The sequence below is a fragment of the Anoplopoma fimbria genome, chromosome 6, assembly GCF_027596085.1.
Source record: "Anoplopoma fimbria isolate UVic2021 breed Golden Eagle Sablefish chromosome 6, Afim_UVic_2022, whole genome shotgun sequence".
NCBI classification, from domain to species: Eukaryota; Metazoa; Chordata; class Actinopteri; order Perciformes; family Anoplopomatidae; genus Anoplopoma; species Anoplopoma fimbria.
Window position 1 is genome coordinate 3,207,968 of NC_072454.1, and position 72,089 is coordinate 3,280,056.

The 72,089-nt window shown below is 39.0% G+C and overlaps 1 protein-coding gene across 2 annotated transcripts; it reads right to left on the reverse strand.

Annotated features, from left to right (window-relative positions):
• Window positions 1–17,987: 17,987 nt before the first annotated feature.
• Window positions 17,988–53,812, reverse strand: cdh5 (cadherin 5). Of its 2 annotated transcripts, XR_008531259.1 has the most exons (16): window positions 53,374–53,812; window positions 43,783–44,004; window positions 43,216–43,495; window positions 41,894–42,016; window positions 41,539–41,706; window positions 41,224–41,402; window positions 38,576–38,689; window positions 38,273–38,415; window positions 38,058–38,191; window positions 36,178–36,287; window positions 35,112–35,214; window positions 29,371–29,501; window positions 28,776–28,890; window positions 23,101–23,233; window positions 19,620–22,220; window positions 17,988–19,576 (listed from the first exon to the last, which is right to left on the reverse strand). XR_008531259.1 is itself a non-coding variant. In XM_054600446.1 (15 exons), the coding sequence occupies exons 2-15, from the start codon at window positions 44,002–44,004 to the stop codon at window positions 21,830–21,832; spliced, it is 2,346 nt and encodes a 781-aa protein (XP_054456421.1). In that variant the 5' UTR covers window positions 53,374–53,812; the 3' UTR covers window positions 17,988–21,829. The 2 variants fall into 2 exon arrangements, 1 of the variants encoding a protein (XP_054456421.1); XM_054600446.1 differs by having other exon boundaries at window positions 17,988–22,220.
• Between the last annotated feature and the right edge of the window lie 18,277 nt (window positions 53,813–72,089).

A 72,089-nucleotide genomic window follows, 5' to 3' on the forward strand; every position in this document is an offset into this window, starting at 1 on the left:
AGCTAGACTGAACTATCTCTCCCTCACACACACACACACACACACACACACACACACACACACCCACACACACACATACAGTGGGTTGTTCTCACCCCAGTCTTGTACTGTAGTGCACAAGTGTGTGTGTGATTGTGTGACGGAGAGTAAGAACAGAACAGAAAAAAAGGATTTGTGTCAACTCCAAGCCGACTTTGCAATGTAGGAAGAACTAAAGCTAAAGAGGAACGGCTACAAATATGAAAATACAACTTGACCTCTTCTAAATGACAGTAAATGAGCTTTAAAAATATATATGACACATAACTAGAAAAGAGCACTCAGGTGTAGGTTTCCGTAAGGTGTGTCTCCCTCTTGCCTCCAAAACATAGAGGAGTTGAATCTCACAGTAAAGATGACAGTGAAGATGACAAAAACAGGGATTTAGGGATTTATTAATCTCGTATCATGGATTTAATCTGCAGATGCTCCAGTTAAAAATGATACCAAACTTTTCTATGGATGGCAATGTTTTTGAGCTCGAGGCTTTTAATAGACTAGGTGAGGCTTGTTTTTGGTCTAGCTAGCTAGGGAGTCAACGGTCAATGACTATAAAACAGTCAATAAAATAAGTTTTTCAAAAATTGCAACCACAAGAGGTCCTTGAGAATACAATCATTAATGAGCACAGAAAATATCTTGCTGATGGGTCAATTAGTATGTGAGATTGGCTGCAGACAGACAGAGACACACACACACACACACACACACACACACACACACACACACACACACACACACACACACACACACACACACACACACACACACACACACACACACACACGGCTGAACACATTATCCCCCCAGGCTTAAGTCTGCTGGAGATAATAACATAACTTATTTGTGTTGTGTATCACGGTAGAGTGATCAGAGTTGTGTGGTAATTATGGATTCATTTTTTTTTGTCAGATTATTATTCTTTAATGACATCATGAAGCAGAAATACTTGCATTCCCAGATTCAAATGCATTTCTAGGACCATAATGTGCCTCCATATTTACATTGATAATTTTTAATCCAATGTATGTTTACCATAGTTGCAAGATGAAGTGTTTTGGTTTTTTGATGACAGTTATTCATATAAGCAGATAAGAAAGCATGTTGCTAGTCGGGAAAAACGAGGAAAAAAATGTATGACCATATAGGAAATACACCTGTCACCCATTTTTTGTTGTTGTTTTAATGGCAAATTATGTTGATCTGCACGTTACAATATGGCTAACTGCAGATGCCATATTTGTTCATTCGGGTTAATATAGAAGTACTCTGACAAATTAATTTAATGTTTTTAGTAAAGCGATGAAGTAACGTTTGTTGAGCTCATTGTATCCATATTTTTTTGAAGTGCTGCTTTAGCTCGACACAGCAGGAAGATCTCTGCAACAGAAATGTTTAAATAAGCATTCCAGGACTTTCAGCTGCTCCATTGAAGCCTCATTATAAGTTGATTATTGAGATATTGGATAAAGCTGATTAATATGAGTTTTCTGGATTGTCAGAATGATTTTATTTTAAGTTAATTCAGATAAAAGTGAAGTGTGTTCAAATGATGAATAATGAAGACAAAAAGGCAACCTGCACAACTCATAACAGCTTCAAAGAAGACGCATTTAAAAACAAATAAAACCTCCAACATGCAGCAGACATACAGTAACACTGCGTCATTTGATGCATTTCCAGAAAGAATAAGCGACGGGGAGTTCAGATTTTTATAGACTCGAATGCAGTTTCATAATGAGAATGATATCATTTCTCTACTGACTTGCTTATAGTTGCCAACAGGAGGCTACTGCCAATTTCTCAAAATCACGTATACATGTCCTTAGAGAGAGTTTGGTTTGAGATTTAAAAAAATAAAAAAGGCTTCTGAAAAAATCCTAACTGGACAGGAGGAGCACGGTAAATAATGCACACTGTAGATTACACAGAAACTCTGCTCCTGGTTTGCATGCAAGACAAAGCCGACTGCACACAGTTGATGACAAACAGATGAGAGTTCTCTCTAAGTAGCACAGGCTGCAGTAGCGTGACATTGTCATACTGTACAATCACTGAATGTCTCAGAGAAGAGGTCGGTTTCTTTTATATGCATGTGATCTTTCCCAAACATTAACAAAGTACTTTTAGTTTCCTCAACCAGTCTGGTCTCATCAAGCATGCATAGCGATATCTACGAATAATGAACCATAATTTGTAGATGTTCCACGTAATTTTTCGCATGTTATCCACATAATAAAGAAGCGGGAAATGCAATCTTTGAACCAGGAGTTTGCTGTTTGTTCCCTGTGTGAAAAGAAAAGTCAATTTTGATGTTTTTGTCACGTCACTTGCAAACTCTAGTGGTTATTTAAACCTCAACAACGATTTTTTCGAAACCTATTCCTATTTTTACTCCTATTTTTGTTGCCTAAACTTAACTAAGTATTTATGTAGGAGCCAGATATAGTCTGTGTCATTTTTTACACCTTTTTGCTCACTTACGGTAACGGTAATCACGTGGTGTTGGGGATAGCAATGGGGATATCACTTGTTCCGTAGTTTAGTGTTGTGAATGGAAGGAGAGCAGCTGAGAGAGGGAGTCTTATTTTTGCTGACCTCTGTTAAGATGCTATTTGACGCTGTTTATCGCTGTCGATTTCCTTTGCACACCGTTGCGAAAGTCTTTAGAACGTTTTCTATATGTGTTATCGAGCACCAGTGTTTGCTTGTTTTCCTGCAAATAAAATTACAAAACGCAACAACTGGATCTTTGAATCATTGACTGCCAACGCGTCCGCAGGTTAGTCTCCCCTACTCAGCCTCTCGGTGACTAATTTAAGTGGCAGGTAGTCATATATACTAACTAAGTTGTTGTTTTGCCTTAACCTAACTAAGTATTTCACAATCTATTCCTAAACCTTACTCAGGAGTTTTGACAAGAAGTTTGACTGTGAAGACGGAAGTTTAGTTTGAAAAGACTGTATGCATGTGACCGGTGGAAATTGACACGTGTTGGAGACAAAATACAAAACTCGACAACTTTATGAAAGAAAAGTTTGAAATATATTTAGAAAAGGCAGGAAAAAATATGGAGTAACTTTTCGTAGGATATAATACGAACAGTTACGTTGGATGGAGGATACGTTGCGTAAACCTAACCAAAGCTTAACCTGAAATTCATTTGGAGGATTTGATGAAATGAGAAAGAAATGCGCTTTAAAAACAAGGCAATTACTGTATAAGTAACTTGTCAAGTTGCCATGAAAAACACATCAGTAAGGTTTTACACTAGCGCTGGTAGCAAATCTGTGCAGAGCTTGTAATACTCTAGAGATTAGGGAAGAGAAGGGACAGTCGGAGACAGAGACACTGAGGGAGTCAGGTTTTGCCTGCAGACACAACAGCACTCCATCATTTCTCCATCTTTCTCGGTGGTGTTTCCTCTCTCTCTGCCCCTCCGTCTCTCCTCTCATCCATCTCCTCACAGCTCTTTCTGACATTCTATTTGGCCCACACAGACCCGTCATCCTTCAACACGTCAGGCACGGCGACGCCACCGATCTCACACTGACTAGCGTTTGTAGCCGGGCAGGCGGGACCCGCGGTAATAGAGCGCCCCGTGGGTTCAACTCCCATCACAGCTGGGTCACAAAGTCGACCCCACAGTGAGAAGGTCAAAGGTTCAGTCCTCGTGGAACAAGAGAGTTCGTTTCTTGGTACAAGGTTTATTACGCATTCTGCATTCACATGGCTATATTTAAGGTTTATTTGAGAACTTTAATGTGTTTTTTTAAATATTATTTATAGCTTTGCTTCCTCATTAATATGAGTTGTTATACCGTTTTATGCAGCAGCTAAGAGATAAGTCAGACTTGGAGGCTCGACTTTACAACGGAGAGGACGAGGCAACCAAATGAACTGCTGAGTTTAAAGAAGTTGCCAAGGAAACAATATAGTTTGAAGTGAATACTATATGTTCGTTCCGTCTGTCAGATGCATTAATGATTGTTTGTGCAGCCGCCATAAGAACAGTTGGCGGCTCTGCAAAATAAAACGAATAAGCAAACATTCTGGGTCATTTTTTTATTTAAACATCCTTACTTTTTGTCACATCCTGCATGATTTTGCTCCAGTTACTTTTTAAATAACATGGCTGTAGCTTCATCCTCCCTTAATTATTTGGATGCAAACAGAACAATATGAATTGCTATACCTCCTTTGTTTGTTTTTGAAATTGCACCAAGCCAAAACCTGCCTCAGACTCCTTACACTCCTGTAAACTTCTTGCACTGACGGATAAAATCTGCACTAAAGACCTCATGTTTGCAGCCTTTAGTACACTGAATGTGTTGCACTTTACAGACTCAAACATGTTGCATAAATCTGTAAGTGTCAGGCTGAAGTCAAAGGGCTTTTATCTGGCGTTGACCTTCATAGCTGAGTGGAGAGAGAAAGCCACTTAGATAACACACAGAGGGGCTTTGATATCCTCTGGGGAGCCCGACACTAAGACTCTCTGCAGTCCTGATACTGTGAGGCTCTTTACATCAAACCGTCCACCGCTGTCACTGGAAATGTCACACGTATTAAAACTGGAAGTGTGGCTTTTAACACAACACGGATGACCACGCTATCAAGGGAATCCTATATCTTCTTGGTAATCCTTTCTCCGTTGCTATGCTTTTTTTTTATGCCATCTAGTTTATTCTGTTTTTATATCTTGACCCATATGGATTTCATTACGTCACCTGCACCTGTTTGGATTTCCTCTCTTTTTTTTTTTATATAACTCAAACACATGCATGCTGATCTGAGTAACCTAAAAAAAAAACAAAAAAACATTTGGGCCAGCGTTGCCTTACAGCACTGTTGCTGTAAGGCTTCTGTACTTCACTGCTGAAACAAGAGAGTTAAAGTGTGTGGGAGGAAAGCTGAGCGAGAGAGAGAGATGAGCTTTTTCCAAAAATCACTATAACACTCCTACAAAAGCCCTACAGGGACCTACAGAGTGTTTGCTATAGTAAATTTGCTTTATGTTACTTTTAATTGCCTCTAACGGCACCACGGTGAAATTATTCGATGAAGGAAACAATGTAATTCAATAACATAAGTGTAGGGAGTTCTTGTTGGAGCGAGTAACACACAGTAGTGAGAGTGTTTGTTTGTATTTATATTGACTTTATGCCGTCGTTTCCCTCCTGTGTCATGTTGTCCATCAATAATGGCCTGCAGATGATCAACTGGGTTGAGAGCTGATGACTGCAAAGGACATTTCATACTCATCAAAGCATTCACTGACACCTCACGCATCTGCATTCGTCATGTTTCTGCACTCGTTTATTCTGATAGCTACTGTGGTGGACGAAGCATTTAGATCATTTCAGTAAAAGTAGTGAAAAGTTGTTGTTTTTTACACATTTGAAAGTTAAAGATCTGCATTTGAAATGTTTCTTTTTTTCAGTAGAAGTACAAAAGTATATTCAGAAATATCTTCTTAAAACATTTATATCATTTCTTTTTAATGATTTATGGTCAGTGTTATCAATTATTGGATTTTTATTGCTGATGCATTGATGCATAAGCAGCATTTCCATGCTGTAGCAGGTCGAGGCGGAGGTCATTGTAACTACTTTAATTACATTTGGATAGTTCAATCTGTAAGAAGGCATTATATTAATTTAATTTAAGAAGAAACCAATAATTATGGCAACATATTAGTGGAGTAAAAAGTGTAGTATTTGCCTTTTAAAATAGTAGTGGAGTGGAAGCATACTATTTAAATACCTCAATACATTACTCAAGTACTTGAGTAATGTATAATTGCATGCCATCACTGAATTAACTTGACCTACAGTGAGTTTTTTTTATCTTCTGTGAGTGCACCTACTGGAATATTACATAATATCATTGTGATACTGTAGGAGGTAAAATACTATGAAAAAAAAGAAAATGTCAGCATGAACTCACTCTTCAGCACCAACTACAATGTACTCCATACTAGTGTGTCAAATATAAACATATAATGTATATTCTGCATGCATGTGTGTGTAGTTTGAGCAGAGAGAGAGAGAGAGAGATGGAAAGAGAGATTAGCTGCCTACCTGCAAAAAATGTAGAAATATGAGTCCTTTCATCAGCTCCTTGATGTCGCTTCACATCTCTGACAACAGCAGCAACAACATCCCAGTGTGATCAACCAGTCCGGAGGTCCTCCTCTCTCTCTCTCTCTCTCTCTCCCTCTCTATATACCTCTCTCTCTCTCTCTCTCTCTCTCTCGGGACTTGGCCCACCTCCTCAGAATAGCGCTTCGTTAAACTCTCGGTGATTTTACCTGCACGATGCACCGAGCATCCTCCTCCGGGCGGTCCCGTCCTCACAGCATCAGCACCAGCATCAGCATCAGCACCACCATCATCATCATCATCATCATCATCACTGTCACCGTCCTCCAAACGCTGATGTCTCTCCCTTCTGTCTCTATGAACACCTCTCTGTCGAAAGCATCAGCATCACCGTCACCTTCGTCTGTGTCTGTCCCGGTTCTCTGTCCCGTGGCTCGGGGCTCTGCAGCCCAATAAGTGTGTCATGCTTGGGAAGAGAAGCGCATCATCCAGAGCAATGCATATGCCGATGGAGAGACAGACAGCCAGGAAATGCTTCACCAAAAAAAAAAAAAAAAAAAAAGGAAGAAGAATCGTGATGCTTGTGAGAAACTAGTGCAATGATATTAAAAAAAATCACCTCAGAGCTACAAGTCTGAATGTAACTGTGAAAATCACATTTATACCTTTAACTCACAAGACCCCACTGGGATTATATATATGTAACCTATATTTTAGTTTTAATAATATAGTGCACAAAACTTACAATATGAACTCATCAAAATCAGAATCATCTTTATTTGCCAAGTATGGAAGATGTGAATAGACAAGAAGCTAAAAAAAGGGCAACCAAACAAATAGACATTATTAGATATTGATAAAATATTAAGTAACGGTTAAATACAGTATACTGCTAAATCAAAGTAATCTGGTAGACATGTACTATGAAGTTACAACATTCTGCTGAAGTCACAGTAAACAGCTGTTATTTCACAATAATTTACAGTGAAAATGATACAATACTTTACTGTAAAAGTATTTCAACTAGTAGCCTCTAATATACTGTGAATTAACAGTCAAATCATTTACAGTGTAGCTGGAAAATAGAAAACATCAATGGCCAACGACATACAATGTTTTGTGGACAAATGCAAAGGAATAAATATTGAATGGGTAATGTAATAGAATACTTTATACACATGAAGTGGGTACAGTATATTCTTGTATGTACAGTATATCTGACGATGGTACATACATGTTAAAGGGGACACATCATGCTCATTTTCAGGTTCATATTTGTATTTGTGTTTTCTACTAGAACATGTTTACATGCTTTAATGTTCAAAAAACACAATACGTTCCTGATACTGTCCGTCTGAATATACCTGTGATCTCACTTCATCGGAAACGCTCCGTTTTGGTGCCTGTCTCTTTAAGAGCCTCCACCCCTAAAAAGACCAAGTCTGCTCTGATTGGCTTGTGAGAAAAATACGGTGCACCTTTTGAAGAGGTAGTTCTCAAACCTTGGGTGGAGATACTCAGATGGGGGGGTTATTATACAATTATTTATTTAAAAGCAGACTGCTGTGTGTGATCCCGTGTTTAACAAGAATTCAACGTTGATTTATTTGACATGTAACTTCAGTACGTAAATAACGCCACTTTTGTAGTTATATAAACCCAAACCACCGTGTTTTCCTTCACCTAGCCAAGTGTGATTTTTTTTGGCCTAAACTTAACTTGAGTGGTTTTCTGTGAAGTCAGAAGTTTATTTTGCAAAGACTGTACGCACAAAACAAATACAAATTGACTTGTGTTGCTGGACTTCTGTAGGAAAATGCACGTAAAATGAGGGGTAACTTCTTCATAAGCTATCATTCTAACAGCTGTATTAGGACACGTTGATCCTCACCACAAGCTTTGGAGCTTTTACTGGCTCAGCTTGTCTCCCTCATCACTTTTTAATTTCCAACACTTGTTAATTTTTGCAAAACAACATTTGTTTCTCCCTGATGATGTGATAATTAGCATAAGTCATTGCAATTATGCATTTTAAGTTGATGGTTTTCAGTCATATACATTCTGAAACACATTAAGAATAAGCTTTTTAAATAACCAAATCATTGTAAATTAACCATCTGGCAGTACCTACATAGCCCATTAGATGGCGTTCTGAAACCCACTGTTTAAAGTAGCTGAACCAGAACACAGACTGTGGGCCAGACGCCATCACCCAACATCAGTGACCGCCGCCTGTAATGCTCTTAAAGCAGCACATTAGTGACCACATGTTCACATGTCACATGGAGGTGTGAGGTTTGGATCTGAGCCCTCCACGCTGGTGATTTTAATTATTCAGGCTGATGAAACTCCTCTCAGGACTGTGTGGGCGTGAACTGACATTTGATTGATATCTGACCTTCCTGTTTGTCCAGGAAAAAGTACATAGTCATAAAAGGCATTTTTTTTTTTATTGGCCTTTTAATTGATTTTGATATTTCAAAGTACAAAAGAATAAAGAGAATAATGTCTTGATTTCATGTAGTTGCACTGGGACACTTGAATAGAACAGAACCATCATCATAGGTATTAGTAACATCTGTTCTTCTTCTACAGTGATCACCTGAGCAGTAATCAGCCACGATTGAAAACAGATGTTTAGCTATTGAGCCTTTAGAAACAAGTAAATTATACATGCAAGTACTTCAAGCGTTGTCAGGGAGTCTACTGACAAACTGCATTTCATTTCTTGCTGTTAGGGATAAAAAAAAATCCTGTGAGAACTACTTACTAAATTCTAGTCATGTCCTGATATTTAAATTCAATTTCTCCATTTTAGAAGACATTTCCCTCCATTATGTAGTGGCAGAAAATGCAGTAATTGTTGAGTCTGTGAAATTTTCAGGATTAAAGTCATGTTTCAGCATAAAATCACTATATTTCTTAAACTTATTTTAAAAGGGGAAAGAAGTTTCCTGAACTTTAATGCGTCCACTGATATTAAATGTCAATTACATTTTTGTTTTAATTTTCAACAACACCAGGGACAGGGTACTATTATTCAAATTCAAACTTTTACTTTTGTTTCTTATCTTTATTTTTCTACCAAAAATATTAGTTTCCTTAAACTTGGAATGAAATTAAGCAAGGTGAATTTAGTGCTTCTTCCAGAACTGCTGTAGCAACCAATTTCCATTGTATAAATACGTATTGATTTTATAATTTAAAAAAAATTTTTAAATTAGAAGAAGCATGAAAAGCCAAACTCAGGGTGTATTTTAGCTTTGAACCACAGGGTGGCGACAGAGAACTGCCAGTTTTCAGTTGTCAGTTTGGCTTTTTCAGTTTGGATTTTCAGGTTGTGCTTTCTCTCTCTTTGGTGGTAAATAAATCATCTAATCTCATTAATCATGCATGTAATGAGTATCATAGATGTTAATGAGCATTTTAAGGCATTTAAAGGCGATTAACTAACAGACCTGTGCGATATTGATTCTTAGATGGACAGTCTCTTCAAAATGTTCACTTTTGGCCAGAAAACTCTGTGACAGTGACGTGTTTGTCTTTTTTCTTGTCAAATCATTTAAATCCTTTAACCATAAACCCATGTGTGATTGTTAAATCTCACATGGGTTTATGGTTAAAGGAAACCTGAAGTAAACATTGGCTTATCTTATGATTTCTGTAACTTAAATGACATAATGAACATACTTATTTTAAACTAAACCACAATGTTTTACTAAACCTAACCAGGTAGTTTTGTTGGGTTTTTGTGTTTTGTTTCAATTCACAACATTAACCCCATGTTTGAAACTGCGATCGTAATCTGGAAAAAAACAGTTGTTTCCCTTGTTTTGTCAGCCTGTAAACGTAACATTATGTAAGAAAGTTGCTTGGAATTTATTAACAGCAGTCACGTTGTTGCGTTGCATTGTAACATTTCATTGTTACATTAATATTTTAACACAAACCGTGATCGTTTTCAAGGTTAACCGCGTGGCATTGTGCGTTTCTGCAGGTGTGATACGAGGCTGTTGTGAAACGCATTTATGAATCAAACTTTGGTCTCAGTAACGTCCACGCTCAATGCATCCTGTGCTTTGCAGAAACCTACAATGCCAACATTTGTTTTGCCTACTGAATTGACCTACTGCTTCTCAAACAGGGGCAAACAAAGGGAATGAGGAAAGGGGATATCCTCCCGTTCACATTGTTAAGTATTTACCATTTTCAGACAGGACGTTGGTCAAACAGTCATTGTTTAAATCACCCTTTGTGTTTATGTTTTACTTTACAGCAGCTGATAAATCCGTCTTCAGCGTCGTAGCACAAACTCCAACGTCTCCCAGCTGATTAGTCACCGGCAGGTCTTTCTTTCACCCAAACACCCGGTGAGATGTTGGACCTCGTCGGTGTCTCCATCTGCAACAGCTCCCGCTGCGCTTGTGTTGAGCTCAGATTTGTTTGTCAGTGTGTCAGTGGGATGTTTGATGCAGCTCAGCTTTTTGTGATGGTTGACTGCAGTGCTTTCCAGACCGGGAATGAGGACCAGGCCTTTTGAGTAATCGACTTACACGTAGGGAACTGAAACCCTCTGAATGTGGACATGCCATACCTTTTTAGCTACATGCCACAGCTTTATTTCTGCCTTTGACTCAGACAAAACAACATCTGCTTCACAGACCAGAGGAGGAGATGAAACAAAAGAGACCTAAAGTCAAATCCTGATTCAACGTACGAGGCCAGAACCTGTGTGTTTAGTCGGTAGATGTTTGTGTTACACCACAGTGAAATATTTGCACAGACAACAACAGTTTTTCTTCTCCTGCAATAACAATAGAGTTTGTATTTATGAGATTTTATCGACAGATGTGGGCAAGGAAGGAGACAAGTTGGCAGGTTATAGAAACAGCATCAGTTTGTCTCTGACAATGGAAGACATTCCTGATGTTGATGTGGACAGAGAGGCCGTTGGAATTCAGTCTGTAAACCTAAATATCTATTTTGGAAACCTGGTTTCTTGTTTAAAACTGCTAATGGAATGTTTTCTGACTTCTTGTTTAGAGTCCAACATTTCCTAAGGATCCCAAATACTGTAGTCCAGGCGTGTTGGAAATGAGTTTCCCATTAAAATAACTTTGGATTTACTGAAGTGGTTCATAAAACAGCAGTGTCTTTCGTTTCATATTTTGCTCTTTGTGTGACATCTAGTATGAAAAATATACATTTTTGTTTCCTTTTGAAGTTCTTGTTTGATGCATCCAAAAGAAAACATTTCCTTTTTATGTCTTCATCATCACATTAAGTAGAAACAATGTAAAAGCGATTTGCTTTTGTGCTCTGTGTTTCATTATTTTACCCTGACTCATTATGGATCGCAGTGAAGCAACATCACTTGGTTGCATAACTTGCATCTGATGACCAAAAAGAAAACTGAAAGTCCTCACATAATAAAGGTTTACTGAAAGTCATGACCCAACGTTACCCTGAGTGTGAATGAAGACAGATGTGAGATGTTTTACACCCATTACAACAGTTAAGGGTGGAATCCATCTGGGTTCGCTTGCTGGTCTTACCAGAAAACAGAGACGTAAGTTACCACAGAGACCTTATCAACTAGCTGATGAATATAGGAACGCTTGCACTAGGTGGGAAATAACTCAAAGGATTCTTTTGAATTGGGGTTGATTGTAAAGTCTTGTGTTCTGTGAGGTTAAATTACTGCTTTTGTCAATGGTATCTTATGGTTTTAAAGAGAGGGGTGTTATTTTTTAGCCACCTAAAAGAAAACCAACCTTAAAAAATCTATATCATGACTTTCGTGTCTAAACTAAACTGGCATCCACAGCAGTGCATAGCTTAGCTTCTGTACCAGTACTGACGTTTGCTCCTCCAAACTGGGAGCTACTGTCCACCATCAAACTGCAGAAAGATACACACTGACTATGGATATATGCTTTCATATGTGGAACATCATCATGCAGAAATATATGTTGGGAATCGTTTTTTGGGAAAATATCATTTTGACACGAGAACATACAAACATCAAAAAGTTATATGATTAGCTACAGAATGATTAAAAAAACTCAAATAATAAATAATTTGTCGTAAAAGGTGTAGTGAAATGATATGATGTTGTTTAAATTAGGTTATTAGGTAACAAAATATAAAAAAAATCCCCCTTAAAAACGTGCACATATCAAACGCCTTTACCCTAATGTCACGTGACATGTGCATGTAAACATTAAATGTGCACAGATAGGTGTGCTACTCTCTCACATTCATCTGAGCTGTTTGTCATGCTAGCAGACACAAACTGCTCGTGACAGGACGCAGAGCATTCTCTAACTGGATTACATGCCGTGGTCATGTAAACGGCTTCCCGAATCAACTCCTTTTGCATGTAAACACATAACTGCGGCCCACTTCAAAATTCAGACTTTCTTTGATCAGGCTTCAAAGGATTATCCATTCGCAGTCTCCATGTAATCGTATTCAAGGATAAAGCGCGCCTCAGTTTAATAGTCTGTTTTTTTGTAGTTTGACCATAATGCAATGTTTAGCGTGTTGCCGCCAGACGGTGCAGCCCCATCCTCGCCACAAGTACACTGGAGTCGAGCTTGAGGTCTGAGGTTTGAGGGAAGATGAGATGGAGGTATGCGGCTCTCCTCTTTTGATCACCGTCTCTCTTTCTTGTCAGTCTCACTCTTCCAGCCTTCCTCCTGGCCTGAATAACTGATGACGAGGTGAATGTGGTGTTGGTGCAGCTCACAGTGAAAGCTTTTTTAAAAAGCACTCCCAATTTCTGATTAGATGGTGTTAGGGAGTGTTATCATGCAGGAAATATGAGGAACATATCAAGGATTGGACAGTGGAATATGTGGAATCCTTCCACTGTCCATGTAGATGTGATGGGAGTCAGAAATCAGCTTGAATTGGTTTTTGGAAACATCTGTTTTTTCCAAGATTTTGGTGTTATGAATGTTAACACACTCCTTTAGAGTGTCATCTAAATGCATATAGTTTCTCTGATGTCTTTTACAATGCTCAAAAGCATATGGTTGTTTTTTCAAAGTTTGTTAGCGTTGCGGCCCGTCCACCTGTCTACCTGTGCTGAGCTAATATGTATATAGTTATTTGGGATTTTGAACTTTTTTTTGGTTATTAATATTCTTTACTGTGTTATTACTTATTTACTTATTTATAATACTTGTTTTGATCTTGTTTTTTTTTACTATGTCTCTTGTTTGCACTATCCTCTCTGCTGCTGTAATCCTGCAAATTTCCCTGCTGGGGGACTAATAAAGGATTATCTTATTTTATCTTATTTTATCGTTACGCAACATTTACAGAAGTCATCTAAATGCATATAGTTTCTCTGATGTCTTTTACAATGCTCAAAAGCATATGGTTGTTTTTTCAAAGTGTGTTAGCGTTGCGGCCCGTCCACCTGTCTACCTGTGCTGAGCTCGTTCTGCAGCAGCTTGGGATGGTCATCAAAGTAACTGGCTGGACCTGACAGACGGGAGTGCCTTTGAGTATTCAAGGCCTGTTTCCTCACAGGTTTCACTCCTTTCCTGGGCAGCTCCCATGTCCTCCCTACTCATTAATCAACTGTAGTTTCATGCCTTAAAACAACACTCATACATTCTTTATTCTGGCAGTGTGATGTTGAACTAAAGTAGGTGATAAAACATGCTAGATGAATTATCTTCAGCTGGGGTCGACTCGAGATCGCATAGAAACAAGACATTCCAAGAAGTAAAATACAACCTCCAATGCATGAAACATGAAAAGAAAAACGGTTTCAGTATAGACAATTACACCAAACAGCTGTAATTCACATGAAGTATTTATCTTTGCATAGTGTCAAGCGAATGCATGACTGCACAAGTAGAAACATTAGCTTTATTTTTATTGAACCTTTATTTATCCAGTTCAGTCCCATTTACATTTCCGAGGGAGTCCAAGACAGCATAAATGTTTCACAATGTAAACTGAAATAAGCAAAGATCTTAAAAACGAAACCGAAAAAAGTTGAAAAATAAATAAATAAGAGACAAGTAACAAGACTAAAACAGCAAGTTTAACGTGTCTCTGTTGCTCACAACATAAAGTATCCTCATACAACAGTTCATATGATATCTTTGTTTTTCTATGAATGTCAAGCAACGTGTTGATTTCCCCTCGTTACATGAATACAGTCTTTTCAAGTTAAACTTCTGTCTTCACAGGAATCAATTTAGTTAGGTTTAGGCACAAAACTACCTAGTAAGGTTTGGCATAAGATCATTGTTTGTGTTGAAATAAGTTTGGATATGGCATTACTTTATTACAGAAGTAAAGGTTAGGGTAGCTTCATGTATTTAGTTACTATGCACTGATGCCTCTTGTTCCTCTTATACTTTTTCACACAAAAACAAACCAAAAGGTTGTTGCCATGAATGGGCAGAACTGCAACACAGAGAGGAGAACATCATAAAGGCCATGTGAATGAACAACGAATCAACGCAATAGATAGTCTTTGTGTTGAAATGTGGCCTTATTTGAGAGCCTGTTCTCTCTAGAAAAATGACATCTATGATATATTGAGAACTGACTGTCCTTTCTCAGGAGCAACAATGGAAGCAGGGTGACTTGAGTCTTTTTTTGACTTGGTCAGAAAAATTAGCAAATCAGCTATTGACATTTATGTATTAGGACTAGTTGGAAATTGAGTTTCCCAACATGAATGTGGATTCACATAAAAAAACTTTTTGTTGAAAACAGCCTGAAGCTTGAAGAACATCTGGTCCTATTTAAAAGTAAGATGTTTAAGCCAGATCAAAATCAAAAAATATTGATCTTTGAATGTGTGTGTGTGTGTGTGTGTGTGTGTGTGTGTGTGTGTGTGTGTGTGTGTGTGTGTGTGTGTGTGTGTGTGTGTGTGTGTGTGTGTGTGTGTGTGTGTGTGTGACGTAAGTCACTATGGTATTTCCCTATCATGGTCTCTCTCTCTCTCTCTCTCTCTCTCTCTCTCTCTCTCCTGTGATCTTGTACTCTCGGCCATCATGTCCTCATGTCTCATATGGATATGATCACAAATATGGAGGTCCGACCTGTACACCCCCCTGCTATAATAAAACTCCATGAACCTGTGGTGAATTTACACTTGGTTAGGAGAAGAGAAAAACAGAGGATATCCCCCGACTCACATGTGATCACATGTCAAAGATCAAGGCGAAGGAGATCAGAGCTCTTCCTCACGCCGCCTCACAAAGTGTAACAATTGACATGTCGGATCATTTTACACAAAGAGACGGTGCTGGACTTCCCCACATGAATTCATATATATATATATATATATATATATATATATATATATATATATATATATATATATATATATATATATAAACACTGACTGTGTAAAAGATCCATGTCGACACTCAAACTTTATATTTACTTGGTGAAAATCTGCTATGCATCATATATCTGACCCGCCTTATTGTTGGGTTATTATCAGCAAATTCCATCCTCTCCTTTTAAGAACATGAGGGATGGTTTAATCATTAAAAACACATGATCACATCATTGTTTCTCAAGCAAACTTGAAATCTAGATTCCAGAAAGTACTTTTATAATGACTCTGAAACACATGTTTTTGTAAATTTATATATATTTCTTTTAAAATGAAATTTTTTTCCAACCTGCTCTCACTCCCAACTCCTCAAATACTTTTAAATTTCAGATTGTTAGATGCATACAGTGTGTTTTCAAAATAAAACTCTGTTTTCACTGGAAAAAGAGGTTTAGGAAAAGACTGTAACTTTATGTAATGTAAAAAAATGTAACGAACCATTATGTAATATTAAGTAAGTAACGTAACATCGTCATAAAAGTATGTGCAATACACTGTACAATACTAAAGTTATTCTGTTATTCTATATATAATATTTATATAGTTAATTGGGATTTTTTTTGGTTATTAATATTCTTTACTGTGTTATTACTTATTTACTTATTTATAATACTTGTTTTGATCTTGTTTTTTTTACTATGTCTCTTGTTTGCACTATCCTCTCTGCTGCTGTAATCCTGCAAATTTCCCTGCTGGGGGACTAATAAAGGATTATCTTATTTTATCTTATTTTATCGTTACGCAACATTTAAAGAAGTCAACATTGACTATCGTTTTCACATGGAAGGCAACATCGGTCTCCTGGGTTAAAGTCCTGTGTTTTTTGACCCAACCATTGATTTCCCTACGCAGACTTTATTGCGTTTTATATTACTTTACATGACTTAACTCCAGACATTACTACAACCATGCAGTGCGTAATGAGTTAAACATGTAAGGCCAATGACCAGTCGGAAGTAAGAACATGCTTTTTACACCTGCTCTTGATAGCTTTTGTTTTCCAGTTGTCCACCTTAACTTGATGAGGGGGATAAAGAGAATTTCTCTTTTTCATGGAATTAAAACACATAAAAATTCACATTTCGGCTATTATTTAACTTGATTCAAAGAACATCGAACTAAAGTGGACGTCAAAACACCAAACACAAGACAACAAAACTTATTGTAGTGTTTATTTTTTTATTCTACACTTACAAAAATGTCAGGTAATAAAAAGTAGTTGCTATACACCATAAAAACCATATATATAAAACATTGTGATCGCCATCAAAAAAATGAATTACAGTATTTTGTTCAAGGATAAAGGCACATGTTGCTCCCTTGGAGACCCTTACTGTATTTACACTACAATGTATTTCTATGTGGTTTCTCTTTTGTTTTTATTTTAAATGGGTTTGACACCCATTTGTGTGTATGTACATGGGTACAATCACAATCACAAGCACACACACAAACAGTAAATCACATATTCACCATTCAAACACGACTCATCATTTGTAAAAAAAAGAATTGTTACTTTTTACAGCAATAAAAACAGATTGTGTCAAGTTCGACGTCTTCTAAATACAATAACGTAGGCTACAGATAAAGGAGGTGAGAAAATCAACATTAGGCACGTTTTTTTTTCTATATATACATTTCACTCAAAGTATACTCCTCAATAACACATGGGATACACAGATGAAATTAAAGCAAAATCACATAAAAGTCTGTTTTTTAAGCTAATATTTTGATACATATGGGGCGTTTCTTTCTTGACATGAAGGTGAAAATCTTTATTTTGTGCCTGAAACCAAACCGGAGAGGTTTATTTTCACTGTCTGGATCCAATCAATACAAATTAGAAATTAAAAATGTAAAAAAAATTGTACTTATAACTGACTCTTTTAGATGCATGAATGTATGTGTGAATTTGTTGTTTTTTAAAATACAGTTTTGGAACAGAACTAAAATGTGGAAAAACATTGCTGGCCAAAATTATGGTCAAATTTATCCATCTACCTCTCAAAATGTCTCAGATTTTCTCACAACACTTATTGCTGTTAGGAAAGTAGATAATTGAGCGTCTCTGTCTGCTACAGGCTTGCAGATTTTAACAACACAGATTTTTTTTGTTCACAATTAGAGATAATGGTGATCACATACAAAAAAAATAATCAAAAAACAACTTTAATATTGTTTCCTTGAGAGATACTGACAGGTCTGAGATAACAGGACGTAGAAATAGTCTCCATACTTTGGCCCAAACAAAGATGGCAGCCAGAAAAGTAAGTCATTGTTCGTTCACTAAATGTCTCCAGGAGTAATAAGAGCTTTCAGAAGACACGTTTTTTTTATTTTTTTCAAGTTAAGTTGTCTTCTATTTCTTCTTTACAAAAGCCAGCCTAGTCGGCAGCAACAATGTTGTTAATGTAAGTTTCTGCAAACCAGGGATACGTTGAATGTGGACTTTTTTTTTGCACAAAGTATTTATGCTACATTGCATAAATAAAAAACTGTTACAGTACATTGTTACGTTACATTGTTACTTAACATAGCTACGTTACGTTGTTATGTTAAGTTGTTATGTTAAGTTGCTATGTTATATTTTAACAATAACATTTTAACACAACAATGATCTTATTTATGCCCGTAACCAAGTAGTTTTGTTGCTTTAACCTTACCGTTTGTTTCAAAAGTTAACAACATAATTTCGCGTTTCTACAAGCTTGATACCAGGCTGAAATGAGTCGTGTTCATGAAATGTATTTCGGTTCAGAGACAGTGAGCACTCAACGTGTCTCGTGGTTTGCAGAAATGTAGAATCCCCCCCAAAAAATGGCAACTAGGTTGCAAAAGCAATGTTCTGCTTATGATCGACTGTATTCATCAGTGCAAACTTTAAAAAATGTATTGAAGAAACAAGATGTACAAATTTTCTGTCACTCGGAGCCAACAAAGTGAGGAGTTGTCTATCATGAATTTAAGATTCAACTGGGGCTAATCTTTATTGATTTGTGAAGGTTGCGTTTGGCGTTGCTGCACAAACAGGATGTTAACACCTCTTTTACGTGCCATGTGTCTCAGCGTCTCATCACACACATCTTTGCTCTAAAGTGTTTCTGCTCAGCTGGAAAACTCATCACTGCTCCACATTGTTCTCTTCGTCTTTCCTCCTTGCTTTCTTGTCATCCGATGTTTCTCCTTGCCTCGCTCCCTTTTCCTCTCCAAGGTTGTTTTCCCAGGCCTTGCTAACGGGAAGTGAGCACAATGTGTTGGCCCACGGGAGAGATAACACGGACAGGAAGGGGCGGGAGCAAACTCCCCCCCCAACATGGACAGGAAGTTGACTCCGCTGTTTGGTTTAGCTGATTAGAGGACGACGAGAGAGGACGGTGTGGTCGAGATACGGTGAGGCAAACAAGGAGAGTCGGAGAACGAGAGAAAGACCGATAGTGAGGTGGAGGAACTGGCTGCTCTGAGTTTAAATATATGTAAGAACCCAACAGGAAAGCATGGAGAGGGCTTCCAGCTATTGTATCCGACGTTTATCACTCGGCATTCTAAGGAGCTTTAAAGAAACAACTTCAAGTCCAAACAAAACAGAATAAACAGGAGAATAAATAAACTATAGATATCTAAACTGGAATGAAATCACGTTTAAAAAAACAAAGGGACGTTCCCAAGGACATGTGGCTGTGTCTTCAGCAGAACAATCTATTTAAATATTTAATTGTCAACTGGACTATTTGAATGGGAATTGGCACCACTTTACTGTAAAGCAAACTGATTTATGAGCAGCTGCAGTGACCTTTTATGAATGATTTACTGTACCTCCAAAGCTTTCATTGACACAATAAGCCAAAATGTCTGTAGGTATTGTTTAAATGCTACTGAGTCACTGATAGCGAGGGTTCAAACAGTGCATGGGCGCAGTTGTTCCTGCAAATATACATCATATGATAATGATCTTTGTATGGAATAACCCATGACTAATGAATGGGTCAAGCTGCTCAAGCTCATTTTGACAAACATGTTGCTGTTGTTCAGGTTCATAAATGTAAGTTTTTTGCTGCTTTTTTTAGTTTTATATTATTGCAAATTGAATATCTCCATACATTTTTTTGGTCACACAAAACAGGGAGAATCTTGGGCTCAATGGGCTCATCTTGGCACTTTTTTAGACATTTCATAGATAAATATTCAAGATGAGAAAATGGAATATTTATAACTTTTAGGCTTAATCCACAAAAAGTCATACAGTAATCAAAAATAATGCAAAATGAAGATGAGCTCCAAAGAGCATGTTTTTTTGTTTTTTGCATTGGGTGGACTGTCCTGTTGACAATAAGCATGAGCCAAAGTAAAAGTATTGTATGTATCCATATTTTGGTTGTTTGAGACACTGTAGCCTAATAATGTAAATGAGTAGACTCATTCTCATATCAATAAGTAATGTTCTGCCTCATTAGAAGATGACACAAACTACAGTAAATAAATAGTTCCAGGTCTTTCAAAGGATTCAAGCTTTGTTTGTGAATGATCAATGGTGCTTTTTTTTCTGTAAATATGACAGAGATTTCTTTTGGGATGTTGGATCGGAGAGTTTCTGACCTGCCAGTAGCCAAAAGGATGAGAGGTTAAAGTTATTCGAGCCATCACAACGGCCCGACTGGCAGCTTTTGCCGCTCGGCGTTTCCTGAGTTGTCTGAATGACTTTTGTTCTAGTAGGCCTCTGAGAATTGGGCTTTCATCACAACAATAACTGTGATGATAAGTTCTGTCAAATAAGACCTAGGAAACATGCTGTAATTCTGTCTGAGCGGCAGTAGTGTCGTTTCCTTTCAATCCGTCTGTCTGTTGTCTTTTCTCTCCTCGGAGCAGAAGAAAATGACTTCCTTAGAAAATGACTCCTCGTTCGTATCAGATGGTTGGTTTCAGGAAACAAAGAGAGGGTTTCTACCTTGAAAAAACTGTGTGTGATAAATATCAAGAACGTTTTGTGCAGCTTTCTAAACTTTTTCAGACAACTAACACCTGATGTTGTGTTGTGAGTTTTCCAGACTTGAACTTTCCTTAAAGACAACTCTTTCCAGTATTTCAGATAAAGCAAACACTGCTGGTATCCCGCTGTGATCAAACACTTCAAGCCTCTTTGAGTTAAAACTCTTGCGGCTGCTCAGTTTTTCACCTCAAACAATAAACCCCTGAAGCGATATCTTATTTACAAATAAAATCATCAACCTCAGATAAAAAATAAAATCACCCTGTTCTCACCGTGTTCATGGCCCTTTTGTCTAGTAAATAAAAAATAAAGAACATCAAAGTTCAGAGAGATTACAGGCCGTCGATATGAAAGAGAAGCAGAGGACAGAAAAAAATATGGTAAAAATCTCAAATCAACAAGGACTGGTTTTAAAATGCACCATTTTGCATCCCCAGTAGGTCAGAAATAAACTTTTATTGATATTAAAAAGCCTTTATATATAGATAAACATAAATGAGCTCATATCCAGATGACTAGTTAATGTAAACATTTGATTTAATAAGACTATGCATACTTTAGTTCTTTTTGTTGTTGTTGTTTTTGTAAATGTAGGCCATGTGTGTTTAGCTCCAAATGTAGACTATGCATATATTAAGAAATATGCATCATTAGTGGAGGGTATGTGTAAATGATTATAGGCGCGTACAAATAACACATTTTAAACGAGACATGGTACAAAACTTAATCTGCAAAACAGTCACTGGTGGTAAAAAGGGGATGCAAAATGGTGCTTTTAGACATAAACTGAAGGCAAACGGACAACAACATTGCTGGCCAGCAGTGACCCGATTAACCATCAATCATACACTCTGATTGCCCGCAGAGGGAGCGTCGTCTGATTGGATATCAGATCTTTTTAAGGTGATATAAAAGGGTTACGATGTCACACTTCACGACACTGTGACGGCAATAAAAAAAGCATCCTCACGTTGTGGATCTCACGCTGTCGCCAACAATCAATCCTCTTGCACATCTGTGAGGCAGTTAGTTTTCTCTTTCTCCTATGGCGTCATGTCCTGGTGTTGCTTACTTTAAAATCTTTTCCTCAGAGGAGGAGGACACAAAGGGCACCATATTGTCCAAAAAATTGCTTTCCAAAAACCAAAACTGAGGCTCTTGGAAAGAAACAAAATGGACGGCGTCAAAGCCTGGTTCTACAGGTGTGAGTGTGTATATTTCCTACATACGTTTGGCTATGTGTGAGTGTGTTTTTATGGCTCTTTTAGATGTGTGTTTGTGTATTTTGGCATCCTTTTTATGCTTATTAGCAGATGGTCTCCATCAGTACTGATGGTAGTAGTCAGGTGCGTCCACACCGTACAGCTCGGCCAGGGTTCTGAACCTCGGCCCCCAGTCGCTCAGGAAGTCGTAATCCATGTTCGAACCCGTGGAGGAACTTCCCAGAGAGCTGAGGCTTCCGGCTAAAGACTCGGGTCCCTCGTAGCCGTAGATGTGGAGGGTGTCGTAGGGGAAGCCGTCCCTGTCGTGGTCCGCCTCGTCCTTCTTCGACTCGATCATCACGGCCATGTCGCCCTTACACGCGGTGGGTTGTGCGTGGTGGTGGGGTTTCTGCACCATGGCGTAGAGAGAGGGGTGGGGCTGAGGGTGGCGGTCCGGGTGACGGAGCAGGGAGCCGTCGTGGCAGGCGGAAGAGAGGATCGAGACATCGTAGCTAAAAGAGATATACTGAATGTTAACTTATTAACTGGTGAACTCTGAGAATGGGATCATGGGAGTTAAAGTCATGTCAAACATGTCAGGTCTGCTGTCAAATGCACACTTAGATTTGTCCTAGATATGACAAAAAAAAGCCAAATCAACAGTGAAAAAGTGCTCTAAAAAGATAACCTGGTATAATATTCAATCCTATTTCACAGCTAGGAAGTAAAATTGTATCTTTTTAAAACACGAATCATTCAGAAAGCTTTGAATCTTTCATATTTTTAATAGTATGAGAACAGAATATTTTTTTCTTATGCATTCTTGACTGTGTTCTACTTTCTGCAATTTTCTTATGTTCACTTCTTTTAGCCGTCATTTCTTTTGACAGCATGCAGTATGGTGCAGTTATTATGGATAGTGTATAGGGATTATTTATGGGTTTAATACTATTAAAATATAGATAAGATTAGATCCGGATTAGATTAAACTTTAATCGTTTCATTTTGGGCAAACTGGGTCATCAAATTGACAGATACAGCAAAGAAAATAAATATTGCAAACGGGGAGGGTTAATAGAGTTTATGGCTTTCTACGAAATATAAAGTGCAAAATAATAAAAGTAGAGCATCAATAAGGAAGGTATAAAATAAAAATATTTGTTTTTTTAAATATAACTATCAAGATGCATGCAACATAAAGATGAGTATTAAAGAGAAACATTTAGATCTCCAGCAAATGTTTCATCCTTTGACATTAAATTCATAATTATTGTTGAAAGAATCTTTGAAGAAGATTAGAGAATGAACCTCTGGAGAAACTGTGTCAGCCCATTTCAGTCACATTTAGGTTCTCTGAGTGTGTTTCTTGTTCCTCTTTTTTTATCTACATACCCATTAGTGTCCATCTCTCCTCCTCCCTCCTCATCGTATGTGACCAGCTGCTCGTGAATCTCCCCGCTGTGCTTCAGACTGGCCAGAGAATCCTTCTGGTAGCGTTTCCTCATCACAAACAGGATCACTATGACTGTAAAAGCAGCAGAGGACAGTTTTGTTTTAGAACATATTCATTCTGCTGATCCTCTTTGATTGCACACACAAGGAAATAATAATAATACAATTTTATATAGCGCTTTTCTAGATACCCAAAGACGCTTTACATAGGGCAAAGACAAACAAAATAAAAATAAATGAATGTATTGAACATATATAAAAGAGGAAAAGTTTAAAACCCTTCGTTGCAAATTGAAAACATCCAGAGTTCTTGCTGGACAAGCAGTGCGAATTTAAAAAACAAGGGAGAATTAGGCCAGGAAAATGGAAACAGGAAAAAAAAATGGGGGCAAGAAACTAGTAAGGAAACTGGAACACTAACGAGGGATTGAGCCTAGAAAACAGAGCAGGAATGAGGGGAAGAAAATGAGGAGCGGGTGGTTTTAGGTGTCTGAGACATTTTGCCTCGAGCATGAAAACCTCAGATGAATCTACTCAGCCAGAGACAAAACAGGAGAGATGGAAAGAAAGGGGAGCGTAAGAAGCAGGAGGAGAGATTCAGTAACTATAAGAGAGTAAGTGGAAATGAGAAAGCAAAATGAAGGAGGATGACAAAGGAAGGAAAAGGGAAGGAAAGTTGGATCTGGCAGGTACCAAGAAATTAACAATAAAGCATTAGAGAAAATGGTAAACACAGGAAAAGCTAAAGAGAGCAAAACCATTAGAAAAGCAGCTGCAAGAATTGTGACTCTTGTACAGTCACCACTCTGTAAAGGACATTCACTCAGGTGACCGGCGTTCATGTCTGGTGTGAAACCAAAAATTGAGCCACTGAGTCACATGACTTAAAATACATTACGTGACAAGCGTACTTATTTAAAGCCAGACCAATATGTTTTTCCTAACCCTATAAAGGCTTTTACACACCGGGGCCGTTAACCTCGTATGATTCATTTGCACGTCAATATGTTTTATAAACTGCTGTTTTTGGTCATGAATACTTTCACGCTGAAAGTGAATATTACACGAGACGCAGACAGTGTCAGTTTTCAGTTTTCAACCAATCATGTTGTGCAGAACGTGTTGAGTTGCACTTTTATTTATGCTCTGTTGTCAGGAAACACTTTTATGTGTCAATTGTGGGCAGTAACAGTATTATGTGAAGAACATGTTGAGGCCCACAAGGAATCAAAAGCACACAGAAAAACTCCACCAAGACACGAACAATTTTTATTTTTTCCTTAAAATTCAGAAAGAAGCACTTATGGAGTGCGTGGACATTTATCTGGATTATTTAAAAATAAGGATATGTGGGCAACAAGGACTGTAAAGTTTAAAACTTTCTTCCCACATGAACGGTAAAGTCATAAAGAAATAACGTGTTAAAAATAATCTTAATGAGAATAAAGGACAGCAACACCCGTGTGATTTTATCTCCTGGTCGTATCAGTCGTAACGCCCAAATCCTAGTTATAATAGGCTCACAATCATTCACAAGAAAATTGAGAAAAGCATCAAAAGGTCAAAGTAATAGAGGGATTTTGAGTCTGTAGAGGCATAAAATATAGACTTTTACAGGTTATAAAGTAAATTTGGTTAAAACCCTAATTTTGCATTAACTTTGTTGCATTTCTTTCATCTTAACGTACTGTCCAAGTAAAGAAATTAGATAAGAAAGTGGGCTAAAAGTTTTTTCTTGTTCTTGCTTACGCCCTGAAATTCAATAGCCATAGAGATTGAGGTAATGAGGCCAAGGAAGCAGGAGAGAGGAAGAGAGAAGAATAGAAGGAAAAGAGAAACAAATAAGGAGAGCTGTCAGCGATTGAGTGAAGGAGGAAGTGCAAGAAATGGGAGAAGTCGTGGCTGAGGAAATCAAGAGAGGAGACAGCTGAAGGGAAGAAGGGTACGTCTGACATTAGATTAGTCCTGGAGCCTCGGTGCCGATATGAACCTCTTTCTCTCTCAGCGGACGGGCGGCATTAGCCATGCCTTTTAGTCGAGGGCGAGCGGGACTAATTTGAGTTTGCCTGGGAAACCAACAGATTAATCTTTTACAACACATGCTCTGCAGTTTAATAAGCTCTGGAGATATCAGACTTAGAGGGGAGAGAAAAGAGGAAGAAAGAAAGAAAAAAGAGAGAAGAAGCCCTTTCTTTGCAGAAAAAAACGACTGAGAACATTTTTCTTTACGTGTGTCAAACCAGAGTTCTTGTGAGAAAGTGTGTCTGTGAATGGGGAGCACGGTAAATTGCTTTGGGGCCCTGGCAGATAATGACAAGTGCATTAAATAGTTAATCTGGCCTGCGTTGGGGGGGTGTTTGATAAAGAGAGAGAGAGAGAGAGCGATATATATATAGAGAGAGAGAGACCCAGAGGGAAAGAGAAGGAGGAAGAGAGAGATGAAGGAAAAACAGAGGGGAAAAGGCGCGATAGTGAAGGAGTATATTAATAGTTAATAGGTTGAGTGTTTGGCGGTGTTTGATAAGCAGACGGCACCTAAAGACCTGATAAACTCTCCTCATTACCACTCCCATTCTTCCGCTGCTTTTTCCCACAATTCTCCTCTTCCTGGCATCTCTCTTCTTCAACCTCTTTCTGTCTCTCTCCGTCACTCAGTCGGTCTCATTCCACCTCAGTTCCCCGTCTCATCTGTCTGCCTGTTTCACCCCTCTCCATCTCCCATATCTCAGTCTAGATATACTTTTTTTTTTTTTTTTTCATCTGTCACTCCGCCCTCCATCCCTCTTTATCTTTAACTTCTTCTTCTCCTTGTCTTTCTTCCTCGGCACTTTTTCATCCCAGCTCCCTCTTGTTTGGCCAACTATCTCTGACTTGCCTCTCATCCAACATGACAAGTGTCTCTTTTTTTTTTCTCCAAAAAAAAAAAAAAAAAAAAAAAAAAAAAAAAAAAAAAAGGAGCAGGGGGCGAAGGTATCAAAGAGAATATTGAGCTCACAACCGCAGGCATTATTTCCACATCCGACGCTGCATTATTCATAAAACCAACAACAAAGGGAGGGGCGAAAGCTCCCCCGCAAAACGCAAACCTTATTTAATAGCAAAGCAAGGGCAAGTGGATCCGTGCATCCAACATCCAACATCTTCATGAATATCCGCTCAGAGATTAAACCTCTGTTGGTTTAAAAAAACTTCGATTCACAAACAATCATCAATTTTTTCCTGCTCTCCATCACTGATTGAAACTACAAACTTAAAATCTTTGTAGTTTGAATCAGTGATGGAGAGCAGGAAAACAAACATTTTGAGAAAATTGTTGAGAGGAGATTCATGAAGACGGCATCGATGTTGGATGCAAAGCTCCAACCTTTTATTAGTGTTTGATAATCCAAAAGATTCTCTATAATAAAGATGATGCAATACAAGCGCCACCTAAGTGGGCGTGGTCATGGCGTGATCAATCCATCTCCCCACCTCGTTTGGAAGTGTTGTGAAAGTTGTGTGAATGTATGAAAGCAGATTGGGTTGTATTTGGATGACGTAATAAGATATCTTTCTCAGATAACAACCCACCGTATCCTCATACAACGGTTCGTATGATATCTTACAGAAAGTTACACCGTTTCGTTTGTTTTTCTATGAAAGCCAGCAACATGTGTCTAAATAAATAAACTTCCATCTTCACAGGAGACAACTCAGTAGGGTTTAGGCAACACAACTACTTAGTGAGGTTTAGGAAAAGATGTAGTTTGGGTTGAAATTACTACGAAAGTGTCGTAACTGAAGTAAGCAAATTACGTGTCAAAAAACATAAAGACTAATAGACTCTTGGACCCTGCCTTCGCCCATTGACAGCTGGGATCGGCTCCAGCACCCCCGCGACCCTTAACTGGATAAGCGGTTACGGAAGATGGATGGATGGATGGACTCTTGGACCTGCTGCGAGTCTCCTAAAAGGGGCGGGGCATTGGTGAAGCCCATGTGACACAGAAACAGGAAACTGACTCCCAGGGTGCCGTCTCCTTTCTAAACAAACCCAAAACCACACAGGAAGTGGCACATTTTATTTGTTTCTGCTTGTTTGGAATACCCTCGTGTTTGATTTGTTTACTTCCAACAGTTTTCCTACTTCCAACAACAAAGAAAATGAAGTCAGAGATTAGGAGGATTTAGATATAAATTGAAATAGCTGTTGCCACAATAAACAGGAAGTACATTTTTAAAAAGGCAACTTTAAACCAGTGTTTCACTGCCTTCTCTGGTGGAGAGTTTCAATTGTAACCTCTTCTATCAATAACCTTCTCACTGAAGATGTGAAATTAAATTTTCAGCTTCTAAATCTGAAAAACAGTTGCAGCTCATAAGCCAACAGAGAACTGATTTGAACTGATTCTGCAAAATCTTTGACAATGTTTAGTGGTGATGTTTTTAAATGTTCACTGACCTGTTTTCTATTGCTAAGATATCTGAGCATTGCAGCAGCATTATTGTTATGGTTTGGCAAATTAAGAAAAGCATTGAAAAAAGCCAAGAATTATCACGTGAATTTAAACCTGAAAGAGAAAAGAGTTAGACGCTCATCCAACACCCTGCTCATCATAGTTTATAGTGTGCTATATGATCATCACATTACTGCATGCTTTAACACTTTAGCATAGTGGTTGATTCAATTCCTGTTTAACAGCATCCAAACTTTATCACAAGCGTCTTTGATTTTCCCACTTAAGCTGCATAATGCACCGACGCTGGGAGGGATGTGGACAAACATAAACAAGCACAACAAGTATAAAGATTGAAGAGATATTTAGTATGCAAAGAAATGCAGTGGCCCGTTCCACATGCAGTAAATCCATGGATCCTTAGAGGATCACTGAGTAGGATTTATGGGGAATTGTTGTCTTTTAGAATGAGCCCTTCATAGCTACATAGGGAGCCGGTCCTCATCACAGAGTCCGCCATGTTGCACCAGAACAGACAAACCAAACAGTAACTCTAGAGAGAACCGTGTTACGTTTTTTCGTTACCTAAAGGCCACTGGAGCTCTCTGACACACTTGTGGTATTCAGTTGGATGCAATCTGAAATCTCACCACTAGATACCACTAAATCTTTCACACTGCTCCTTCAAAAGACACTGCAGCGATTTAGCGTTGCTCTCATATATTCAGGATTGGACAGTAAAAGCCAAACATTATACAGCAGAACCGGAGATATCAGCTTTCTTATTTCTTGCAAAAGACCTGGCACCTTCATTATCCACAATGCAACTTGACCACTTGTTCTGCTGATGTAGCATCTAGCCTCAGACAGAGATAAGGAAGTCTAGTAAGCCGACTTCTTTTTGATTAAAAGGCTTTAGACTTTTTCACATATGCTGTTTTACCCGCTCACAACACCTGTAAAATACTTTGATGTGTAGAATCGTGAGAGTTAGCCTTCAAGGTGCTCTTGAAGATGAAACAATGGTCACCGGAAACAAAAAGTTCTTCAGGCGCTTTTAGAAATAGCAAAGAAAAAAAAAGATTATCTCCACAGCCCTGACAGATGATCTCTGAGAAGAGCTGTGCAGAATGTCTCAGCAATGAGTCTGGAGAAAAGGGAAGAGGAACTTGAACTTACCCAGTATGGTCAGTATGCAGAGCAGAATGGCTATCAGGGCGTGAACGCTCACTCCCATCCTCCGAGCGCCAGCTTTGCACTGCGTAGGAATCCGCCTGGCATCACACCGACACGACTACAACAGGCAGGAAAAAACAATCGCTCAATCAGTAACTACATTAGTGAAATCTAAACTATGCATTACATGTGATTAGATAAGTCTGAGTTTTACAGTATTAAAAGCAGGGTTGGTAATCTTCTTTGAAAACGTTTGCAATATTGTTGTTGAAAATCTCATTACATCCTGACAGCAATCAATGAATCAAATGCTCTGACAAAAAAAAAAAAAAAATCCAGTAAATCATCCAATTATTTCATTTGGTCTGAATGTAATGAAGTGTTTTATATTCAATGAAAGCACGTAGGTTTTGTAAAAGCTGTCTTTTGGTTTCACTCAGGACAGAAACTGCATTCTCTAGTGTAGCATCTGACTTCTTTCGAGGCAGCTCTGAATGTCTGGTGTTACCAGGGTTATGTACAAATCACAGTGCATTGCTTTTCTTGGTATAAATACGAACAGTGATTGAGAACAGCCTGTACAAGAACACACACAGACCTTGATTGCCAGCTTGGTGATGCTGGTCTTGGGGGGATGCCCTCCGTCACTGATGCGTACATCCACGCTGTAATCCTTGGAGTCATCCAGGCTGAACGGCCCCTGTTTCACCGTGATGTCTGCTGTGCTGTCTTTTAGAAAGAAGCATATAAATACACACGGTGAATGTACAAAATGACACCTCAACACAAATTGTACCTTCTACTGTCTGCGTAATCCATGTCTAATTTGTCTGACTCATCGCTTTGTCTCACTGAAGCGGATCTAATGTTCACCTGCCTTGTATATAGTCTTTAAAGTCTATTTATAGAGCAAGCGTCTGTTGCAAGATATAAGAAGAAGAAACGAGTCGTCACATGAAGGCAGAGAGATCATTTGTGATTATCCGTCAGTTTGGTGCATTTAGGATTTGAGTCATTTTGGATTATAGGTAATGGCAGCATCTAAAAAAACCTGAAATAGTGGCCTACACGAGGCATGTACAATCATTTAGTAAATTCGCAACATACTATTATATCCTTTGCAGAGGAGATTATTGTTGACAATATAAACATTATAGCCCCCTAATGTGGTCAATTGGAGGCCAGACAGGTTTGCCAAAATACACAATGAATTTAAAGACGAAAAAAGCACCAAAAGGGAAAAGAACAGACCAAAAAAAGAATAGAAATTAAAGAGAGCCGAACATGTTGAGCAGAACAGAGTAAAGTCTCCCCTGCAGGTCCGACCAACAATACAGCCATTACTCAAACCCCCGGCAGGCAGAAGTTTCCTGCTGAGACGGTGGGGAGAGTCTTTCTCCACAATGTCCCTTCGCTGGAGGAATTTCAGAAACACAATGGCAGGAAAGACCGTCGTGAACACTCAAACATACCAAGACACACTCTGCTGAACTTTCAGACAGAGGAAAAAGCTCTGGTTTGAATAAAAACAACCTGGGTGTTGCTGAAATTTGCACACGTTGGACTTTGAGTTTGAATTATATCCGTCCTGTGAAAGGATGAAATCACTTGGCTCAATAACTTCATCCCTCCTGAGAGATTTTTAATATGAGCTCTGATTCCACCCTTGAGATGTCTTACAGTATCATAATGAGACTGAAGCAACTGATACATAGTTTATTTGAAAGGCTTTCCTTTGAAGAAAATACAGTGTGCTCCAAATATTCAGTTTCCTTGTCAGCCAAAGAAAACAATTTTAAGTCGAGGAGATCTGATTTCACAACTGCATTAATGTGTTAAATCGATGGTTCCCACTTGCGTACAATTCCAGTTAGTTTGACAAGCTTTGTATATGAAGACTTGTGCAGTTATATAAAATAAAAATAATTGAAACTACATTTTCCCCCCGCCAAAAGAAGTTCTAATGAAAACAGGTCACGGTGTGCTCTTTGCAGAACTCAGACTAATGGAGTCAATGTTTCTGGAATGATGTGTTTTTGTTAAATACAATTTTTTGTGTTTGAGTGCAGTATCTAACATCCAGGTTATCTACTGTAGCTGTTGAGCTAATGGCTGACATGAGAGGCAGCTGGGACAACTTGATCTCATGGGAAGGCGTTTAAATAGAATGTCACTTTTAAGGGCATTCTGCGTGTCATGTTACACATTTCTTTAGAAGCTTTTTTGCGTGTCATTTAACGCAACGGTTATGTTTAGGCAACAAAACTACTTAGGTTTATGAAAAACATTGTGGTTTGGCCTAAAAATAAGTAGGTGAACGAAGTAAGTAAAGACACAAGTATGAAAAATACGTCACAAAAATCTTGTTGGTGTAAGTAAACAAGACTTTTGGTTTCAGACGGGACACGGTGTTCTGGTTGAAAGTCTTGTGTTTCTTTAAACCATTGAAGAAACACATAATTTACTAAATGAACATCATGCTGTATTGAAGAAGACTTGAAACTAGAGATTGAGACCATAAACTCATGTTTACAATGTTTACTGAGGGAATAAATCAAGAGAGAAGTAGAGTCATTTTCTCATAGACTTCTATACAACCAGAGGAGTCGCCCCCTGATGGACAGTAGAGAGAACGCAGGCGTAAGGCACTTACGCATTTGCTTCACCTTTTCAGACCCGAAGGTTGCCGTCTGATCGTAGTACCGACTTAATGATGTGAAATGACATCCCAAAATGTCTTAAGAAACTGGCATGTTATTCATTCGCCATTTGATGAGACTGGACAGGCTAGAAACATACCAGTCAGTCAAAATCACGACCACAATAAGCTAGCAGGCTTGCCAACTGCCACTCAGCGAGCTCATTAGCTCAGTCGCCTACGGCATCAAAAAGTTCACACATCTCACCGATGGATTTCTCAAATCCTTTCGTCAAACCATTTGCATTTCAGGTTTCTACGGGAGATAAAGTAGAAACTGACCCATTTAATGAAAGTTCAACATGACTCCCAAAAAAACCTAATTATACAACCACCTCACTGTGATCAAGTTTGCATTGTTGTCTTCAAGGCAACATGTAGTCGCTGACGGTGCGTGTGTGGGAGGACATGCGTTCAGAAGAAGCCTTAACTAACTGAATAAAAGATGAAAACAGCTTCTGTCCTCCTTCATCTTGTCCCTCTTCACCGTCTCGTCTCTTTGTTTGAATCCTTCCCTCCGGATTCCTGTATATTTTCTCAATGTCCTCTCTACAATTTTGTTTGTTCTCTCCATCTCTCTCTCTTCCCGCATCCCATTAGTCTCTCTTCATCTCCTCCTCCTCTCTCTCTTGTCTGTCTGGCATTAATGCAGTGAGCTCGGTGTGGCTGCCTGGTCTGAACGCCGAGTCACTTGTCACTTCGCTGTGCAGCTACACCGACTGTCGTGTCTTTCAGGGTCCCGTAATGAAAGCAAGTTTTTAAAGAGCTGGTAGTGGATAAATATTTTAAAAGCCTTCACTTTGCAGCTCTTGTTGTGTGTGTGTGAGTGTTTGTGCGTTAAGTGGTGTGAGGTGAGGTGCTGTCAGATGTTTTTGGAGGGACACAGGGGAGAACAGAGGTTCACAGGAGGAACCAGCACTTATCAAACTATCAATCTTCTTTTCAGGCTGTTGCATTTCTATCCCTCATTCTTTCTAGCTCACTTCCCCTTCTTGTCTTATCAACATCTCTATTATCCATAGACTTGGTGACGTCACCCATTGGTTTGTGGACTGACGTTTTGAAACGTTTTGAAATCGAATCCGTGGACGCCATCTTGGAATACTGTCATAGCCATGTTGTTTTTTTGCAACCAATGAACGGAAGTTACGATAATACGAATGCGGAGGAGTGACGTAGAGACACAGTGGTAGTAACCTGTCAATCACTGTGTAGCCCCGCCCTAAAGCACACCCTTCTTTATGGTCTATTTTTCTCTAAATGGACCATCATTTACTAAATGAACATCATGCTGTATTGAAGAAGACTTGAAACTAGAGATTGAGACCATAAACTCATGTTTACAATGTTTACTGAGGGAATAAATCAAGAGAGAAGTAGAGTCATTTTCTCATAGACTTCTATACAACCAGAGGAGTCGCCCCCTGATGGACAGGAGAGAGAATGCAGGTTTTAACATACTTAACATTTCCGCATTGACTTCACTCGGCAGAACCTACTATTAACTTTCTCAGCTCTATTTCTTCTTCCCTTTAATTTAATGCTTCCTACTTTCATCATGTCCTCATCTCCTCTCTTTTCTATTCGTCCTTCTCATTCTTCTCCACTCATTCACATTTTCCCTCTTCTCTCTCTTTTCCTAACTCTACTATTTATTCTCTTGTTAATCGCTCTTCATAATTCTTTCTACTTTAATATTTGCCTGCATTTAAACACGGTCTCACTTTATTATTACCCGTCTCCCTTAATCCCAATCTCTCCGTCTCGTCTCTTTTCATCTTTTCTTTCTCCACCTCTGCCTCATCTGTCTTTCCTTTTGCTCTCCTCCGTCTCCATCTTCCTCCTTTTCCATCGGTTCAACATGTCATCCCCTCCAGGCACGAGCAGAGAGGAAATGGATGAGTTCATGCCTCTGTTTATCTTCCTTTCAGTGCGTTTCAAGTTTCACTTAAATTAAACAGTAACACTTCACCTAAATCTTTCATCTGACTACCTAAGGCTTTCATCTATTCAGACTTTTAATATTTGACTAGAACAGTTGGTAACTCTTTTCCTTGGGCTTTCATGTCTTATAACGCTACGTGATGATCAAAAATGATGAAAACTGTTTTACTTGTGCCATTTTGTGTGTCCTAAACTGAATAACCCAAATAGGCTTTTGAAATCTGACGTAACAGAGCACCAACCTTTGCCTAAATATCAATGTCTGGATCAAAGCAAATGCCTCCGTCAGGGTTTCACACCATCATCCATGTCACAGTCTGTTTATTCGAGCTGACATTTTCTAACTTGCATATTTATATCTACACATTTTTACTCCCAAATGGCACCAGATCTTCTGACTGTAGATGCTGCTTTGAATTTAGAGTAATCTATTGGTAACAGAAAGCTGTCTTTTCATGTTGAATGTGATGGGGACAGCTAATGCGGCAAAGAGTAGAATACAACTGATATGCAGAAGTACATGTAAATCAACGTATCGCCATACAACGGTTTGTATGGTATCTTAAGAAAAGTTCCTCATTTTTTGTGCTTTTTCCTACGAAAGCTTGCAGCACTTGTCAGTTTAGACTTGAAACATGCATACAGTCTTTTCAAAATAAACTTCCTTCTTCACAGAAAACAACTTAGTTAGGTTTTTGCAACAACATTACTTGTTAAGGTTCAGGTAAAGATCGCAAAATACTTTATTAGGTTTAGGCAACAAAACTGCTTAGTAAAAATGATAAAGGAAATTATGTAACTTAAGTACGGAAATCTGTGACAGATAAATCAACGTTGATTTCAAGTTTCACACAGAGATTTCCTGAATGAAAGACCTTGTTTGACCCAGTTACCTTTTCCCCACCTGCCCTGTGTGTGTTTTTTCGTGGTCTCCAAATCACAGCTGTTCATTTTTGTCGCTAAAAAACGCTGCTACATTATGTGATGCAGGTTCGCCACCATTATTTCAAAACACCAACAGTATATAAAATAATAAAAGTCAGTCCACCGCTGTGATCAATACTGAAATAATCATATTTTTCAGAAAGATTGCCATGAAACTTGGCACAGATATCCTCTGTGCCCAGAAGAGGACTGACTGTGGTGACTTTTCTTCCAGTGCCACCATGTTTAATCAATCAGCTTTTGTATTTAAGCTGTTCTGCCATGTCTTAGAACAATTTTTGCAAAGCCCAAAATCTCTTAAAACAATAAACAAATACCAAAATGTGCATCCACAAGACTGTCGGTGCAGTTTCCCCTCTGCTCTGCATGATTTTATTGGAAGAAAGCACCACAGTGCCTCTGTGTGTGGCATGTTCCTTTAACATCCTCAGCTGGGATGAGTTTAGAATACATCTTCAGGTCCACCGAGCCACTTGCTCTCATTATTTTCAATATTTGCTGTTGTGCATTCTAGACAGCACTTATGGTCCCAGACAGGCTCTCTAAATCCCCCGTCTGGCTGGGGGAACCAAAGCATGCTTTGAGAAGTTAAAATAATTTCAACTTTAAGCAACAAAGCACTGAGCCTCAAATGGAGTTTCAGTTGTTGCATAGCAACAAGTGCCAGGGCCGGCTCTTCTTGAGAGCGCCGTTCAGAGCAACAAGCAAGGAAGATAAAGGTAAATATATGCTCGGTGCACACAAAGACTTACTGCCATGAGCTTTGATGGAGAAGTTGGAGCTCTCACTGGCCAGGCTGAAACTGAAGGAAGCCGGCTGGTCGTCTTTATCTGTGGCTCGCAAGGTTCCGATCACCTGAGGAGAGACAAAAACGTCTAATTAATTCATCCTGTGCACAAACTTTGTTTATACCCAGTGCAGTCTAAATGTCTACAGCACATGTTGTTTGGGAAATTAGCACAATTACTAAAAATGCAGTTCACATATCGTTGAGTTATTACATTTATCCATCTTTCAAAGATTGTCTTTATTAGCATATATCGCACATCTCATTTCCAGGTAATTTATCATGTGTAAAATATTGGCAATTTAAAAAATAAGCATTGTTTGGATCGATGCTGGACTGGATTTAAAACTTCTTCATGTAGACTCTAGATTCTATTAAGAGTTTTAAAAAATATAACTCAGCTATATGCAATATGAGTTATGTGTTCTATCGTTAACATTTATAATACTTGATTAAGGTTCGAACAAAGATCATGGTTAGTGTTAACATTCTAACATAACAACATAACTATGGTCATAAAATATAGCAGACTTTCTTACATAACATTATGTAAAAAGTGTAAAGTCAAAATTTACTTTTGGTTTCATTCAGGACACAAACAGCGGCCTCCTTTGTGAAAGTCCTGTGTTTGTTTGACCTTTCTGTACTGAGTGGACTTTCTTGGTGTTTTATTAAACCACGTAACTTTCAATAACAGCCTCTCTTTATACTACATTTCTTGCTCTGACCAAATGCAAAAACGTCCACATTCAATGTATCCTTGGTTTGCAGAAACGTACAATGACAAAAAGAAATGTAATACTACATGGACTGTAGTACTCTACATCTATTCTTTTGCTGCCTTGGTCTGACACAGATATCACTGAACTCCCTGTTTTACAAAACACAACAGAAAACAAACAAGGCCAGGTATTCATAAAGTCCAAACCCAATAAAGTTACTGTAAATATCTTCTGAATCTGTCTTCTTCTTGAATACAAATGTATCCAAATCAAGAGAAAAACCTGCAGTAAATACTGTTTTTTTCTCACCGTGTCAGTGAGGTCGTTCTCACATACAAAGATCTCATCCACAGTCAGTTCAGGTTTGTTGTCGTTGATGTCCTGAACGGTAATGTTGACCTTCACAAAAGACTCCAAACCTGCAGAAGAGAGACAGCAGCATCATGATCCTCTGCAGTGTTGTGAGGGACGACATTGAAGTTTATCAAGGATTGTTATTAAAAAACACACACACATCAAGGGGATAACCTATTTATTTAATTATTTATTAATGCAGGGAGACCTTATGATGTATTATTAATTTATTTAAGATTGTTTTTCACTAAAAAGGAGGTTCACTATTAAAAAGATCATCTGTGATGCACTATATATATATTTGTTTCTTTAATTTTTTTAAGGTTAATTGATTGCAATATGTTTTAGTGCCATTTTAAGAGTTTTTATCATTTTTCTTTATGACTATTGTTGAACTATTTCGGCCTGGATAATCATGACAGGAAGTTTCCATCATCATATCGTGGCCATGACGCGTGTAGGGAAAGGTGTTTGCCGCAGTGTCTAATTTTGTAATTTAGTACTGTAGCACCGACTCATCTGGTCTTAACTACCTCACAGTGTGCTGACAATGGAAACAGACGTCTCTGTGAGCTGCCTGCAGGGTTTTCGTTAGAGCAAACGTATGCTGGAGGATAAAAAAGAAACCCTTACATGTAACTCTCATGATGTAATGTAATCTTATTTAACGCTTATGTGGAGGGAACATAAATCATCCTGTTTAAACAGAGAGTGAAGGACACAGGTGTGCATACAGGAGAAACAGTTACACTCCAAACAATCAATTCTTCATGTTTTTATCTTTTGCTCATTGATGCATTTTCTCAATTTCTTTCTGTTTTTGGAAAATAGTTAAACATCTCACAAAGGTCATATTTACCTTACTTTAATCTTATATGGCTCACTGCACACAGCTTGTTTGTCATTTACCTTAACAGGCTGCTGTGACAGTATGAATCTGATCAGGTGTGTGTGTGTGTGTGTGTGTGTGTGTGTGTGTGTGTGTGTGTGTGTGTGTGTGTGCGTGTGTGTGTGCGTGTGTGTGTGTGTGTGTGTGTGTGTGTGTGTGTGTGTGTGTGTGTCTCTGTCTATGATGGAGCCGATTAAGGTCAAGTGCCTGAAAGGATTTCTATTTGTGAGCTTTTTGTTTGGCAGTTGTTGTTTCTTTTTGTCACATTAAAGCAGCTTTTACACTTATTTTACATCACTGATGTTTTTGAGTATTCATCTTTTGATAAATGTGTGGGTCTCTTTCCTTGCCTCTTGTTCAGAGATTTTGAAAAACTATCTTTAGTACAGTACATGTACTGTATATATATCGAGGACCTTGTCAAGCTCAGGGGACCATTGTGTTCCTTAAACATCGTGACAAGCCTCTAAAATAGATCTCTGGATTTCATTCACTGCCGGTCTAAAAATATATAGTTTGGTTTTTGCAGGCAGGGAAGTGAACAAAGAGACCCACTAATGTGATTTTTCCTGCTTACTTCGCTCCTTCCCCGTGTGGGTCGACCAGGTGTTGAGGCAATGTGTTAAATCTACAAAAAAAAATCCCTGTTAATGCGTTAGACTCCCATCCCTCGATAAATCCAGAGGAGCTGCTCACTTAACAGCTAGAGAACACACTGTCTTTTTTGGCCTTCCTAACTCCCTCCCTCTATGCACATTGCTGTTGTTGGAGAAAACACATGGTTTCGATTTTTTAATCAGAGACTCTTTTGTTTAAAAGAAACAGGATTAATAAACTTGTGCAATTCTTGTGTGTGTGCGTGTGTGTGTGTGTGTGTGTGTGTGTGTGTGTGTGTGTGTGTGTGTGTGTGTGTGTGTGTGTGTGTGTGTGTGTGTGTGTGACGCACCACTTGGCTCCTCCTGTGCTTTAACTTGAAACATGTGTGTGGCCTCCATCTCTCTGTCCAGCATCCTCAGGGTGGACAGCTGACCGGTTAACGGGTTGATACCGATAGGACAGTCCTTATCTAAGATGGAGTATCTAACCAGAGAAAGCAATAGATCAATGTTACAGCCACTATGCATGATTAGTTGCATTACTTAATTTCATTTTTCATCCTACCGAATGCTCTTGTTGGCCTTGTCAGGATCTCTGGCTGTGACTGTTCCTATGTTGTTCACAAAATGTTCCTCCGGCACAGTGAACTTGTAGATGAGCTGCGGGAAGACTGGAGCCTCGTCTACATCCACCACTTTGATGTTCACCTGTGAAATTCATTCATTCAGTCGAAAGACAGCTTGTTATTTTTGCAAGTCTGGTCAAGATTAAAGATTTAAAATCGACCAGAACTGTTGGACTGAAAGTCTCCCTGACCAAAAGCAGGGTGATGTCTTAGGAGCTCCACATGTCCTGTTGGATATTTACCTGTGCTGTGGTCACTGCACTGTTCACGTTGTCCGCAGGTGAACGCAGGTTATTCAGGCTTTCTCGCACCTGGACATTGAAAGTGTAGCTGTTCTTTATCTCGTAGTCCAGAGCCTAAAAGAGGTGAGCGAGAATTAAGTCCAAAGCAAGTGAAAAATAAATACTTATTAGATCAGGATTTGATTTCATTTTGAGCATAGACAGCCTATTGTGAGCTTTTCTCATCCTTGTTTGTATGGCCAAATAATTTTGTTCTCTTGATGACAAATATGAACTCTGAGGAGTTCATAAAGGTCAAAGGGGCCAAGACAATTCGTCTTAAATATGCACACTGAGCATTGTTTTATTATTATACAGATGCTATCAACGGTTGTAGGTTACAGTATCTAAAGCAGATTATTTGTTTCCCCCGAGGTTTCGAAAACCTGCTCGGCTCATTTCAGTGTCTACAACTGATGCACCTTGCAATCCCAAATTCTTCAAAAATGCAGTAAACTTACTCAACATCACTGTCCCTCATCAACATAATGCTTTTGAGACTTGACTTTCATTTCTTACTACTTCAGTGAACACTTAATATCCATAGTTGAAGTTAATGTGTTCCACATTTCGAATCCTCCTCAGAAGTGTATGTTTTCACATATCTTGCTTTATTTTTAGACAAGCTCCCTGTCTTTTTTTTTATGTTCTCAAATGCACCTCCCATCTTCATCCTCAGTGCATTCACACCTGCGTCTGTTCACCAAGGACAGCTGTCGATGCCAGGTGTAAAAAGGCTCTAAATGTCACAACCTGGTTAAGCTCAGACTCCGGATTTAAGAAACACAGCAAAGTGCCATATTTTCCCTCCATGTTAAACATGTTGCCATGCATGAAAACACCTTATTCCTTTCACTTCTTCAAAGTCTGCACAAACTGGGACTTGCACAGTGTTACGAATGCTCTTTCATGTCAACAGATATACGGCAGCAAGCTCTGCTTACCGTCACATTCCTGCTTATCGTTTCTCTCCTCTCTATAAGCAATAGCCTACTGTTCAGCTAAAGGTTGTTTTTTTGGGGGCGGAATGTTTTATCTGTGGATGGGACACCACAGGTAGGCAGGAATATTCTGTTAACTGGATTATTCATGGTAACAGGAATACTCAGTTGCAGGGTATCAAAGGCATGTGTAAACAGCTTAACAAGAATAAGACCTTAACCGCAGAGAGGCCGATATCTGGCTTACTCTGCACGAGTAAACACAGCCGGAGAGAAAAATGAGAAGGGCTACAGAGCTGAGGGGCGAGTCAAGCAGAGAGAAGATTGTGGTGCGATTCTTTTCCAGGCCAAGCTATTGAAGAGCTGAGTTCATTAGAATACATTTTCAGCTCTCTGATGTCCCAAATACTTTATCTGAGGAGCACAAACCAGTGAAGTAAACCTGCTAGGATTCCTGCAAGCATGAAAAGCTCTCCTCACCGGGAGGAGGCCAGCACCGTTGGGTTTGAATTCTAGTGTTATGCATCAATGTCCTGCAAAAATAAATCTCACATTTGGCTTAGCAATTTTCATTTTTATGTAATTTGTTGGCATGTGTTGGACAATTTTAAGGTAGTCTCAACCCAAAACCACCAACGTTGAAACATTAGCATACTTGAAGTCATGGAAACGCTGTCAGGGCACTGTGGTCTTGATTGTTATGCTCAGCTCACGGATGTTTATAATGCTGGCGATGCCTTCATGTAAATCTGTTTTTGTGCTTGTCTCCTACCATTCTGAATGAAAGCACCACTTAAATACAATAAAATGTAAAATGAACATCAAACCCACCGTTTCTGTGGGCTGGAAGTGTGAGCATGTAAAATGACCTAAACCACTTTCACATCATTTAGATACACCCAAAAATTGAGCTACCAATATGTTATTTGGGGGGGGTGCTTCTACTTTCTACAGTTGCCAAAGGGTACAGTTTAAATAGAACAACAAATTGCTAATGCTAATGTATAGAAACGGCCGACATTCAAACAAAGAAGAGTTGAATTTCTTCCGGCTCCCATACAGTAAAGCAATCACGGCGTATCATGCCTAACTTTAGTGAATCATTACATATTGGTTATGGAATTAACCTGCAGATGCTCTGGTTTATACTAAGACTAAACTTTTCTATGAATGTAAGTTTTTGAGCCATGACAAAGGCCAAAATGTTGCCTACAACAGATTAGGTTCAAATTCAAAAATTGTGAATCACCGCAACCCTGAGAAGTCCTTGAGCATACAGTCATATAGGAGTACAGAAAATATCAGGCTGATGGGTCCAGTAGTATGCTAGATTGGCTGCAGACAGATAGATACAGTTCACAAACACTTGCACACACACGACTCAAGGAGATAACAATGCCATGAAGCCATCACATCTATTCAAAAAGGTAGAGTGAAGAGGTACTTGAGCCCATCTGAAAGAGCTGTGGGAACCACTGTTCAACTCTATCACAAATACAGACCACAAAAGTGAAGGTGAAAGGTGAAAAAGCAAAATGGAACAGTATTCCGACTATCAAAGTTGATTCACTGAAAGCAAAGAATGCAATGGCTGATTTATAAATAATAAAAAAACACTCTTATCCCTGAGATATTGTCTATTCATTCGTTGCCACGTGAGCCTCCTACCTGTCTGAGCATGAGGTTGGCGTCCTTGTTGGGGATGCTGAGTTCAATGCCAAACATTTTTTCAGTTAGAGGGTTGAAGACGGGCTCTTTGTTCTGAAACTGATCTCTGTCGTTCAGCTCCAGAGTGCCAATCATCTCATTTAACTTGTGGTCCTCTGGAACTTGCAGTTCATATATCCCTGCAGACAGAAAAAAAACGATATTTATTTGAATATAGCTACTCTAAATGTGTTCATATAAATAACCTTGATTTTTTAAAACAAGAACAAAGTGTTGTGTCAGAAAGTGCAACTGTCCTTCTGAAATATTCCTTACTTCGGGTGAAAGAAGCAATGTTGTCGTTGATGTCGGTGATGGTGATGTTGACAGAGGTGGTGGATGTGCTGCCAGAGGCCATTCCTCTCATGTCCTGAGCTCTAACCACCACTACATACTGACTCTTGGTTTCTCGGTCCAGAGTGTTTGTCTTGCAGCTGATCACACCTGCGTAGAGACAGTGAGAGAGACAGACAGACGTAGAGGGTGTTATCTTTGAGGTCAGCTCTGACTCATATTCAAGTAAAAATAGCTTGTATCGCCTGCACCTCCGCCTTCATTAACTTGTTAAGGATAAAGACATGGCTGCTGCAGAATGAAACAATCATGCCGGACGTCAGCACAGCCAGCCTACCCGTGATGCTGTCGATTGCGAAGGTAGAAAGGTCTCCGTCTGAGGTCAGAGAGTACCGGAGCTCTCCGTTAGCAGTGGTGGGGTCATCCGCATCGGTTGCCCTCACCTCAACCACTTTAGTTCCTGGATGAAGAACATAAATGTTAGAAAAATGGTATCAGCAATTAGGCATCATGCAGTTTTCGGAAAAATGTCCAACCCAAATGTTCTTGTATTGAACACTGTTGAACTGATTTACACACCACGATTATGTGCTTAGATTGTGTTATTTAAGTCACCAATGTGCCTCTTTTTTCCCAGCAGGATGTGCTAATGATTGTGACAGGTGTAGACATTATGTTTAATTATTTTCCCAGACTTTTCACAGTTCATTCTATTTTTAATTAATCAATTAAATTAAAGCACTGGATGTTAAATGTCAAATACTTGCAGCAATAGAAACTTTTTTCCTGCAAGAATTTGCTTCACTTATGGTGTGGGCACATTGTCTGCAATGCGGTTTGGACTGGTTGGAAACTCACACCCAGTCGGCAAAAGAAATGTAGGCATTTATGCTTTATAAAGGGTTCGTATCGCGCTTGTTGAAATGCAAAATGCCAAGTGGTTAACGTTGTTAAAACGATGTTAGGTCTCGCCTTCAAAACTACTTGGTTAAGGTTATAAAAGATCACATAAGAACCATAACTAATGTAATAAAACAACAACCACCCTTAGGGGACTGTCTTAGGTTTGGTTACGTAACAAGTGCTCCATGGTTACGTAACAAGAGTAAAGTCAGTGTAGTTTTTTGGTGTCACACGGGACACTAACAGCGGTGTCCTGGGTTAAAATCCTGTGTTTGTTTTGTTGGTTCATATAAGCCTCAGTTGGTTTAGGCAACAAAACTACTTGGTTAAATAAATAGCAACTGTCCTAAACAGTTTTTTTCAATACATTGTTGTTACAAGCATTAAATTAACGTTGACTTGGTTTCACACGGGACACACACTGGTCTTCTGGGTGAAAGTCTTGTGTTTGTTTTAACCCATCTACCACGCTCCCTTAACAGGACTTTCTTGCTTGCTATTCTTGTTCTTAGACAGCAGTTTGTACAATGCCAACATTTGTCCATGTCGTCTGTGAAGGAAAACACTAATGCTGTGTGTCTATAAACTCATTTTAAACATATAATGTTATACAAATAAACCAAAAAGCCAATATGTCTCTCATCTCCCTACTCCATCAAACGTTGAAAACAAAAAATTCTGAACAACTTTTAAACCTGTTATCACCAACTTATGGCCTTTTTTTTTTTTTTTTTTTTTTAAAGTAACTCTACTCACCTATTGTCGACCTCTCCGGAATGGATCCATTATATGTTCTGGGAAAAACTGGGGTGTTGTCATTGATATCCGTCACCTGGACAACAAAGTCTCCAGAATCCTCTATCAACTTGTTGTTCCCATCGTACATCGTGGCCGTCAAATGGTACGCGCTCTTCTCCTCTCGGTCCAGAGATCTGGTGACGAACAGGTCTCCCTTTGAATCCACAGTGAAGATGGTGTTTGCTCCTTCACCTTCTATCTTAAAGCTGTTCACCCCCACTCTCTGACTCGACTTCAGCTGCAAAAGGAAAAAAATTAGTTAGTTTTCACCCCTCAGTTTTTCCCCAGCTGGAGTGAGGACTCAAATCAACGACCTTCCAGCAAATTACCCACAAATAAACTGAGTACTCTAGCAAAACCGTTCAAATATTCATCAAAGAGCTGGTTAGCAACAAGTTAATGCCCCAGTTTCTTGGCTACAGCATTTACACTGAATGGTGAAATGGTGACAAAAATACCCAAGTAGATTACACAGAAGTATACCAGAAACACAAGGAGGATCGTTGTTTTGGATAAGCTGCCTACCTGTCCTATCTTGTAGGCGATGGGCGTAGGTTTCTCCTCTTCCACATAGAGAGAGTTCCAGATCCAATCTCTCTTCTGCCTGATCAGGACAGGATGGGTCTCCTTCTTCACGATCTCAACGTGGCCTTCCACCGCCTGAAGGCCAGAATCCTCAGCAACAGCCAGAGAGACTGACATAATGGCCATAAGCCCCATAGTCCACAGCTGGAGCCAAGCCATCATCTGGGACAGAAAGTGATAGGGAGGGATTGAGGGAAAAAGAGGAGAGAGCAGAGAGAGAGGGGTAAAAGAAGGAATAAGGGTGACGGGAGAATGCAGAGAGGAATATGGAAGCAGAGGAAATGTGAGAGGAGAGAGGAGAAGAGATCACATTAAAACCACTTATCAGCTGTGGACAGACCTCTTCACTGTGCCAGGGTGAGACTCGGAATGAAGGCCGAGGACTCGCGGTCCCCATACAGGCCGCCGCTGAGCTCGAGGTCTAGCTATCATTTAGGACCAGGGCTCTTAAACCTTTTCAACATGGGACCCAAATGAAACATTTAGCCCCACCATCATGGGACCAGGGCTGAGGCATATCACTAATGTGGTCGTATTGGGATCTATTAAACATAGGCCTGTGACCCATTTTAGGTCCTGACCCACTGGCGTAGCATGAGGGAGAGACAGAAACAGAAAGAGACAGACAGACGGAGATGGAGAGAGGAGCTGACATTAAAACCACTTAGGATGTCCGTCTTTATCAGCCATTGGAAAAGGCCATTTACCATAAAGGGACTGTTTGACATTTTGAATTTTTGATCGTTTTTTATTATGCTCCCTTTTAATACAGCACATCAAATTGTGGCAAAAAAGAGAGTTTGGGTGTTACACAGTGAATGCTTTGTTGCTGATACTAGGTCTAGATTATATTATTTATATTAGATTATATTATAAATCTAGGATTATAAGAGAATGAGGAGGCAGTTTTACACTTTCATTTAAGACAAGGATGTCAACACAGTGGGCTCAGGCAGATCAAATGCAAGCTGTTGTTTGGCGGAAAAAATATGTGAATTTGGCTCAACTTTTGCTGTGATGTAATGCAAAGTCATCTGGCAACGGCATTGGCCAAAACGAAAAGCCAGCACACATTCCTGGTGGATTAGTTCATTACATGAATTCTACTGTTTACCTTGAGATCAGTGAGATGGAGGATATATCGATTTCTAGTGATTTTGTTTTAAAATCCTTCTAGTATATGCAGTGTTTTGGCATCAGATAAGCCCTCAAATTAACGCTTTGTGTCCTGTCACCTTCAAAAAGTCCACATCTAAATAGACCAATGCTTTCTTTTGAGGCTATTTTTGGTGTGAAAGCAATGCAGAGAAATAAAGAGACAAGACTCTACAGCCACATTAACGGTTCTGTGAGGTTAGAAAAGAATCAAAAGAGATCAACTGAAGTATTGGAGGAATTAAATTTAGCCCGATGACGACACTGGAGGAGATCGCCGAAGTTCACAAAAACATGACTGTCTGCATTGAATTCAGTGGAGATCCATCCAACTGAGACAAAGCAACCTGCTGGTGGCGCTGTAGGATAATTCAGGGGATCAACAAAATCCTTAGGGTTCATCCTCTGGAGAACATGAATGTCATGACAATCCATCCATTAGTTGAGATATTTTAGTCTGGACCAAAGTGGAGAACCACGAAACGACTAACAAACAAAATCAAAGCCGAAATTTACTCAACTTGATTTTTTTCCCCACAATTTTGGAAAGTTTTTTTTGTCATCTATCTCTTTGAATTTTTCTTGTACGCAACATTAAATTGGGCGATTAGATATGATAAAAAAAAATGTAAGTAGCTGAGAAAGCAAACACATGCATGCTTCCAAAATATCAACAAGTCATAGCAAAGTCAAGACTAACAAACAAAACATTAATAGAAAATAAATATTTATATACTTGCAAACACCTGAACAAATAAACAAACATATATATCATAATTTTATTAATTTAACCCAACAAGGACGAGCTCAAAAATATATTTCAAACTGACTAGAGTCTGCTTCATATTGAAGTTTAAATTTGGTGAAATCAATTCTAAAATCCAAACCAAACTTGCACCTCATCTGATGAATGGCTTTTGATTGATTACGAGTTAGCAAACGTTTCACCGCCTTGCATCACTTGTTTGTGCCTGCAGGCCATTTTAGCACAATTTAACCAAAATAAAAATGCATAAGGCACAGAAACACCAGCAGCCTAGTAAACTCCAGCTTTCCCTCTCATTCCTTCTCACTAGCTCACCCACTCTTGTCCGCTATGTTGTCTCCCCCATTGGTCCCCCCCCCCCCCCCACTATCTAATAAAGCAGAAATGCCAGGGAAATAATCTTCAAAACATTTTAGGCTATATGTGCTCTGCACTCCAGCAGATATCTCAGCGCAGCGCTGCGCCATCCCCGTAGACAGATTAGTGCATCTTATTGTCTTCCAGCCATTAGCAGCAGGGAGGGAGTAAAAGAGATTATGATGAGGGGATTATACCGGCACAAAGTCTTCTCCCTCTAATGGCCTAATCTCGTATCCTGCTGACCTCCCCTGACCTCTTCACACGGCTCCCCACAAATCAGCTCAAACAAAGACTCGACAGTGTTTTTTTGGCCTTTAGTTCACATCCTTTTGTCGGGGTTTTATTTTTCCTCTTGTGTTTTGTCTTTGTTTGGTTTCCTTTCAAGACTAAATTAATTAAACAGAAGAGCATTGTTTATTGCAATTTAGTGTGGACGTCTGAATGGAACTGTGAGTTTATGTGTCATGCCATTAAATGACTGAATCTAAACTTAACAACAAAGTATTTAACCTTCTAATGTCTTAATCTCACTTGCTTCTCACACCGTTTTTTTCCAAAATATATGCAGCTGCAATTTCGAGTTTTATTATTTAAAAGCATTACTTATTCTGTACACTGAATTAACTTGAAGAATTCATGCCATTTATCAGATTGCACTGAGCTCCTTATATTTGGATGCATGTCTCTATCTCGTCATCACATCTATCTTTTCTACGATCATGTACATCACTTCAGGGACCTAACACACTGGTTCAAAACAGCGCTGGTGTTGGTTGTTTTGGTGCCTTAGGCGAACTCTCATTCAGCCATATTGATGGGATATTCTGAGCCTCAGTAATGTGTAAAAAAAAACATTGTTGACTGGACGACTGTCAATGCTGAAGGGAACATCTAAACGGTGGATATGAATCCTTAAAAAGTGTCTTTTTTTCTTTCTTTTCAAAGCAGTTATTTGTGTTAGTTATGACTGAGAATAAGGCAACCTTCCCACAAACCCAACATTTATGGAAAAACCAAAAAGAGTCTAAACCATCACAGGAAAATTAGAATGCAGGGAGTGAAAGGGGCAATGAAAATAGGGTTCTCCTTTTATCTTTGATTAAACTTGTATCATATGGATAAAATATTAAATCTCACATAAATAAAACTGATACATCATAGTCTTGAAAAGGGCAAATTGGTTGGATGTTACAGTTAACTGTCTTTGGTCTCCATGAATATACTTCCTCCAATGGAAATATCTTTAAAGGTCAATTCTTTCTTTTATCACGAGCTTTGTAGGCCACGTATTTGAGCTCATTCAGCTGTAACATCTCCTTTTTATGTGGTGTTTTTGAAAAGTTTAATTCAATTTAAGTTTAGCTCTCATGCTGCTTTTACTTTTTGTCCATTTTTCTAAAAGACCTTCATTTCCCTTGGCTGCTGTTTAAGACCAAACATGTTTCCTGCCGTATCCTTCTCCTCACCATGCTAATCTTTTTACTGTGCGTCATCACGCACATCCTTCCTCTCAACATGTTCTGGATAGACAAAGCTAATCTCACCCTGTGTGTGCTGCACATGTATGTTTTCACGCAGTGGCTTCCAAAAACATGAAGACAGGAGACCTTAAATGACTCCCAAGGAAAAGATAGTCAAAAAATCAGAATCTGTAGTCTAGATTTCTAGACCAATTATAAAGTTGTAAATGAAACTTGTGTTGGCTTTGAAAAGATTTATAGGCAAACAATTTATTTACATGTTATAAGCAAACTAAGGACATTTTTGAAACTAACACGTGTGAAACCAAAGCTAGTGAGTTTTACTGACAACGTTATGTGAAATGGCTTAAGTTAAACCTTAACCCTGCACCAACCCTCAGCATCAAGATTAAGTTTCAACATATGACGAGTAGATATGAGATTAAGTTGGTGGATAAATAGTTGTCTAACTTTTACTAAAACATAACTGACTAACTGTTGACTTGTAAACTTCAGCATGAAGATCTTTTTAAGGAATCAAATATGAGAACCATTTTCTCAAATAGAGAAGTTGAGTTTATTTAAGATGGTTGGTTTTATAAGGTTTCTTACTTTTTTGACATATTTACTGTAAGTGTTGCTTGCTTTTTGGCTTTGTATTACTCTACTAAACGTGAGCAAAGATGTGGTAAGAGAAAACTTTAAAACTGTTTTGTTGTTGTATTGCTTTTGTTGTTGTTGGTTGTAATCCAACAGGACGTATAAATGCATAAGTCCATATAACTCCACTACAAACTGTACGGAGCTTCATTTTGCTTCTGAGCACTAAGAAATTGAGATTGTGTCTCCTGATTCCTTCAACTGGAACTCATGAGCTTGTGGTTGCAACATGGGGAGTCTAGTACACAATTTTCTTGGCCTTCAAGTGGTTAAGTCATGAAAACAGACGTTACCGTCAAGGCTAACAATTTAGCAAACTAGTTAGTGGGTTACATTGCAGGAAATACAAAAACAAAAAGACAGAGGAAATGTCCGTTGGGAAAATCAACATTTTCTTCTGACTTATTGTAAAGCTATGAAGAAAAACTCTATCTTATCTTATCTTCAATCAAAAATATGAACTTCCATGTCCTCCGCCATTTCTGAAAACGTCAGCAAACACGTCACCAACCATGAAACGCATAGCTTTCAGAAAAATGTCACTTTCATATCAACTCTTCAGTGAACACGACCCCATTTGAAAGCAGCATTCAACATCATGTTGACAAAAATAAAATGTATTTCTCAGAACTTTTAGGCTGCTACGGTTGTATTATGTTTTGTTTGATTAATAATTGATAATGTTTTAACCGTCCAGGGATGAAATAGAAAAACTATTTTGGTATCATGCACTTGACTCAGGGAGACTATCACATAAAACATCTTACTCACACTTATACAACAACATCCTACTACAAACACAGTTATTTCTGTGATGACAAATCCATTGGGGGGCATTTTCCCTAAAAGGTCATTTTTTAAAAACTGCTTTTCCTTCTTCAGTGGGCAGCTTGTTACTCCTTCCCTTTCATCAGAAGCAGGAAGTGTAAACACAATGCCTTCTGGGAAATGCCGTAGCGTCTGTTAATGAGGGGTCATGATTAGTGAGTGGTCACACCCTTCCTGGTATTTAACCGCTGACGGCACGTCTCTCATTTCGTCCTTCTGGTCTCTCTTGTTCTTTCTGTCTCGTTCTTTAAATCGTTTATATCTCCTTAAATTTCTCCACTTTCCACGCATTTTGTTTTTTTCACACAGTCTATTTCTGTCATTCCACCTTTTTCCCTTTTCTCACCTTCTCCTCTTCACCTCTTTCTTTTTCATCTCCCTCACTCTCTCTTCCTAACCTTAAAAGTGGATTAGCACCTTAGAAGATGGTGTGGAGGATAAACACACCAATTTAACACCTTTTTTTTAGTCGCAATTAAACTTTTTACTTTTAAAAATCCTTTACTGTGCCTTGTAAAGTCTCGAGAATGATCAAGAAGATGTGCGTAAAGTTCAGATTTTTGTTCAAACAGTTGTTAGTAGCTGTTTTTTTTATTTATGCAACTCAACTGCAAAGTGTCATGCATGCAAATCTTACTTCAGGATTATACAAAGTTATTTACGGCATCATTTATCAAAGGCATCTTTCAGAGGTATGAAAAATAAATAACACCCAGGAAATATCTGTAATTACATCTGTACATTGTCCGCGGGCGAGGGAGTGTGTGTGAGTGTGACGGAGCAGCAGGAAACAGACAGACGCTGAGATACAGTTGTCATTCTCCGGGGTGTTTTGTGACTGGCAGACAGGTCTGACCTAGTTTCCCTCAACCAAAGGCTAAAGCGTAGAAACGAGTCAACAACACTTCTTAAATCCGGCGGTGGCTGAAGGGGTCGCCGAAGTTCATCCACAGAAATACAACTCAGCTCTGTCCTTCATGATGAAATCTTAAGAGGGGGACAAGGGAGGTCTTTTTTTTGGCCATCTGTGATTGTCTGAATGCCACAAAGAGTATTTATTTAATTTCTTCTTAAATTATTTAAATATATGACGTTCAAATTCGAGGTTCATATCATCATCTGACATCCCATCAACCTAATTCCCACCAGTAACAAAAACCAACAACAAAATAATGAGAATTTGAGCGTAGAGAGAGTTCAGCCTGATTCCAGACCTTTTTTTTCAAACTAGTGAAATAAGTCAATCAGAGTTTTGGAGACGAAAATGAAGATTGGTTACTTTGTCTTACCATGACAGAGCAAAGAAGTTATGGATGCTTCTATAAATGCTGTAAGTAAGTCGACTCACAGAAATAAAAACTCTTAAATGGAGTAAAATGAAAAGCCCTCTGTCCTTTAACTTGATAAGATGAAGTGTTTTTAGTTTTTAGATACGTCTAAAGCATGAATGGTATGTTAGTTTGTGAGTCTGTCATCTGTCCAGAGTTCAGAGCAAAATACCTCATAATTTAGTTTCCATAATGGAATGTATGTGTGTTTGCTGTGAATATTCGCTGTCCTACATGTATGCTCCCCAGAGGATGAACCTTTTCTATTTAGTAGAATCTCCATGTGCCACTCTTGGATTGAGATATGAAAGTTTTAAAAAGAGATACCTACTGGCTGGATTGGCGTGAAATTTTGTCCTGGCTAATCATAGTCCCCAGAGGATTAACCATGTTGACTTTGATGATCACAAGACCTTTTTCCCTAGCACCACCCTTTATATGAAAATGTTTTCTTTGCACTAAAGATACCTGCCACCTGCATAATGGAAAAGGCTGACATTTGCTTATGCTCCCCAGAGGAAGAACCTTTACCTTCTACTGTAGTATGAAAAATATAGAATCAGGACTAATTATATTGCGCACGAGAGGAGCAAAGTCTTGTTTTTGTAGACAGTTTTCCATTGTATTGAATTTTGAAAGTGAATTTTAAGCAAACTTTTGAACAAACAAAGAAATGCAAATCAGCCACGTTTCCATCAACTGGCTCAAAGCGAATAAACTCAGCTAAGGCATAGTTTGGTCAGAAGTTGGCACAAAGGCTATGCATGGCGGTAATCTTCCAGTAAACAGAGTAAAAGAAGAAGGAGAAGTTGCGAAACTGAAAACAAAACAAATCTCTTGGCCAATCTAACCATCTATGAGAGATAAATGGAAAGTAGTCATCGGGAATTTATTTGAATTGGGAAAGTTTGTAGTTCTTTCATGTCAGCTAGTATTGGCCATGTTTCATGCTGGATAAGAAGACTTTCAAACATGGGAATATCTTATTAGACGCAACAGCAGAAACAGCTAATCAGTCTTGTGTAATGAATGTTTGCTAAGTCAGAATTTATTTGGAAAAGTAGTTTTAAATCCAAAAAAACACCTCAACCGAGCGTAAACACTTTTGTTTCGCAATTGAGCTATTTTTTGCTTTGGTTTCCAAACAGCTTTTCTAATGTGATAGATCAAAATGTGCATGAAAAAAGAAGTGTGAATGTTAACACACACACACACACTCTGTGTCCTCACTGACACTGTCATGTCACAGAGTTTATTCATGCTCTGATTGGTGTTCAAGCGCCTTCCAGTTAATTCTATTTTCTTTCACAATCAGACGAATCAGATTTCATTACGACGGGCCTGTTATGAATGATGTGGGCCAGCTTTTAAATCTGACAGTAATAACCAACAGCCATCTGAAAATAATTTAGAGCCTAGCGTGTTATCCACATTGGTTTTGGCTCAGCTGTCAGCCCCCTGACTCTGCCGCAGGCCAAATATCCAACACGGCACCTCCGAGTAGTGAAAATGTTGAAGGAGCCAAACTATGAGGGGATATGATTATTTTTTCCTGTCCGAACAGCCCATAGTGAATGATCATATAAATCAAGTCAGTGTTTTTAAAGTAGTTAAAGGATTATTTCTCATTTGTTTAACCAGCAAATCACAACTTCAGGTGGTGAAAAAATTTAAAAAATCTGTCCGATCAGGCCAGTTTGCAGCATTTGAAAGCTGTCATCCAATCAGGGAAACATTAAAGTACATTGAATGAAAATTTAAAACATGTTCAAAATCAAAATGAAGTGGGGTATATTGTGTAAAGTGCAGAATACAGGTCAGTCACTGAAAATAAAGCTCCAACCGGGTCTTTCAGTTGCAATCATCAACTTCAGCTGCGTTACATCGCCACAGCTGGACATCCTGTCAACCGCTCTGACATATATCTGAATGAATGAATGGCTCTAATCATGAATCTTGTGTGTGTGTATGTGTGCATCTGGTGTGTGTGTGTGTGGGAGGGTGAGGTCTCCCAGATGGCACCCAGAGGATTTTCACTGATAGTTCCCTCTCCAGGAATTAGACCACTGGGTTTAGTTGCATCAAAGGCTTTCGACATAACAACCAAATCAAATCGCCTCTGTCCCTCTGAGCCATGGATCCAGATCCATGAAGAAGAAATGAAAAGAAAACATCCTTACAGAGGAGCTGTTCTCACATACACAAGGGTGGACAGGATCATAGAAACAGCTCGCCATGTTATAACACCACCAACTACAGCAGCAGAAATGATCTGATTAACTTAAATCTTCATTTTGTCTTGACAGAAAAATCCTTCATTGAGATTTGTATTCTTTTGTCCACCCCTTTATGTGCTTAAAGACATTCTGCATGTATAGCAGGCAAGTCTTCAGCTGACAAAATGACACTCGGCCACATCAAATGGCGTCATCAATACTTTATATATCCACACCATCATGACATCAAGTTGACAGAACTCTAGCTAAAGAACTCCTGGTGGATTTATTTTATTTTATTTTATTCTGTCCAGATCATCCGGTATGGTCTTAATGGTCACAGCCGTCTGTCTTCAGGAATGACAGTCCCAGCCTCTGGGGGGAAACAGCGCTCAATTACAGCATTCAAATCTCCACCGAGCTGTCCGAGATCATTGGCATAACATATGTGGCCGACAGCCCGTCCTTGAAGGGGTTACAACCATCATTTCAAGTTATTTCCGTACCGTATTCATGAGCGCTTCACCCTGGAGTGACTGGGAAAGTAGCCTGGAGCGTTTTTCTGAGGATCTGGGTTACATTTGCTGCTCTACACACGGCTTTTTCAATCAAATTCAGACTCTCATTTGCTGGAATGTAAAGCTCTGGATGTATCTATCCGTGCAGTAGTTCAGCACCAACTCACATACTTGTCATCACACATAACACACCTGCACAATCAGTGTTTCACAAGATAGAAAAAAAAAAAGGAAACTTACCACACAGACTGTTGGTCCCAAATCCTTTAAGGTGCTCTCCTGCTCGCTCAAACTGAGGTTATACTTTATTAATGTGGTAGGTTGTGGTAGAGATTAGTGGCTGGTAGGTGGTCGAATGCTCAACAGGGAGTTAAACCACCTCCACTACGTGTCTTCCTCGCTCTAGCGCTCCTCTCTCCTTTTTTTTTGTGCGCTGCAGGTTTTTTCCTGATGTTGAAAGAGAGCAGCAGGTGCTGTTGTTCAGGCAGAGATTTCTCTCTCTCGGCTTGGTTTTTCACCAGGTTTCTGTACAAATCCTCTTCAGGATAAAACAAAAAGATAAGTCTGTGATGATGAAGAATGGGTTGATTCCTCTTGAATAAGAATGAATCCCAGAGTTCCAAAGACAAATCGACAGTTCAGTGAGGAGGTAATTGAGATATCACTCTTCCTCTGTTGGTTTTTCTCTCAAACGCAACTCCGGATTGTAAAGTTTTGTACTCAAAACTGTCTTTATCGCCCCGGTTGTCGAGGTTTTTCTCCTCCAACAGGTTTCTTGCTCTTCTTCCTCCTGTCACCTCTGATGTGGTTTTTCTCATCCAGTGTTGAACCACAGCTGTCCAAACCACAGTCCTCTCTCACACAGGTCACTGCCCACTTCCTCTCTCTGTCATTGTGGTCAGTTTCCGCTGGTGCACCCTGCTACCGCTCCTTTTCCTGTCCTGGAATGGGGGAAAACAGAGAGAGAGAGAGAGATAGAGGTTGAAAAAATGAAAGAGGCAGAGAAGCTGAGAGAGAGAGGGAGCGCATATGTCAGAACAGCTCAAAGACGCTCGGAGAGGCAGAGAAAGCAGCCGGCTCATGTTCATGAAGCAGATGGAGTGAGTGTGTGAGGAAGACCAAAGGGAGAGGGAGGGAGGGTGATGGAGAGGAAGGTGAGAGAGGCGTTTCTTCTCAGTCCTTCTCCTCGGAGAGAGACGCAGAGTGGGGGGGCAGAGATTTATTATTCATGTGTGTGAGATAAGGATTAAGTTAAACAGGTTATTGGGGATAATCCCTGGAGATTTCCCCACATGAGGCTAGTGAATATTTCAGAGGGCTGAGAGTGTGTGTGTTTATGTGTGCGTGAGTGTATCTGACAGAGAGATCTTGTCGCCACACACACTTCATCTATCTCACCCCTCCTTCTCTTCTGGGGGAGTCGGTCGTCAGTAATTTGGCGAATTGGACAGGAAAGCCGGCGTGTGTGTTTTTACATGAAACCTCTCCTCTGGCAACAGCCGTCCTGTCTTTCTTTTTCCCTCTCTCCCTTTCTCTCTCTTTCTTCTCACTCTCTCTGTTTGCTCGCTCTCAAGTTATTTGCAGTTTCAGTTCCACTCTGCATACAATATTTTCGTCACATATTGGGAGCAGCAGTGCCTGTCATCAAAATGACAAAAATCAACATTTACTTTGAATCCTCTTCCCTTATGGCTGTAGTTGTGTTTGTGTAGTAGCTCTCAACAATTTCTACCAACTCAAGAACAAAAAGGTTGTTTGTCACTGACGTTCAAAACTAGAACTAATGCCTTTTTACATTTTTCTGATCATCCACCTTTATAGTAAAGGAACAGTTTAGGCCATTAAAACTACCGGCTAAAGATAACCTGTGGAGTTTTAGACTATTACTGGTGTTATGGAGCAGCGTTTTTACGAGTTGGTCCCAATTTGGTTGGTTTGCCATGTGCACACAGACAACCAATTCTCACTCCCTTCTCTTCAAACAAGACAGCTTCATCAGTGGCCCTACGCTTTACATTTTGACACTCAACATCGCCCTCTAGCATCGATTTTGGTCAAGACGGCATTTCTCCTTACGCTTGTCTTATGCATAATCTCTTTTCAAAATAAACAGTCACAGGAAATGTACAGTTTACAATGGTTACAGCGTCTTTTCACAAGTTTTCAAATTTTTCAGGTTACACAACAAAACTACCTGGTTATGTTCAGGAATTGATCGTGGTTTGGTTAAAACGAGTACTACGTAAATCAAGCTAAGTGGTCAACGTAAACCGTCACATACGGATGTTAGTCTTAATGTGGTTAATATTGTGTATTCAAACTAAACTTCTTGTAAAAGAATATGTTCTGTTAAAATAACTATGTTTATTACGTATATGAATGCATGAATGAGCGCGAGCTACGCCTTCCACATCCTGCCGTTGGTTTCACGCTAGCGGCGGTAAGACACAAACAAATGAAGCAGTGAAGAAGAAAACACCTAGCTAGTAAAGAACAATGCAGGATTTAAAATGTAAAAAAATGTATCTGCTTTGCAAATGTTGTGAGACACCTCTGTTGGACATCAAGGAAATACACATTGCGCTTTGTTTAGTGACATTGTCACCGTCAAAAGAAACCGATGTCTATTAGAGCCAGGTAACGGAAGTCACATGTTTTGTTAACCCATCCTCAAGCTTGTGGATCCATAAGTCGAACCAGCCTCTTGGATTTTATTTCATTGTCTTATGGTATCTTCTAAACGCCTGGTGGGAGGTCATCCTGTACTTCTGCTTCACATTTAAGAGATATTCACTTGTCTTTCCAGTCGCTCTCTCAGTCAGTTTTTATTAAAAACACATTTTCATTGCCCCCATTTTTTGTTTCTGCTCCCCCGGTGAACTACACTTTTCTAAGTGTCATCTGTGTTTTTGACAAAGAGCTAATATTCAACTTTAGGGAAAAACTGTGTGTGTCAGTTTAGACAGATACGGGACAGACGAGTGACTTTGATGACAGTTACACACCAGAGAGAAATAAGACGCCTGAAGGAAAGTGTCAGAAATGTCTTTTTTTAAATCTATCACCCAACATAGTTCTAAATGTTCTCACTTTACCATAATTAATAATCAGTGGTTTATGTATCTGTATTTACATTAATACATATTGTACATGCAACTTAACTTAGTTTTGTGAGTGTTGATCGTTTTAAAAAACATTCCTTTAGATTTGATCAAACTGAATCGGGCAGAGGGAGTGATGTATATATATATGTAGAGAAAAGGAACAAGAGAGAAATAACAAGGAGAAAGAATTTGTCCTCTTGTCGTCTGTCTGTTTTCTTTCGACGTGAACAAGAGTGATGGTTGTCCCACAAACAAACAACCAAAACCCCACAAATATGATGGAAACTTGTTTACACGTCTCGTTTTTCCTCTCCTCCTCTGAGTCTCTCTGTCACTCTGTCTTTTAAAAAATCCTCATGCTCTTGGCCTACTTTTTCTTTAAAAAAAAAGAGGAGAAAAAACACTTTGTCACTAAAAATTGCATCCTCGCTCCGCTCATGACATGTAAAGGAAACGGGTGATATCCCCCCACTGGTGGTTTGACTGGAAGAAGACCACTGGGAGTCGAACATCAAGGACCAGAGGACTGAGCGACAGACAGACAGAGAGAGAGGCAAACGTCTAACATGCCAGATCTTTTTTAACGGCTATATCTGCTTAAAGAGGCCGCTTTCATCATTAACACCTACAATGCTTTTATATATATTTTTAGAAGCAGACAAAATAACACGGAGCACCCAATTCACTGCTGCAAACACTGCTGTGAAGGTGGGTCGTGTTGGGTTCAGGCACCGCTCTGAAAACCGACGTATCAAAGTATTGATTGACAGAGCGATATTTAAAAGCTAATGATATAAAAGTCCTTTTCCACACAGTTATTTTGTCTATACATCCAATAATTCTTCTGATCTTAAAGGGCCAGTTCACCAAAATAACAACGAAACATTTTCCCGCTCATCAAAACAGTTTCTGCAAATCTAATTTATTGCGCATCAAAAAATTAAACAGCAATGTGTCTTTCAGAAATCAGAAACAGTTTATTGCCAAGAATCCTTGCATATACAAGGACTTTGGCTTGGTGATTGGTGCATGACAATAAACACAGTGCAATAAGACAAACAATTTACAATAGAATATGATCAAAAAAACAATATGAGTATGTTAAAATTAGCCTATTAGAGTGTTAAGGTTTTTTTTTGTGAAGAGTTGTGCAGTATCCCAGTTACTTATATTGAACAGTTTACAATGAAAAGAATTCTCAATGAAATATGTTTTCAAATATAAGTTGCATTGCTTTGAGTGCCATTAACATGAAAGAGAACTAGTATTTTAAAGCTACTTTTGATTATTTATTTAAATATACAAATATTCACTTTTTATTGCAAGTGATGTCTGCAGGATGTAACAAAGTAATTGGCTCAAATAAAACCATTCAGAACACAGAAATGCCAGGAAATTGTCAAGATGTATCTATTACATAATATTATAATGAATGAAATAAAATAAAAACATTGTTTTTCTTTCATTTTCTTTCTGAACAGATGTTAGTCTTTTTTTTAAATAAACCGTCAACAGGAAGTTTGAGACACATTTTTGAGTTTATATGTGGTTTTAAAAAGTTAAAGACAAAGAACAAGTTACTGTTTAAATTGAGATTATTTGTAAAAAAAAAAATAGACACCATAAACATAAACCTTTCATTAGGTGAGTTTCTTCTTTATTTCCAATCACACTGAACGTTTTTCCTTCCAGGTTTTTCTTTTCTCAACGTTATGTTTGGCACCAACTATTACCAGTCCTCACAGTGTTGATCTTTGGATTACACAAGAGTGTGCTGCCTGGTACTTGTAGATAACAGACTGCAGTTGTGAAATCTAACCTTCTGTCCATCCTCTGTATTGGTATTATCTCTAATTATCACATAGAGCTTTAAAGAAACACAGACGTGCTGGTTTACTGCATCTCATAGACTAATCAAGGACAGCATTACACACCAAAACATTTAACAACTACAGTCAAATATTTCTCCCCCCCTTAATCCTTAAGCTTTTCAGACAGTCAGAGGATGAGGAATACCAAGAAAAGCTCCACTTTTCCTTCTTTTAAAATCTTACTTAGCTCCCTTTTTCTCAAAATCTCACAGTCTTATCTAGTAAAGAGAACGATTACACGTATTGGGGCTGGAATGAGTCTTTCTTGCTGCCGTTTGGCCCGTGCTTGCATCATCAGGTGGATGATTTTTGGGTGGTGAACAGAGCCTGGCTACGACATACAGAGAGTATTGACAAGTGAAGTGGAGTTTAAAGGCATGTCATCAGATGACAAAAGCAGAGATAAGGTTGAAAAAGTTCTCCATGTGTCCTTGGCAAATCATTTGATTTTGATTTTGAAAAAGACAGATAAAGATGACTAGATTTAAAACTGAGGCTTAATTAGAACAAGACAACCGTGCAGCCGTTCTTATTGAGTAAACTTCAGTTTCATGAGCAAAGCTGGATTTCATAAAAAAGGATGTGGAGCTGCCAATAATTATTTTCCCATGCAGATTTCTGCTTCTTTGGAATTTTTTTGGTCTTCAGATGATTTCCACATGTTGAGTTGTTGTTGTTGTTGTGCAAACTTTATTCAATAACGTTTCTGAACTGGTGTCTATCATCGGCATATGGTTTGACATTGAAGTCATTTTGGGGGATTTTGACATTCATTCATTTGGCATTCATCTATTGTCTCAAGCTGCTGTTTCCTGAAAAATGAATGCAATGATTCTAATGCACAAGCTAGGCGTTATTACGAGCAGGTGTAAAAATGTGCGTAAATTAAGAAGAATTTTGCCATTTCCATAAAGCTTTTCTAATACGATACTTCAAAATGTGCATAAAAATATGTATATGAAAACACGACTAATGATCTTCCAGATAATTTCACTACTAAAATTATAAATGGTTTATTCTATTTAGATAATTTATTATCCTCTATTGTATTTTTTCTCTTTAAATCTTATTTAAAGGTACGTTTTTACATTATATTTTTATATGACCTTGTGTTTCTTTTTTAAATTCCTTTTGTGCTTTCCACTTTTAATTGCCTTTTTGTTGAAATGTGCTATACAAAAGAACTTGCCCTGGCTTGCTGGATTCTACTTCCTAAATCCAAGGTTAAACTTACTTATTAGAAGAAACTGGTTGCGTAAATGTGTTTTTTAATATTTTCACCTAGAAACCGTTGGCATTTACATTCAATTCATCCAGATTTCCTCAAATATTTTGTCACAAATTGCACTTTCTACTTGCAAGACTCTGCTAGAATCTTCCATGAACAGACCGAAGCAGCTTTTATTCAGAATGCTCTCCACCCTCATATGCCTAAGAACAATGTCTCCATGCGTATTACAGCACAGGCCAATCACTGAATAAATTCAGCATGTATCTTCAGTCATGATTCATTAGTCGCACTGCAACACATTTGTTAATCGCCCCACTATCACATAAAAGGCTGTTAGAAAAGCTTTATGTAAATGCCAGTCAGAATTTCAGCACAGTGATCAAAATGTTTTTTTACAGACCCCCTCGCTGCGTTGTTGCATCAGACGCTCCATTCATTTCCAGAGAAAAGCTGCGTTTCTTTAGTTTTACCTCATCCTAAAGCAGTTGTTGTTGTGCATTTGGATCAAACATACTGGGATTACGTATCCAATTCAATATATATACTTGAGCATATGTATTTAAATAGCCAATATCATGCGTGTTATGAAAGGACCCATTGTTCCTCGTTTCCAACCAACAGTAACCCTTGGTTTCATTTAACTGTAACTAATTTAATTTCCAAACCTTAACTTTACAAAGGAATCTAATTCTGCACAATACTATCTTTATTTGACACTGCACAAATACCAGGATTAAACAGAATGTGTACAGCTATTTTTGACTGAGGACAAATGAAATATATCTTTTAAAATTGTAAATAATAAGGGGTGTCACAATATGAAATGTTGATATGACGATAATTGTCAGTTACACCGTGATTCAAGGAATATTCATTCTGATTAAGGTTTGTCAGAGGTCTTCATAGATACAAATACAAATTGTACTGTTCCTCCCGGGGAAGGGTTGCCCGCACCGAGACCTGTCCATCACCATTGATGATGCCGTGGTGACGCCAACTCGGACTGTGAGGAATCTGGGTGTGACCCTGGACGACCAACTGTCGCTCTCAGCAAACATTGCATCGGTCACACGCTCCTGCAGATTCCTCCTCTACAACATCAGGAGGATTCTCCCCTTCCTCACTGAGGAGACGGCGCAGGTGCTCATCCAGGCTCTGGTCATCTCCCGCCTGGACTACTGCAACTCACTACTTGCTGGAGCCCCGGCGTCGGCCATCAGACCTCTGGAGCTTGTCCAGAAAGCTGCAGCTCGTCTGGTGTTCAATCGCCCCAAGTTCTCTCACACAACTTCCCTTCTCCGTTCTCTACACTGGCTCCCTGTAAGAGCATCCAGTTACAGACTCTGGTGCTAGCCTACAGGGCAGTGAAAGGAACAGCTCCTTCCTATCTCCAGGCCTTGGTCAAGCCCTACACCCCCGCCCGACCACTCCGCTCTGCTGCCTCGGGCGACTGGTTGCCCCGTCGCTCAGAGGTCCCTGCGGCCGATCCACCCGGTCACAGCTTTTTTCTGTCCTGGCCCCTCAGTGGTGGAATGAACTCCCCACTGACGTCAGGACAGCAGAGTCGCTGCCCATCTTTACGCAGGCTGAAAACTCACCTCTTCAAGAAGTACTACCCTGAGCCTTCCTCGTAGCACTTATTGCATTCGTATTAGTTGTTGCACTTATTGAATTCGTATTCGTTTACTGCACTTATCCTATTCGTAGTAGTTTGTAGCACTTATTATATTCGTATTAGTCTGTTGCAATTATTGTTTTCGTAGTAATTTGCCTCTGCACTATACTTTTGCTCTGGTTTATGCTTTAAGATGCTTGTTTAAGAAAGGAGATGCACTTATGACTTCTGGTGACTAGTAGTTCTCTTGAATACCTATGTTGAATACACTTCCTGTAAGTCGCTTTGGATAAAAGCGTCTGCCAAATGACTGTAATGTAATGTAATGTAATGTGTTGTGTAGAATTTTATCTGAGAAAGAATATGAGGAAAAACCTTTCGTGGTACCAAGGAAAACCTGTATTGTTCTGGCAAACCCCAGTGAGGTTGTTGAAGGACTTAAGATCAACAAGTTGTCTTTAACATATTTCAGCCCAGGATGCAGCCTCCACAGCAGGGAAAGATCTCTGAAACAGAGACTAACAGGCAAACTGTGGATGTCCTGCTTCACCACAACCAACAATTCACAACGGATCAGACTGAGAGGCAGATGAATGATTTGGTGATTGTTTTTGTGTCTAAAAAGCAGAACTATCCAGCTTTCCCTCATGATCGCGATGATACAGTTGTGAATGTAACTAAGTTTAGTACTTTTGTTTTTTAACTTAAGATTCTCAATGCAGGACTTTAACTTGTTAAAGAGTATTAATACACTGTTATATTACTATTTCTACTGAGTTAAAAATCTGAATACTTTTTTTCACCATTGGCTGTCAGTCAGCTCTATCTGAAAGTTCATGTGAGTTCAAAGTTCATGTTATTCTTCTCTAAATCTTTCCACCTTTCATAACTTTCGCATGCTTCTGAAGACAGGTTTATACACCAAAGGATCCCCCGTGATGGTGCGTGAGCCTATCATTCTATATTGGCATCCACTGCGCACGAGGCGCTTTTCAGACACGACTGCCACAAATACTGATAAAAGCAAACTGCTTTAATTAAGAAGTAAAGCAATGAATTCATTCATACTTTAATATGTTTCAGGACTTTTCAGAAGATGACCAAATTTTAGAAATGCTTTAAAAACTGAATATCGCACAAATCCACATTTAAGTTAATGTTTTGCCAGACAAATCAAATTATTTACAGGATATTCTACCTTTCTGCCTTTGTTTCATCATAACACTTTTGTTTCTCAAAATATTTGACTCCTTTTTTACAGGGATTGTTTAAAGGAGATAAAGAATTATCATCAAGTTCAAACCTAATCACAGTTTCTCATCGGCATTGAGGATTTTGTTCCAAGGCTTTCTTTTGGTAACACTCTTTCACTTCTTGTTTCTTCACAGAATGTTTTGTTTGTTTGCCTCCTGACGTTTTGGAAAATACTGCAACAAAAAAATGCATTGAGTTCGTAGCACGAGCGGCATCTGTGGAGCAGGAGTTTTAAAGGTTTGACAAGCTGTTATTAATAGTAATGGGGTGAGAAATGAAAGTATATTGTTTAGTTTTGCTAAAATATATTTGTCAAAGCCTAAAACAATTAAGCAATGCAGTTTGAACTCAGAATCTGCTCTGCAGCTGAAGCCTTTCTCTACTATAGCTATTCAACCCAGTTCTCTGTTACGCTACAGTATATGATTCAGGTCATTTAGTATTAATGGAGAATTACAAATTCCCTTTATAAAGTAAGAGCATGTGACGTTCTTCTTTATTGCATCAAAGTCTATAAATAAACCAGAAATAAGTCAAATGTTATGATGCAGGTGGCTGATTTGACACAGCAGCTGCTGTTTTGTATCGTATTGACTAAGTTATTTTAAATTTAAAGAAAAATTATGACGTACTCTGAAAATTATATGAAAATCGAGTTATGGCGAACAAAGAAAGAATGCCTAACTCTCCCATGACCTCAGTTAAAAAAAACACACAAAAAAAACCCAAAACGTAATTTCAGTTTTTAGCAGCTTGAATTATAACGACACACAGATCCGGAGAGATGGGACATTAACCCCTACTGTGTGCATGTGTGTGTGAATACTTTTGTGTGACTATACAATGCTTGCTTATATGTGTGTGTGTGTCTACCATTTGTGTGTGTGTGTGTGTGTGTGTGTGTGTGTGTGTGTGTGTGTGTGTGTGTGTGTGTGTGTGTGTGTGTGTGTGTGTGTGTGTGTGTGTGTGTGTGTGTGTGTGTGTGTGTGTGTTGTGTAAATAGACAAAGATCCCTGAGGACAAATAAAGTAAGAGCATGTGACGTTCTTCCTTATTGCATCAAAGTCTATAAATAAACCAGAAATAAGTCAAATGTTATGATGCAGGTGGCTGATTTGACAGAGCAGCTGCTGTTTTGTATCATATTGACTAAGTTATTTTAAATTTAAAGAAAAATGATATACTCTGAGCACTTTGTACTCTGAAAATTATATGAAAATCGAGTTATGGCGAACAAAGAAAGAACGCCTAACTCTCCCATGACCTCAGTTAAAAAAAACACTATAACATAATTTCAGTTTTTACCAGCTTGAATTATAACGACACACAGATCCGGAGAGATGGGACATTAACCCCTACTGTGTGCATGTGTGTGTGAATACTTTTGTGTGACTATACAATGCTTGCTTTTGTGTGTGTGTGTGTGTGTGTGTGTGTGTGTGTGTGTGTGTGTGTGTGTGTGTGTGTGTGTGTGTGTGTGTGTGTGTGTGTGTGTGTGTGTGTGTGTGTGTGTGTGTTGTGTAAATAGACAAAGATCCCTGAGGACAAATGATGAGGAGATGATATCTTGTGAAGTGTGCCCTTTAAAAATAGCAGGGTCGCTGTCAACATTACTCGGCTCTGGATGAGCTTTCTGTTTCTGTTGTGTATGTGTGTGTGTGTGTCTGTGTGTGTGTGTGTGTGTGTGTGTGTGTGTGTGTGTGTGTGTGTGTGTGTGTGTGTGTGTGTGTGTGTGTGTGTACACTCCTTCATGCCACCATGATCTATGTGTGCACTATTGTGTGTTGTGTGTGTGTGTGTGTGTATGTGTATGTGTTTGCAAGCCGTCCTCTACTGCGTTTGTCTGGGTTTTCTGCGTGTGTGTAGACAAGTAACAGCTATTAGGATCTGTCATCATGCATGACTGAGTTCTACATGACCTGTGTGTGTGTGTGTGTGTGTGTGTGTGTGTGTGTGTGTGTGTGTGTGTGTGTGTGTGTGTGTGTGCTAATAAACGTGTGTGTCCGCCACAGAGAGGTATGAGATGCATTTAACCAGAGCTCCTATGACTGATGTACATGGTAATGTGAAATATGGCCTCAGGGTGACACAGACAGAGAGAGAAAGAGAGAGAGAGATATGGGGGGTTGGGGGGTTAATACGAGGGGAGGATGATGAAACAAAGGAGCAGAATAAAACTAATATTATAAGCATTTATATTAGGAGTATATAACATGCACATTTACTCTTTTGCTGTTGACAAATTAAAATATTTTATCTTTGGGAACTGAATAAACACGCTAGTTCCCACCTCTTTATTATCAGCCTTCTTGCTTACTATATATTTTGGAGAGGGGATGATTTCTCTGTGGTGTAATGTCTCTTTGTGGTCATCTTGTGTTTCTTTGTAATTGCTTTGGTTAGTTTTTTTTTGGTCTAATGTTGTTTTTTCACTTTTGTATTTGTTTTGCATCTCGTAGTAGTTGTATGTCATTTTGAGTGATTTTTGTAGTTTTAGTTTGAGTCTATTTGAAGTTGCTTTTTGTCTCCTCAGAAATGTTGTGTCTCGTTATAGTTGTTTTGAGTGTCATTGAGATTGCTTTATATCTCTTTAGTCATTATGATTCTTTTTGTGGTAATATTGTCACTCTTTGTAGTTGTTGTTTAGTCTATTTAAGGTTGCTGTGTTTTTTTTTCTCAGTAATTTTGATTCGTTTGGGATAATTTTGTCTCTAGTTATAGTTTTTTTTTAGTCTCGTTATAGTTTGTTTGAGTGTCATTGAAGTTGCTTTGTATCTCTTCAGTCATATTGTGTCTTTTGTGGTCTTTTTGTGTCTCCCTGTAGTTGTTTTGTGTCTCTTTGTGGTCATTTTGTTGTGAAAAGAATTGATAAGGTGAGGTCAAAGAGTTCAGGCTGTGTTTAAAGAAGATGAAGCATGTTTTATAACATTTATTCTGACATATCATAGCAGACAAAACATTAACAATGGCTGCATTTTATTTAGGTAATCCAATTCCAGTACTCTAGTACTATGCACATTACATTTATACGTTACATTATGACATATGAAACAGTTTGCAGTAAATACAATTTAAAAGTAATTATTAATTCAGAGGTCTGGTAATAAGCTTTGGCTAAACTGTGTATGAAATTTCATGGCAAACCATTCAATTGTTGTGACATTTCACGAAAAAACTACAAATGTCAACCTCATGTTGGCGCTACAGGAAAACCAAAGTCATCAAAGTCAGCATGCTTCCTCCTCTGGGGACCATGAATGAATGTGCGACATTTCATGGCGATCCATCAAAAGGTTGTTGAGACATTAAAGTCTGGACCAAAGTGGTGGTGTGACAGAGTGAGATTTGCCGACCTCGCCGCTGGCGTGGCTGAAAATCAGGTTGTTTTTCACAGAGACAGATAAATGCAGTCCAAAGGCAGTTTTCAAGATTTTATTAGAAAGGAGTTGAGGAGGTGTTGAACATTGGAGAGAAATATGGAGGTGAAGAAGTGAGGAGAGGAGGGAGGGAGGGGCACACACATACACAATTCATATGCAACATTCCCATTAATATCCAGAGATAAAGAACTACAAATGTCTCCCAAACCGACTCCCCTCCTCTTGTTTCACTCCCCCATCCCTCCACGTCTCTCCCACCTGTCTGTCTCTTATTGCGCCTGTCTTTCATCACTCCCCTCCGCTCTGTGGCCGAAACCTATCAGAGGTTGAATCAATGACGAGACGTCTGAGGATATTTCTGTGTCTATGTGTGTGTGTGTGTGTGTGTGTGTGTGTGTGTGTGTGTGTGTGTGTGTGTGTGTGTGTATGAGAGAAAATATGTGTGTTTTCCTTTTGCACATTGTGAAAAGGAAATCTGTCCGTATGTGTGTTTCTGCCTCATTACGGAGGCATTTTGTGATTGTGTGGTTTAATGTGCTCTGCCTGGCTCTCATCTCAGTATTTTTCATATATCAAAAAGTGTGAAAAACACATTTACAAGTGTGTGAGTGTGTGTGTGCGTATATGAGTTTCTTTGAGGATGCTAACTAGTGGATGCTAAATAATGCAGCGTTCTGCCGAATGCCTCTCCTCCCCAACAACATCCCCATTAGTGATTCGGGGTTTGAAAATGTTAATGCTTTTAACAGAGTCACTCCTCGTTCACATCAAACTGGAGAAAGTAGCGGGACTGGAGAGACTCGCACATACAGTGTACACAAACATAGACAGACTTGTGCATACACAGGGAGACGCAGACATGCAAAGATACTCACAGAAACATAGAAACTGACAGATACATGATAGCATATAAGCCAGACGCACAGCTGGATGAGAGAGAGGTTTAGAGGAACGGGGGTTTTGATCTTTTTCAATATTATTTGATATGCTGCCCAATCAAATGGGCTCCATGCTGTTTTCTGCTGAATGTTTCTGGCGTGACATTTTCTCCATGAATGGCTCAAGAAAGAGATGAAAACAAAACACTTTCCTGGTAATCCCCCCAGAAAATGTAACTACCACTAGCTTTAAAAGAGGTTTGAAGAGCTGCACACCTGTAATGTCTTCAAATTAAAGCCTGAGAAGCAGTTTGTCCAATTCTCTGAGCAACTCCACTGTTGGAGAAGCATAATGTTTCATCTTATACGATAGACTGTATGCAAGAGGTGGTAGTAGTCACTGTGACGTCACCCATGGGTTTGTGGACTTACGTTTGGAAGCCCACAGTCGGCATTTTGTCTGTCGCCATCTTGGTTTTTGGTTGTCGGCCTTTTGTTTTTGTTTTTTGCCACCAGAAGTAACACTAAGTAAGAGGCTAGCCAAACAGTGAATTTGTCATTTTAAGGCGATCAATACTTTCCAATTGACTTAGACAAACTGACAACTACCAGACCATACAACCCCGTAGAAGTGACCTGTCAACCACAAGGTAGCCCGGCCCTAGACGAACTCTGCTTTGTGGTCTATTTTTCTCTATATGGAGCATAATTTACTAAATGAACATCATGCTGTATTGAAGAAGACTTGAAACTAGAGATTGAGACCATAAACTCATGTTTACAATGTTTACTGAGGGAATAAATCAAGAGAGAAGTAGAGTCATTTTCTCATAGACTTCTATACAATCAGAGGAGTGATGGACAGTAGAGAGAATGAAAGTTTAGGAGGTTGTCGCCAGTATACTACAACAACAAAGAAAAGAGGGGGACTCTTCTTTTTCTTTTAAGAAAGCTGGATTTGACACAGCAAGCCAGTCTTGCTGCCAATTTGTCCCATTGGCCAACTAAGATACTGCACCAAAAACATGATCAAATTAGTCAAATTTGTCTTGAAAAGCTATTTCTACCAGCATAAAGTCTATGCGCATGTCCTCTCATCATAAAATGTCCAATTTGCCACAAATTAGAAGCAAAACAGGAGGAGTTTGTGTTTTTTCTTTTTTGTGGCACATGTACTATATGAGTCATTTTCGTTGGAAAGAAGAGCAGCCTTCTTGGATTCCAGTATCACTCACACATCAGAGTTTTCCCAATGAAAACATCTGGTTTCATCCCATCTTTATGGGAAATGTGGACATGGATTTTGAAATCACTGATCGTCACCATCCACTATTGCTGGAAATACTTCTACTATCAACATATTTCTTAAATCAAAGGTCCAAATATTTAAAAATTCTTTACATGGCACTTGCAGCATCTTACACCAGTGAGCATCGCAGCTCAGCACTTTGTTTACAGGCTTGACTTCTAAAGTGAGGCAATCGAAAACCAACTCACATCGCAGCGCAGAGCATTAAAATGCAAAACCGTGAAACTGGCATGCGTTTTATTTCCCCTTGTTTGAATTTTGGGCAGCGCTCGGCAAACAAGGTGAAAAGAATGAGCGCCTGCTTGTGAATAAAGAAAAACAGTGACAGAGAATGACTTTATCTTTTCAAATGACTGAATTCAAATGAACTCACAGTGCAACAGAAAATGTGTTCAGTTTAAACTGCCCGAGGCAGAAAGGGGAGAAATAAACATGCTCCTCACGCTTCCCTTTGTTATTCCTCCCTCTCTTTTGGTTTGAAAATAGAGCATATTTAGAGGTATTCTACATCTGTGTGACATTTCAGATTTATAGAGAAAACAATATATGAAACGTGTGTTTTATTATTTATCATCCACACAATGATTTCGTTGTCTCATTTAATATTCATAGCTGCTTTGTGTGTGTTCCCTTCTACCTCACAATTTAACTTCTGATTTATTTATTCTCCTTTTTAATCATTTGTCTACAGGCACAGGAATATTGTATTTTCAACTATCTAGGAACCATATTGCGCTGCAAGGATCGCTGCTACGTCCCTCTGGATTAGAAACGTCTTCTTAATGTGTTAAAACATTAAAATGTAAATTATTTCAGTTTCAAGGTCACCACACTGTTGGATCTTCTTTGACGCGCGGTCATGCAGCTGTGATACGGAGAGCATCAAGGTTAAACTGTTTTGATGTTTTCAGTAGGTGATCTCCCTCTCCCCGTCTCTCTGATGATGCAACCTCTCCTCACTCCTTGCCAAACGCTGCTAACTAGTGCCCAGACTCCAGGACCGCTTCCACGCGTTCATATTTCTATTTTTTCCTTCTTCTTTATTGGTGTTTTTTTATTTCTTTCCCCCCCTCCCCGCATGCGATTCAAATGCCCTCCCTAGAAGCATGCGGTAGTGCCGAGTGGGGCCAAACAAATCTGACTGAGTTGTTTATCACAAGCGCTTGAATGTCAACTTGGCAAAACCTGCAGCTATGGCTGTTGTGTGGAGAGGAATGAGAGTAATTACACAGACTGGCAGACATAAACACACACAGAACGCTTGCAACAGTGCAATCAGAGACAGAAACACACACACACACACACACACACACACACACACACACACACACACACTGTGTTTTTTTATGATAAATAGGCTGAGGCGATGCTTTCATGTCGTCTCTTAGTTTACTGTATGATGAAGCCATTAATTCTCTCTACCTTTCTCTCTCTTTACTTTATTCCTCTCTTTGCAATCTCTTGTTTGCTCTTACCCATCTTCCTTCTCTCTCTCTCTCTCTCTCTCTTTCTCTCTTTCTTCCCACCTATGTCTCCCTTTTTTCCCCCTTATTCCTTATTTTCTCTCTTTCTGGTTCAATGATTGGAGACTTCAAATTGCCACTGAATTTCATCATAAAACCCCACTCTGCTCATACTGCCCTTGTTGCCTCCTGCCAAACACACAGAGATATGTTATCACACACGCAAGCTCATGCTAACATGTCACCAGAACCTTATTATTCAGGGTAACTATCAACAAATGCATGTCAAAAAAACGTTTCTCTCTCTCTCTCTCTCTCTGAAACAGAAACAACAGGAAGAAAAATTGGAAGTTCCTTGTTTGCAAAGAGCGGAGAAATATTTGCTGAAGCGTCTGATGCGCACAAATCAACAAAGGCAGGCCGAGCAGAGGAGGGAGATAAGAATGACTGGAACATAACATGCAAATAAGCAGGAAAACGCGTTTCGAGCTCAGTGCTCTCCCTCCGGCTGCAACCAACCACTTTTCACACAAACATGAATATATTCAAACAAATTGACATGCAGGTAAAATCGCTAAATACTCCTGGATGGTCCGCTGGGTTTCAGAATGCTGTTACAAAAACATCACACCAATTCAGTCTGATTTCACCGGCCAAATGCAAGTGAAGAAATCTATTCTACTAATTCTAACACAATTTTGAATCATTTGTTTGTATGATATGATACATTTAAAGTTACACCTAATTTTTCGTCCGTTTTCCTAAAAAAGTCCAGCATCTCGCAACAGTATCTGCTCGTTAAATGCATGCAGTCTTTTCAAAATAAACTTCTGTCTTTCCAGGAAACAACTCAGTTAGGTTTAGGCAACAAAACTGCTTAGTTAGCTTTAGGAAAATATGGTGGTTTGGGTTCAAATTACTACGGGATGGCATTACTTAAGTAAAGAAGTTACATGACAAATAAATCAACGTTGACTTTGCCAATCCTGTGTGGGTTTTTGCAGTATTTATAATTCTTGTTTCATGAAAATGTGTATTGGATACAAATTGATTTTGGGGGATATCTACAAATGCTTACATTTACACATACTTCTTGACGCAGAAAGTATGACCTTGGCTTGATAGGATGCTCACAGGGTGTCAAAAATGAAAAGGGTTCATCCTCTGGGGAGCAAATATATACTCAGTAGTTTCATGGCATTCTGACCTTTACCTTTCGACAATTGTTGAGTACAAGATGGCCAGTTTAGGGGCCGAGAGGGAAAGGCTGATTAATTAAAAAGAGTCAAGAGTTATCTTCTGGGAACCATGAATATCCACAGCAGATTTCATGTGTTTTCTTGAGGTACTTTATCAAAGTGTCAGACTGATACTGACATACAAAACATTTCCGTCTCTGCCACAAACTGACTACAAACAACTGGAAAACTTTACCTTTGTTTGTTCAAGTTACTCTTTGATTTTGCGAAGTGAGCTCACTTCATTGTTGCGCTGTATACAAAAGGAAATGTGTCACAGGTCTGACGAAGACCTGAACACTTTGTGAGTTCATTGTTTTCATTTACGGACACAGACTGGTCACTGACTGGTCACAGACTGGTCAGCTGACCGTCTGCTATCTTTAACACATGACGTTTGATTTTAAACATCCAGGGAATTGATGCGCACATCAAACGTCACTTCCATAAAAGGATTTCCTCCCCGATCGCATCTGGAAGACCACTGCGATAGAGTGTTTGTGTGAGAGTGTGTGTGTGTGTGTGTGTGTGTGTGTGTGTGTGTGTGTGTGTGTGTGTGTGCGTGTGTGCGTGTGTGTGTGTGTGTGTGTGAGAGAGTGTGTGTTGAGTGAGACACTTAATCTCATCTAGCCAATCCTTAATCAGGACTCTCCATGTCCTTCCCTTGGTTTCCCCAGCAACAACCACTCAATTCCTCAGAGTATCCCCTAATCTGGTGATGTGTGTGTGTGTGTGTGTGTGTGTGTGTGTGTGTGTGTGTGTGTGTGTGTGTGTGTGTGTGTGTGTGTGTGTGTGTGTGTGTGTGTGTGTGTGTGTGTGTGTGTGTGTGTATCTGTATGTTTGTAGACATTTGTGTTTTTCTCACTCTTAATGTTTTCCTTTGGTGTTGTCGGTAAAGGAATACTTTCATTCAAAAACTAATTTGATTTTTATGTTTCTTCTGTTCAAGTGTGAATTTTTCCTTCACAGTGGCGCTAAATGAAAGATCAAAAGATTTAAAAAACATTAAGTTATATATCCTGTGGATCACAAATATCTGCAGATCTGATTTGGTGTCAATTCGATTAAAGGAAATAAGTGAATGAATGAAAAATCAACTGATTTAGCCAAACTTTGACCAACTAACATGCATTTATAACTTCAGTAGAGTTGAACATCACGGCCAGAGAGCTGGATAGAAGCAGTTGCATTGTTGTAGAGTTTTTAACGTGTAGTTTTCCAGCTGGTCAGAAGTTTCCATCGCCTCTACAGGAAGGCAAAGGTTAGCGGGTGTCACAGGGCTCTATTTATGTGTGTGTGTGTGTGTGTGTGTGTGTGTGTGTGTGTGTGTGTGTGTGTGTGTGTGTGTGTGTGTGTGTGTGTGTGTGTGTGTGTGTGTGTGTGTGTGTGTGTGTGTGTGTGTGTGTGTGTTACATGCTGCTACTGTTTCAATAGGAGGAAGTCGGTGTGGCCCTGCACAGTAGAAGAATTCCTCGGTCCACAGCTGCAAAAAAAAATCCCTGCTTACATCACTTTGTTGAGTTGACATTTAGTCACATTTACTGTCTTGTTGTCCTTTGTGGGTGATTCATGAGGGAAGAATGAGCAAGTGCAAAATACTGGCATGCTAATAT

What these genes read in the sequence shown, in the direction of transcription:
- cdh5 (XM_054600446.1), bottom strand. Translation starts at nt 44,004, where the DNA reads ATGATGGCTTGGCTCCAGCTGTGGACTATGGGGCTTATGGCCATTATG. An exon ending in TCGCCTACAAGATAGGACAG is followed by an intron (nt 43,496 to 43,782) that starts GTAGGCAGCTTA and finishes TTCCTTTTGCAG; the next exon opens with CTGAAGTCGAGTCAGAGAGT. An exon ending in GTGCAGTGACCACAGCACAG is followed by an intron (nt 38,416 to 38,575) that starts GTAAATATCCAA and finishes TGAATTTCACAG; the next exon opens with GTGAACATCAAAGTGGTGGA.